We start from the raw sequence: 68,064 nt of genomic DNA on the forward strand, positions 1-68,064 counted from the left end.
ACCTGCTACAGATCAGAAAGTAAAGCTAAAATTGCTGTTTACCCCTGTGACTTGGGGAATTTTGTACTTTATTGATTCGAATTTGTCATTTGGTGATGTGTGGGAGGAGCTGCTTTTAGGGTGATTAAAAAGAAGGATTGTCAGGAACGCTTAGAGAGTGAAATTGATCTTACAGTAGAAACCTAGTACAGTTCAGTTCTCCCTTTTAAAATAGAGGAAGGTTCTTGAAGCAGTTTTTTTCCCCACAAATTATGTGTGTGCTGGCTTGTCAGCAGCAATTATATTAGCAGCCTTTTTTGCTTTTAACTGTCTCAATAACATGAGGATTTTATTTTCAATTACTGTTCCACTGTAGCAGCTGTAGTTGCTACACACTGTAAAGTTAAGAGTAAAGGTTTTAATGTAAGGTATTTAAGATAAAGAAGTTAAGGTACTCCTTAAAATCCTGAGGAAGACCCTGACAGCTTTTATTAGGATCTTAATGAAGATGCAAAACTCTCTTCGTACTTGCTTTTGTCCTCAATGCTGAGGTGATGGTTAGATGATGAGTGTGTGTGCCTAGCTGTAGCTCAGCCACAGAACAGAATTCCGCTGTCTCTGTTTTTCAGACTGGGATGTGGGTAATGAGGGGGCTGCACAGTTCCCCTCTCCCACCAGCTGATAGGAGCCAAGCTGCATCAGAAAGCACTAATGGGAGAAAGAAGATCATGGACTATGGTCTCCTTAACTCATTAGTAAATTCACTTGCACATGCTTCGCTTTAAGATTTGGAAAGAGGACGAGTTATGCAGTACTGTCTCCTGCTAAATGGGATACTAGTGCATAATCAGCTGGTTTTCAAGATTTTATAGGCATCACAGCAAAAATTTTCAAGGCAGAGAATGAATTTAGAAATGGAAGGATTTATGTATGCCAAAGGAAAGCTCTCGTCAACTGGAGGGACAGTAAAGGAACAAATTGTGCTGCTTCATTTATTTATAAAGTGATGATGGAGGAGAAGCTTCCTGGGCTGATTAGGGAAGAAAGTCATCTCTTCTGGCTATCTTATTCAGTATTAAGAGATTGAGGTTGTGAAGGGCTTTGAAAGCAAAGTTAATTGAGAGAGTCAGAGAAGGGGTTACAGTGGTCAGGGTGGCAAGCTAAAAATACATTCTTTGCAGCTGCATTTTGAGCAGGGCAGGGTTGAGCGTGTTTGTAGGGTAAAAGTGATTGCAAAACTGAACGGCAAGTCTGAACAAGGGCTCTAGGTCCAAGGGAACGCTGCCTGGGAGACAGTGAAGTACCTGGTTGAGGAGGTATTCGGGTGTCGGGCCTGAGAGAAATAGTGGGGAGAGGGTTAAGATTTTAGCCATGCTTTACTTTGAGGGGAGCCCACAAGTGTCTCATTTAGATGGTTCTGAACACTGACCATGAAAACCTAATTCTTCAAGCAGCACCCCTTACCCCAGCTCCTGCGAAGTTTCACACATGCATGTTTCTCTTTTGGCTTTTCTCTGGCAGGTATTTTGTGAAGGTGGCTTGGGCATGGACGTTCTGGCTTCTGCTGCCCTTCATCGCGGTCACCACCTACCAGTTTGCCGAGAGCAAATTCCTCTATGGTCCCACAAAGAGCGTTTTGACGGTGCTGCGGCGTCTCAGTGCGCTGCTGGTGGGCACTGCCGTCTGGTACGTCTGCACTGGGCTCTTCATCTATATCGAGAATCTCACCGGCATGTGCTCTACCTCGGGTAAACTCGGCGAGCCCCGCCGGCTGTATGCCACCAAGCAGGAGTGCCACCAGGACAACGGGATCTGGAGTGGTTTTGATATCTCGGGGCACTGTTTTCTGCTCTCATACTGCGCTATGATGATTGTGGAGGAAGTGGCTGTGCTGGAAGGCTTGTCCATAGACCAGAACTCTAAGCTGCGTGTTGTGGTCAATGGCCTGTTTGTTTCCTTGTGTTTTCTCACCATGATCTGGGTGTTCATGTTTCTCTGTACTGCTGTGTATTTCCATGACTTCAGTCAAAAGCTTCTCGGTGTGCTGACAGGCCTGTCAGCTTGGTATGGGACATACAGATTTTGGTACTTGAAACCCTTTTCTCCTGGACTACCTCTTCCAAATATACCTTTGAGTTCAAAGAAATATGGTTATAGCAGATAAAATAAGTTTTAAAAGTTTTGGATTTTGCTTTCAGTACTGGAGTAGTTGAATGTAGGAGTGGTTACTGCATTTCTGCTGTAAGGAACAAGGTGATGGGCTGGAGGAAGCCAAATCTGTACTAGCTGATGGCTGGCAGGTGGTAATGAGCTTCTTCCTTGGGAGAAAAAAAAATTGGTGTTGGAAGAGGTCTGCTCTTGTTTAGGAGCTGCTGACTCTCATTCTCGGCAAAGAAATCAGGAGTTGAATCTGTTTCTCGTACTAATAAATGGAGGAGCAGATCCAAGGCTGACAGAGGCCTTTGCTCTGTAAAAGCTTGACTGATTTCAAATTAATTCTCCCTCTTTCTTTTTGATTTATTTATATCAAAATATTGTGGATGATCCAAGCACCGTACTTTTTTTTTTTTTTAATACTCATATTTGTATTGCCTTACAGGAAAGCTGCTAAGTGTTGCAAAAATACCGGTACTCATTAAAGCAGTATATAGCTCTGTTGTGAAACAAGAACATCTCACGTCATCAAGTGTTAAATACACTGACTTGCCACAAATGCTTCTTAGCTGTCTGCACCTTCTGCAACAAAGAGAGTAAATCTGAGATGTAGTGTCTTAAGCAGACTGTGACTTCAAAGTCATGCCTGCCTTTGAAAAGGAAATTCCTGAAAGACGAGCCTTAACTTTCTCCTTAGGTGAAGTATCTGTAATAATATTTTGTCATTTTATTCTTGATGGAAGAAAAGCTGAACTCCTTCCAATTTTGCTAAAAAGTCTAGTATGAGAATTGGGGTTTTAACTTTTTTTAACATTTTGAGTTGCACACTTTGCAACGAGTGTGTTGTCGTATGTGTCTTCTAGAAGTGCAATGACATTCTGGTGTTAGGAACAAATTAGCTTAACCTGCTGTTTCCCAAACAGTCTGCTTGGTATTGAATGAAACGCGTTGTTTATCCCAAGAGCTGCAAAGCAGCCTGAAGCAATATTTATTCTTGGTTATTTAGCGATATCAGTAAGCTACTTAATTGTGATTGCACATAAAGCTGTGGCCCCTTTTGATGGGGCTGGAAACGCACTACTGAGTAAAACACTGCTGTTCTATAATGAATAGGTATGAGGTGGGGTGGGTTTCCTCATCATATCCATCAGACATTTAGCATAGTTTTTACCTTGAAAACCTTTTTATTATTTGATAAAGGCTTATTCATGATGTAATTGCACAAAATTAATTTGACAGTTGTAGTGATGAGCGACACAGCCAAAAAGGTCTGTGGGCAAGGCCGCTCATCCGAGAGCTGACATGGTCTGTCTGCAGCATTTGACTCCGAGGCGATGATTTTGCTGAATACAGGGTGTGAGGCACCGTCGTCTGATCGTGGCGCGTTTCTTTTTGCCGTCTCAACAGCTCTCTTCCAGGAAGAGTGGTAGCATTTGCAATAAATACAGCAGTGTTAATTCCACACTTGTGGCCTGCCTCTGAGAGCTGAGTTCACCTGAATTTCCACTGAATTCAGTGGCAAGTGGGAGTTGTTGTGTGTCCTTAGAAAGTACAAATCGCCTCTCAGAAAGAAGCTGTTTCAGGAGGTTGTGTGTTCTCTGTCAAGCTCCTCCTTTTGTTTTTGTATTAAATTGCCTTTTAAGCTGAGTCTTTGGAAAATTTGCACTGATTAACTCATATTGGGTTTTAATAAATTTGTTTAAACAATGCAAATTCATTTGCAGACATTCTTTTGATGTAATGTAAGCTGCTCCCAGTAGAGTTAAGTTAGACCACAAGCTGCTTTCACCATGAAAAAGGATTATATACCCAGAAGGTTTTCTGATTAATTTCATTAAATGTAAGTTTCTATTTTAGGTTGTCTTTATGTAACTTTGCTCTATAGGCAAAGCCTTGGAACAGGAAATGCTGTTTATTTAATCCAACTGACTTGCTGAAATTATGTTCAGTTTCACAAATGTTTTGTGCAATCACTTTATGGATACTTCTGTCCACTTCTAACCAATGACATACGAACTTTTTACTATGGAAATAATGTGGGATATGTTTATTCTCAAAACTTTTATTTAAACAATGAAAGAAAACCACCTAAACTTTATCAATGTTTGTGTCTGAGAATCTGTTTCTGATGTCTGTAAAGTTACTGCTGCTGCTCTTCACTTCCCTGAATGATCCAGCCTCTCGCTATTTTTGTGGTTGCTGAGGTGTGTGATCAGACTGACATTGATAGTTCTGCAGTATTCAAACGGGTTAACATAGCACAGGTTCTCAGAAGTACAGGGTATAAAAAGAAACAGAACAAAAAAGCCATGTCTGGCAAAAGCACGTTTCCTTTTCTTAGACGTGGACGGTTGCTTGTGGTAGCAAAGTGAAAGCCTGATCCATTGAAATACATGGGGAAATTCCCGTGGGCTGTAATACTGCTTGTGAGTTTGGAAGTCTTGGTGTACGTGTCTTTCTCAGTACCCGGAGACCGTGTGCCAGCTGTTGGCTTGGAAGGTTCCCTTGTGCTCCAGACCTTTTCTTTGTGCTTCTTGACTCTATTTCAGAGAAAGCCTTTGCTTCCTTGCACCTTAATTGAAAACTAAAGGTTGCAAATTTTCTGTTCACCTGATTGCCATCACCTTTTATCTGACTTCCTTCCCTCTCCCAAATACACTGTTGTTATAAAAATGAGGCCTTTCTACGACAGATTTGCAGCCAAAGAGAAGCTGTGCTGTGAGTAGCTGGATTTGATGTCCTGTGCCAAAGGCACAAATCAGCTGTCAACAGGTATTAATTTGTTTCAAGTTTTATTAAAAAGTGTGACATCTTAAAGATAAGTTTTCATACTCTGTAGTGAATTCCAAATGACAGCAACTATAACCACAGGACACGCTTGGGCTTTTTCTTTTTTTTTTTTTTGCTTTTCTGCTTTACAGTATTCCTCTCGTTCCTGCAGAGCTGTCTTTCTATGTCCTAGAATTATCTAGGGATTTTTTGTCTCCAACACCTTACTAGCATATTACTTATTTCAGCATATGTTTTCTAATTTTTCATTGCCTATGCTTGTCTAGCCTGCTTTGTGGGCTCTGTAGCACAGTGTACACAGGATATCTAGACCACAGAAGCAGCATTTGGCCTGACTGATGTGGCTGAGGCAGTTCTTAGTCTTGGTACCTTAAACACTTTCCTCTGCTGGGGCCGGCAAGGAAGGGAGTCTCAGCTAGAGCACAGTGGGAAGATTAACTGGATCAGGATTCATTTCACTCTTCACTTACCTGGGACTCTCAAATGTTTGCGACACTGGAGGCAAGATCAGGCAAACAGGAAAGTTTAGATCTTTTGTCAGAGCCCTCTGCACAGTTCAGACTTTAAACATGTCTGAAAGTGGGGTTTGATTCTTCCTTGAGGTCTTTGTTCAAAGCAAACTTGTTCCATGAATGCTTTGCTGGTGCTAAACGTGCTGATTTGTTAGTGTGTACTGAAACTTGGGTTGTGGAGCAGCTGCAAAAGAATCCCCTTTTCTGCTCTGATGCGTGGCAATTCATGGCAAAGGGAGAAACACCCAGCTGCGCCCATGGTGCACTTCAGTGGCAAAAGCTGTAGTAGCTGCTGTGATATATTAAATGTTTTGGAAAATCAGGCTTTAGTTGTGAACACAACTCTGGTCACTTTTCTTACTGAAATAATACCTGTTTTTTTCCACTGTAACTTAAAGTAGATCCCTGCAGCTTCTCTGCAATCGGCCTTTTCCAGCTAATTGCCTTTGATCAGCCTGTCTTTATCTCTGTTTGCTCAGAAACCTGTTTCCTGGGATTATTTCTTTTCATAGGTTCATCTCGCCTCCTGGAGCGTGGATTAGTAATAAATGCTCTTTACCTCTGCTAGATCAGTGCTTTCTCTCGATATATTTTGTCTTCCCTTCTCTTAAGTATTTTGCCAAAGCTTAAGATGGAAGTAATTAATACTGGCAAGAAAGGCTGTTGCGACTGAACTCATAATTAACCGTTGTTAAAAAGAGTTGGTCTGTCACTGTAATGTTTACCTGGAAAAAGGCACATGCTTAAATTGTTGAAGCAGAACTACACCTGATGTGGTTGAACTCGTGGAAGGGAAGAGAAAGGTAACATGACAGCAGCACTTGGTGCGTTCATAGAGTTAGCTTTGTCCTTTTCTTGGGGAGCAAGCACTGCGTTTCTGTAAAGAATAGTTTCACCCAGGTGTTTAGTAGGAAATCGTTGATTAATTTGTACATGAGAAGGGTACCTCAGTGCTTGAACAAAGTATACCATGAGAACATAGAGGTTACAAGCTGGAAGAGCAGAAATGGCAATGACTATTGGGTCTGAGAGCAGTCTCTGCAATTTCAGGCAATTATGTTGTAATATTTAGTCTGAAAGATTATTTTTGAACTACCCTCTGTCAGTCACGAAACACAGGCAATGCCATGTGCCTTGCCACAAGCTGAGTAACTTGTCTGTAAAGCTTTGGAATTATAATATGGCACAGAGAATGAACTGGGTGAAGAGCTTTACCAGCCTTTCAGGAGAGTGGAGTATCAAGGGAAGCAGTACTCCGAGAAATGCCCTTTCTCAGTCGCACGTTTCCTGGCACTGTATGCAGGGTAGGAGGTCTGCAGTTGTACTGTGTGATCTCCCCAGAGCTGTAAGGCTGAAGAAAGGAAAGCATGGAACAAAAGTAAAGACAAACGATGATTATTTTTCTTCTCCCATCTCTGAAGCATTTTTCCATGTCCAGTCTGGGTTCGTTTTGCAGTTCTACGTTGTGTATTCCCTCAGTCATGGGATTTTGTGCATTTAATCCATGGGAAACATTGTTGATGTCAGAGCAATAAATAGGCATATCCTCAATGTAAATGTCAGCTCCCTTCTGAAATGTCTTCCCTGAATCCTGCGCTGCCTCTGTTCTTTGGAGCCTTCCCCGTCTCGTGGCATCTGGGGAGAAGAGCAGTGCCGAGAGGTTACACGTGGTGTGGCTATCAGTGGCAGGCTTAACGTCGTGACTCATTGCTGGAGAAAATTCAGCTAAATAGGTTGTGGCTGAAAATAGATGACTGTGGTGGAGAAAGCAGTGCAAAATTAATTGAAAACAGAGATGATACTAAGTCCTCAAAGCCTGTTGGCTTTATATCCAAATGTGTGAATTGCTGCACCCAAACCCAGCAGGATTGTGCTGGTTCGGAATGGCACTCAGGGCCTGCCCTCTGTGTGCTGTCAGATGGTGGAAGTGAGCACAGATTTCATATGTGCTTGATACAGCGTCATTGCAGACCGCAGCTCTTCCCAGCACCCTGCACTGCTGCTCCAGCTTTGCCATAGTCTGACCTGACTGACTTGGTTTTTAGGAGAATGGGAGTGAGAGCGGTTTGAGGTTTTTAAGAACTTTTCTTGTTGATTGTTGTGATTTGGGAGTTAAGAGAAAAAATCATGCCAGGGTGGTTTTTTGCTTTATTTTGTTTTCTGGGGATTGTTGGTTGGTTGGGGTTTTTTTTTTGCTTGTGGTCAAGAATCCTCCCTGTTGCTGTTCTGTAGTGGTTGGCTCCAAGGGTGTGGAATGGAAAGAAATTGCTTTTGGTAAGCAAAAATAGAAGAGTGTTCCAGCAGGCTTACAGTGGAGTGACATGACCTTGTGATGTGTAAAGAGCATGTGTGAAACAGCGCTTAACTATGCAGAATCCTTAGTCCTATGTTGAGAAGTGCCTGCAGCATTATAAAGCACCCTCAAACCTGGTTACACTCTGTTCTGATTGCAAAGTAGCTTTATTTGGATAACTCTCCTAGAGCCAAAAAGAATTTGGGTCATGGGAGAGATGAGGTGCTGGTAGGAAAGGGCTGAGACAGGAGGCAATGAAAGTAGGGGGTTGGATGGTGTTATTTTTAAAGAAAGGCTTTCTGAGTTGTCATTGGCCTACGCTGTTAGTTAAGAGCTTTTTAGCAAAACTGTGTCTCCTTCATTTCTTAACTGTTCTTTCTCAAAGGTGGAAACGGGAGGTGCTGTGTCCCCTGATGCAGAGCTTCACAACCTGTGGGCTCCTGACAACAGAAATGTCTCTGAAAATGGCCACATATCCCCTGCTGTCTGCAGCAGGAGAGTGAAATCAGGGGAGTCCAGGAAAGAGGAAATGGGTAGGACGGTAGAGAGGGGCAAAGAAAAAAAACAGCTGAAAGTAGTTCGTTGTGCAGAGGAGAAAAACAAGATTAAGGGGGGAAAAAAAAAAAAACAAACCCAAACAGCACAAAAAAACCTCCTGCAAGCTCCCGAGGAGTGGGTGGATGTTGACACTTTGCTCATCGATGCTCTTCAGCATCAAAGTCGTGTGGAAATAAAATAATCTGCTTTGACAACAGCATCTGCCATCTGCAAGAGCCTTGGGCTGCAGCACCAGGTTACTGCAGTCCGCAGCCTCTGCTTGCCCTCGCTGCAGCTGCAGTGATAGACATCTGTGTTCTGACAAAGCAATTGTTCATCTAAATTATTTATGGCATATGTGGTATTCTTTCTCTCACTGTGAGGCGTTTAAGGCAGACTGTTTTCTCTCTGTTTAATCCTTCAGAGGAAAGCATGTAAAATGGGGAGTGAAAGACAATGACAGTAAATATGTCATTTGGGCACATTCGGAAATCAGCACGAGGGGAAAAAATAGGGAATTTGTTTGTCATGAATGAGCTTTGTCTGACAACACAAGTTCCAGTGTGTTTTTGCTACTGCTTAAAACCTTAGATTCAGTATTAGAAACGGCTTGGTCTGCAACCTCTATAATTTGATCTCTGAGGCCACGCTTCAGAGAAATCCTTTAGAGGTAGGAAATCTGTTCCTGCTCACAACATCCTGATGCAGATGTTTTCATTCCCATTCCTACCTGTGGGTTTGAACTTTTCTCTGGGCTCAGGCTGCTGAACATGGGCTGGGGACTTTATTCTGTCCCACCAAGGCAGAAGTAGCTTTTCTACAGACTTGCATAGTAAGAGCAGCTTTGCTGATGGCGTGAACAGGTGTGGAATTACCCTCTTATCCTCCACTGTGCCACAGATAACTGCAGGTGAGGAGTTCAGTAGCTGGCTCTTAGGTTGTGCATTGTTTCCTGGTTCTTTGGTTATTTAGTATTTAATCCCATGTTATCATATTTTTTATTATCCCTGGCCATCTCAAGATACTGTTGTCATTTTATCCCATATTATTTTAATCCCATATATCTCTCAGGAACCTGAGAATTCTAGTTGCTCTTATTGCCTACATTGTGGATCCAGTCTGGGTGGCTTTGGCTTTGATCTTAATGATGGCAGTGAATGCCACAAAACACAACCTGATGTTAAGTGTTTCCACAAGCTTTAATGTTTTATGTTTGCTGTTCCCATGTGGGGAAGTCCGTCATTTATTTTCACAGCAGAAAGAAAGTTTCCCCTCACTTGAAGGAGACTCTTACACCATCCCTCCTTCGTCCTTAGCCAGGATACTGAAATTGCAGTTGGGTGGTAAGGATGTTTTCTTCATTCAGAAACAGAGGAAACCTTGGCAATTAATTTCTGACAGGGCCATGAGGTGGTCCCTAGGTATTCTTAGGCAGCCCTTGATCTCGATTTCTTTGGCAACCTGTGACAGACAAGCTCTGTGGTGTGCTCCCTGTCCTCTGGCAGGCTTGGTTTCAAACTCCTCTATTCTGCATGGAGAGATCTTCTCCACCACTTGACGAGCAAAGGGGAAAGCTGCCAGCCTGCTGCAAGACTGACACGTACACTTCCAGTTTTCATAATTGAGTCTTTTGAGCAAAACCCGTAGGAGTAAAAAGATTTCAGAAGCTGTAGTTCTACAAATCTGACCGTTGGGAGCCTATTAAACAGGAGGCTTGGGAGGGAGGAGGGAGTGGGAGTGACCGATCCTTGTGAGCTCGCTCGGTGTCATGAAGCTCCATCTCAGAGGTGCTCAGAAGGGCTTGGACTTGACAAGCAGCCCTTGGTTTTCTACTGTCTGATAATTAAAATGTCCACATTTCAGCACAGATACAGATTTTAAGGCCCTGAGGTGCCTAAAAGCACATTTGCCTCTCAAACACAGACATTTTGAAGGATAAAAATTTGCTTGGGTAAATAAGTACATGTAGGGTAAAGCCTGAGAAGGACCCTAACTGGGATCGGAGCAGGTACACAGAACTATTTGGTGCAAGATACAGCACAAGCCATTCCCTCTGTTGTCTAGAGCAGCCAAGCCACTGCTTCAGTGATAGCAGCTGCTACAGCATTGCTCAGCAGCAAATTGTAAGGTGTCCCCAAGCAGACATGTGCTCTAAACACTGTCTCTGAGGTGCCTCACCTTCCAGCCTTACCCCTTGGGTGCTGCTGTTACCCCACACCTTGCTGAGAGCAAAGTGTAAAGTCCTGGAGTGAGAGAACGGATTTTTGCTATCATTTTCATGTTTCTGTTTACAGAAAGCACCTTGGGCAGCGAACACGAGGCCAGTGCCTGGCTTACGGCCGTGTAGTGCAGTGGTGTCCCCTTTGCAATGGAACTAGAGCAGAAAAAGCGTGATTAGGCTCAGATCAGCTAGAGCAAAAGCAACTTTTTATGATGACAGCCTGTAATTACCACAGGGCTGTTTATAGTGACTCACTAATCTGGATCGATCGGGGTGGTGACATTCATCTCCCGGTTCATTTCAGTGTGGTCTTGAACATCAGTCCAGCCTCTGCCTGTCACAGCAATTGTCTTTTATCGCCTTCGCAGATTGCTTTTCCCTGGAGCAAACTCCTGGTATTTTTTTCATTGCCACAGCAGGGAAACAAGGCTCAGTAACAGGGAGTGGCACTGTCTTCACTGATTTTTGCTTTTTTGTTTTCATTTGCTCCAAAACAAAGGCTTGTTAGTGAATATTTGTAGCTGAGAACCTGTACAAAACTCATTGCTACGGCATCTGTGGCTTTCCAGCAGCCCATTAAGCGAAATGACCGACGCCTCTCACGTGTTGGTCCGAACCGGCCCGCGCCCTTTTCCAGCTGCTGCCTCCGTCTGGCTTCCTTCTTATAGTTGCATTTTAGCAGCATGCACCAAAACAAAACAAACACCTATTTTCTCCAGTGTTTAGAGTTCTGGTTTGCTCCATGATTTAAAATTTATTCTTTGGTTTAAAAAAAAAAAAAAAAAAAAGGAGCAAAGTAACCAGCAGCAATCTTGCTAAACTTCCCCCTGCCTCGTTCTCGGGCTGAAGTCCTGGGAACTGAGTATTTGCTCTCATTCCCCCTGGGTTTCCTGGCCTTGTACCCCCATTAATACTCTTTTCTACGCCTGGCATGTGCATGCATGTGCGTTTCAGCAGCTTGTGGAGATCACCACGGAATGTAGGTGTAGGAGAACAGACAAAGGTAAAAGGAAGAAATCCTAGTAATGGTTTCATGTCAGTGTATCTTTAACTTCTTGGGGGGAATTTGGTATCAGCCAATGGACCAGATGAACCACAGATAGTTGTGTATATTCAGCAAAACGGTTGACCTCAGGGCACCCTCTTGCGTCCCTCTTAAAAAAGAAGGAAAATAACTATTTCTTGCAAAGTCACCGATACCATGAAGCAAATATGTGACTGTATTTGGGGGAGTGTGTGTGTGTGTGTGTGTCATGTTCGACGCAGCAGCCTCAGCGGCAGGTGCCTGGTCTGCGTGCGCAGGTAGTGGATTTGGGTTCTCACGCCCCAGTGTGAAGTGTGGCCCTAATCACTGGGCGCTGACGTGGGTGACCCAGCACCTTTGCAGCGACACAGGTCACTGTATTCCAGAAGTACGTCACACCAGCCTACCCAATTGTGACAAGCCCAGCATAAATTTGTGCATTTTGCGTTGTGTAATCCCTATGTGCTCGTCCCTTGTAATTCCTGCTAAATATTCCCAGTTCTATGGCTGCCAGGTTGTATCAGAACTGAAGCTCCTGGGAAATCCTGCTGCTTTCAAATACATAAAGATAATTTTTGAGTCAGAGGCAAATGCAGTTTGTATTACTTCAGCCACACTTGGCATACATTCCTGAGCCTGGAGACGCAGCATGACTTGCTAGGGATCACTGGAACGCTCGGAAAAGCAGCCAGAGGAGATCCTAGCAGGCTGAGCGCTTACAGAAACGAGTGCTTTGGAAGAGGAATACGTGCTGTTTCCATGCGAGTTTTATAGCAGCGCAGTACATGAGAAAAAGCACAAACCACCTGCCCATCCCTCAGCCCATGGGCATGCTTTGAAATAAGACTAGAAGGATGTTGAACATTTAGAAATGTGAAGCAGTTACTCCTCCCATATGGTTTATTGAGGATCTCAGTTTTCAAAGCATGAGTAGCAGTGAGGCCCGTTATTCTTTCCAACATGCAAAAGGCACAAGAAAGTCATCAACGTGATTCTGTGCAAAGTGTCTCTAAGAAAACACACAGCGAGGAAATGACAGAAAAGAGCCCCCGATGGAAGAGAAAGCCAAAGTGCCTTCAGGAAAGTGCTGAAAAGTTCTGAAAATGGTTGTACTTTTTCAGAGTCCAGATATGTTCAGTCGGTGAAAGATGCTTTGCAAATCCGTGAAAGAAAACTCAAGAGACGGAGCCAAAAGGCTCAAAACAATAATCTCCTTCATGGGCCAAAATTCAGGATGGAAGTCAAAATTATTTATCTCAGGAAAAAAGTGCGGCAGTTAAAGACAGACACTGAATTCTTTTAAAAAAAGCCCACCAAAACCAGACGTAGAAAGTGGATACATTCTAAGAGCAGCTCAATAAAAAATACTCCTTTTAATGAAAATAATTTAAAAAATGGATACTTGAAGAACACAAATCCACCTTGACTGTGACCAGCTACTGCACCCTGCTCCCAGGAAAGCCTCCAAGCACAACGACAACGACACGTTCTAGAAGAAGAAAGTCCCCACTACCTGCATGTGTGAAATGTGGCCGGTGAACAATTTGGAAACACAAACGTACGGGACCGAGTATCCGAGTCCCATTAGTTAACTGGGGTGTTGGGAAACTTCCCGGGGTTCCCGTCTCTCCCACTGGAGCCGGCTGGTGCTAGAGGCGGCGGCGCTTCCTAGTGGGCACGGCAGAGCCCGTGAACCCCTGAGCCTCTCGCTGGAGTTGAATACTTAAACCTAAAAAAGGCATTTACAAGTTGACGCGGGTTTTTTGTTGTTGTCTTATTTCCTTGCAGTATACGTTTCTACTTCTAGACTATGGAATGTTACATTAAACAATATAATTATTCATTACCTTGCTTCAAATTTCATTACAGTTACTGAGGCTTCATCATAATTTCACACAGCACAGAGACACCAAACTAAACACCAAGCAGCCAGCACTAGATGTATTTTTTCTTTAAGTACCAATAAGCAAAATATCCCATTCCCCCCAGAGATCCCATCAGGAAGGAGGCTCCGAAGAAGGAGGGAGGTTTCCGCTTGACCAGCCTGAAGGCATTGGGTACCACTGCGGAGAGGAGCGTGGTATGTATATCTCCCAAAACTTTCCTGAAGGCGAAGCGTTTTTGTATCCTGTCGAAGAAGGACTGTAGGTTAGGTCTGCTGCCATCTTCCCAGTATTTCTTAGAGAGTCCCAGAAACTTGAGGCGGTGCAGAGTGGCTCCTAACAAGACGTCAGCCAAGGTAAAGACGCATCCACAGAGCCAAAGTTCACACTTCTGCCCTGGAGAGAGAAGCGACAGAGCAGGCAGGGTAAGAAGAAACCCTTGGGTGGGCACCTAAAGGCTTGCTCAAACATCCACAAAGGCAGGAGCCTTTGCATTGGACCTGTTTGGGTTTTTTTCCTCAGCTCTCTGATATCCCAAGAGATCGGACCCCATCTACCAGGCTATGTGATGGATGATATGTGGGGTCACAAAGCTGGGAGTACGAGATGAGCATTTATAGCCCATATGAAGATACAAATCGCTGTCTGCAAAATGGCTTTGCTGCCTCTCTCCCAAGTCAAGAGCAGCAGGAGGCGGCATCTGCCGTACCCTCCCGTCCCTGGAAAAGGGCCCTTAGCCCCTCGTGAAGGAAGATGCGGTGCAGTGACCCCTTCTGCTGTGTTAATGCTCAGGGACAGCAGCGGCGTTTGTCCTTGGCTGTACCGGGAGCTGTTTCAGGAGTGTCACGTTAACTTCTCCTATTTCAGGGAGGCGTGAGATCCTCAGGAATCAAAACCATTCGCTGGCCCAGCCTGTCTGCTCTCCCTGTGTGCTGTTGGGGAGGTCCTGCCCGTGTCCACTCCTCTGCAGCAGGGACCTTGTTCCAGGACACCAAAACTGGCAGCACAGCTGTGCCAAGAGCCAGAGCTCAGGGTGAATGCTGGGCGTGAGGAAAGACACCAAAGCATTGACAGCCCCTCATAAGAGGTGACCCTGGAAATAACCTCACCAGAGAGATGTCCAGCTGTTGTTAGACTGGAAGATGTGGGCTCAGGCCAGGATAGCGTTAAACACTCCCCTGATGCCCTTTCAATGCTAAGGAGCAGGGCTGGGATGGAGCTAAAGCAGATGGACAGAGGTGCAGATAAGGAAGAACAGCAGAAGGGACACAAAACCTGGCCCCATCCAGCCTCAGACCCTGGCTTTGCACCAAATCCCTAATTTTGAATCTTTTCCACTGCCTGGTGACTGTTATATCCAGGAGGGAGAGAGCGGCACCTTTGTTGCACCCCTGCACAGGCACAGGGGAATTACTGGTAATTAGCAGCCCTCATTTGTAGCCACTTGGCAGCCTTCCTAATCCTGCTGGAGGCACAGCCCGAGTGGACAGATTGCCTGTGCCTAATTAGTCAATAAATGTTTTTTCAGTGACTAATGAATTGGGGGGGTGCTGCAGCCTGCAGCCAGAGCCTCCTGGGTGCTGCGGGGACCCTGAGGTAAGGCTCAGAGGTAAGGGAAGTGGGGCTGAGATGGCTGCCTTGCTTCCAGGCACTGCTGTGGGTGAAGGAGAAAGCACATGTGAGGATGGCAACTTTGGGAGAGAGCTGTGATCCAGCCCTACCCCTCCTGGCTCTGGGCTTGCACCCACTGCTGAGTTCTGGACCCGGCTGTGGGTTGCCCCGGCTCCTTGCACCCCTTCCCAGCACCGAGGTGGGGCAGAAGCGTGAGCAAAGGCAATTTGCCCCCTTTGCATTCACAGCAGCCCCAGCCTGTCCCAGCCAAACAGGGTGCCTGTGGCAGGGGGTCACCCTGTGCTCCCGCGGCATCTCCCACCCTCCTCCTGCCCGCCCTGCCCTGCCTGCATTGCTGCGTGTCAGGCCGGCAGCCTGGGCTGCGTGGGAGGAGAGCTGCTGCACTGCGGCTCCTGGGAAGGTGCCAAAGGGCTGGTGCTTGTGCCCGCTGCTGAGATCCTGACCTGGCCGTGGGCACAGAGCGGGGAATTTGGGGGCCCGGAGCAGAGGGCAGGAGCAGCACACAAGGACTGAGGGCAGCAGGGCGCCCAGGTGCCAGCAGCAGCCACACCTCTGCTCCAGGCACCCGGGACATCCTCCGAGGGCACCTCGTTAGGCAGAATTCTGCTGAGCTGTCCCAGCTCTCAGGTCAGTTAATGAGTGTTCGTTGGAGGCGATCAGGGCAACGCAGGGTGCTGCTGTGCATGCATCAGGGCTTCCAGCAAATCCCCAACCCGGTGCCTTGCAGGACCCAACCTTGGCACCTCCGAGGGCCCTTCGGTGCAGCCCCGAGCGTGACGCGCGGCTCCCCACAGCGGAGGCCACCCCCGAGGGCAGGGCAGCTGCGGGGCCGTCCCGATTAACTGCATCTGGGCGCTGCTCCAGCCGTGGCACCGCGGTTCTGGCGGCTGCCACCGTCCCAGGGCTGGGGTTTCAAGCCCTGCCAGCAGCAGGAACAAGAGGATGACGGCATCATCCTGGGGTGACAGCAGGACAAGCGATGCCCAGCTGTGCCCATGCACCCCTGTCTGCCAGGGCGCCGGGGTGGCTCTCAGCAGGCACCAGCAGCGTGTATTTGATGTCGGGGACGGCTGGTGTCGCTCTCTCCCACCCACTGGCACTTGACGCAGGTCCTGTAACGGCTCCCACACCTCCAGGGCCCCTCAAATTCCCATCAGGTTTCCCTGCCTGTGCTCTGTTGGGATGTGCTGCAGCCCCATGGCCAGGGTGGGGTTGGCTGCGGGACCTGTCCCCAGCCTTGTGCTTCTGTCAGTCTGTGCTCCTCATGGTGCAAGAACCCCGGGGCCAGCCTGCTCCTTCCTGAACCAGCCAGATGTGTCACTGGCAGCCCCTCACTGGGGCAGAGGGGGCCTTGCACCACCCTGCAATGACTTTGGAGCTCCTGTAGAGCAGGTTCCCCTGTGGCAAGCGGTGCAGAGGCTCCCCAGAGCAGGGGTCGTTTGCTGGAGGTTAGTCAGACCACGGCTGCAATGATATCAGTGCATCCAAAACTGGGAGAGCCCAGTGGCAGCCCCAGCCCCACTGGTGATTGCCCTGTGGGGGATGTTCATTAGGTGCAAAGCCATTGGCTGCACTCAGTGTCAAACCTCAGCCTTGTATGGAAAACCCATAAATGCAGCCCAGCACCTACCTTGGTACTCCAGTTTCCTCTTCTCCAGTTCGGCCTCGATCTGATCTAGCACCATCCCCAGTTCACCAAGGATCTTCTTCAAGTAGTTCACATTGTCATGCTCCAGGATCTTGGCCTGGGTGGAGAATGGGGTTAGGATGGGGGATGGGTGGATGGATACATGTCCCTGCAACCATGCAGGGACACGAGGCACCAGGTGCCCATGGCAGGTCCATGGGTCATGTGCCTCCACCACCATATTATGTGTGTGGCTTTGACCCCCTTACCATGAGCTTCTTCTGCTTGGAGAGGTAGGGCTCTGATAGCTGTGGCTCCTCTTCATGGTCCAGCTTCATCAGCTCTGTGCTGGCGTTAGCTAAATGTCCTGGGAAGAGAGAGACAGAGGGGCTGGGGGGGCTGTGTTTGGCACGGGTCGGGATGACCTTGTGTCCGATAGCAGAGCACCTCATCCTACATGCAGAATAGTGCTGTGGCACCAAAAAACACACAGCAGAGAGCTAAAATGGGCCAAATTTGTGGCTTGCTGCTGCTGTGCTGCTATAGGGGCAGGTGGCTGGGGCATCACACACCCTCCTGAGGGCACACGGCTGCTTCAGCCCTCCCATCCGCTCACGGCAGGGCAGCGCTGGCTGCAGGGTATGACAGATCCCCTCCCTGGCCTTGGTGAGTCCCAGCTCTGCAGGTTTTGGGGGGGGGCTGTCAGCTCTTCATTTCCTCTGCTGGATTCATATTAGAGCTGCCAGCAGATCTCTCTTTCTCTCTGTGTCTTACTGTTTTAAGAACATCCCTGAGCTTTCCCATAACCTGGTTCCTGCAGCTCCATCCCTAGCAGGTCAGTCCTTTGGGATGTCTGAGACGCCTGCCCACGTGTGGGTGTGCGTGCAGAGCAGCACGGCAGGGAGCAGCACAGGAGGGGGTGCTCCCTCCCGAATGGAGCTGTCCTGCCCCGGCTCGGTGTTCAGGGATGCAATTCGGCAGCATGGAGACCATCCTGAGCATGGGAGAGATGCCCGCCCTTCTCCTTCCCCACATGGGGAGGATGCGAAGAGCTTTGTGCAAGGGAGCTAATGGAGGGAAAGGAGCAGAGTACATGGAGGAAGAGAATACAAGATGCAGAGTAACACCTTAGGGACGACATAAATTACCCGAAGCTGGGCTAATCTCTTCCTGCCAGGGACCATCTGTCTCTCCCTCTGTGTTCCCTCCAACAAGGGCTTGGCTCTGCCGACGCATTGGTGCAGGAGGTGCCAGGGCTGGCCGGGGTGGCAGCCAGCAGCGGGCTGTATGCTGTCACAAAATGGTGAAGTTCCCTGTTTTCCATGACAAGCCTTGAAGCTTGTGCTCGCTAAGGCTCCCAGCCAGCTCTCCTGGGGCTGTAACTCAGAGGGAAGCCTGGCTATCACCCTAGTTTCGTTCCCCTGTTCCCCTTGGGAGAGCCTGGCCCTTAGTTCACCCTCTCCTCGGGACACAACTATATGGATTTGCTTCAGCACGCACTGCAACGGGGCAGCCGAGACATTGCCTGGGCATAGGGGATGTGCTGGAGAGGAAGGGCACCACCAGCCCCGGGGCATCCCACAGACTGGCCTACAGCACCTTCCTTTGCAATGGCTTTGGAAAAATGCCACCAGTGAGGAGATTTGGGTGAGAAGATATTTTTTAAGTCCTCAGCAAAGTGCTGGGGAGGCGATGCGAGGCAGATGGGGTCTGAGTCTATTACAGCAGCACCGTTTGGGGTGGGGATGGGCTCTGCACCCTGCATCTGCCCAAGATCTGGGGGTGGAGGTGACACTCGGTGACATGAGGACAGCTGCCTGTGCAAGGTGCCAGCAGAGGCAGGGCAGACCGTGCGGTACACCTCAGGAACAGCCCATCTCTCTTTGTGGCTGAGTGCATCCCATCTCAGAGGGACTACCCGCAACCCAGGCAGCTGAAGGGACGCTGCGGAGGGAACACTGTTTGCTATGGGTGCCATTTGGGTCCAGAGCCTAAAGGAGGGGAGAGATATGGGGCACACTGGTGCTCTCCTAACAAGGTCAAGGGACTTTTCAGGCGAAGGACTCTCCAGGAGCAATCCTTGCCACTGAGTTATATTAAGCATCGTCAATGTTTCATGAGTGCTTGAAGGTCAGGTACACAGTCTTATGCCGATTCATCCACTATCTGCAATTCAGTCTGGCTGTACTCTCCCACTTTTACCCTTAGAGCTATCGGAGGGAGAGGGAGCAAATTTATATGCCCTAGGAAGAGATGAGCAAGAAGTGTGCATGGCCCATGGGAGCCCAGACACCCCTGGGGCTAGGAAGCCTCTACAGGGTGCCTAGAGCTCCCAAATTAGCTGTGCTTTGCTGTTTCCCAGCTCTGTCCCCGCCTGCACTGGTGGAAAGGGGAGATGAGCAAGAGCAGGGTGCCTGGGCAGGCTGTGGAGCCAAACCGAGCCCCAGGGAAGGGCTGGGGAACCATCCTGCTGGCGCCGGCCCTGGGCAGCCCCGCTGGAGAGGCGACTTACTGCGGATCTCAGCGGTCGCGTACTTTGGGATCATGGAGTCGGTGGTGAGCTCGGGGTGCAGGATGCAGCCGTGCGTGTAGGCGTCCATGGGGAGCGAGTCCAGCAGCTCCCGGTACTGCAGCACCCGGGAGTGCAGCAGGCTGCCCGGCTCGGGGATCAGCTGGGTGATGTTTTCTGCGAGGGCAAAGGGAAAGCTGTCAGTGGGCCCCGGGGGCGCTCAGCCACTCCCTAGTGGCTCATTAGCCTGCACTGGACACCAGTGTGCAATCCTGCTTGAGCCACCTCCGAGCAGGGCTGGCTGGGGTGGTGCTTTAACTCAAAGCTGTGCCCCAAGCTCTGCCTGCTGCCCATCCTGGCCAGGAGCACGTCCAGCCCGTGCCCAGAGACGGGCAAACCCACAGGACCACAGCGATGCGTATGCGTGTCGTTACCCAGCCCTGCAGCCCCCGTGACTCCAGCAGCTCAGTGTAGCAAGCCCTTTGTCTTTGCAGCCCCCTGAGTTTGTACACTGTGGTTTCGCATCTCTTAGAAGGGGAACAAAATCTTACTGTTCTGCAGAAAAGAACTAAAACAGTTTGGGATCTCCTGAGTTACACACTTGTTACACTGGTGGCAATGAGGCACCTAATTTTCTTGGGCTTCCTGGAAAATCCTGTTCAAAATGGGTCATCGTGGAGTAGATGACCAAAGAAGGAGCCCAGCACCTCTTCCCTCTGCGCTCAGCCGATGCCTCAGTTGCAGGACCGTCCCTCACCCCAGCTGGCTCGGCACCTCCCTCGCCTTGTTGGGTTTTATTCATCTTTTGCAGATGGCAGTTTGTATCCTGCTCTTTTTATTACACTTTCATCTGAAAATATACAGCGGGTGACACCACAAGGAGTGAAGTGTTGCTCTTGTCTCCCCCAGGAATATCAGATCCATTTTTTTATAGGATCATAAATGGTTATGGCATTTTCAGGTAGCAGTTAATAGGTAGTGAGTAAATTTACCACCAGGACTCGGTGCACCCAGTTACCCACATGCTGTTCCCAGTGCAGGGCTCACCGCATGCCGGTGCCTCGGGCTGAGTGTAAGGCATATCGGCAGAAGGGCTTTGGCAGACATGGCCAACACAGCTCCTTAATTAAGGGCCTGAAATGACAGTTCCACCCGGCCCCACTGCCAGCGGCAGGAGCAAGGCTGTGGGCATAGCCTGGTGCTGCCCGCCCCGCCGAGACGCACAGCTCGCCCTGCCCTGGGACAGGCAGCCTCGCGGCTGCCGGCACCTACAGCTGGACAGGAGCCAGGGAAATTTTGGCAGCTCCTGTATTGCAAACCTCCTAACGGCTCTGGTTCGGGGCTGGCTCTGCTGGTAGGCTCCACAGAGTCGTTCTGACCGACGGGCATCAGTTACTGTCCCCTGAGCGAGGGGAGGTTTTGGTAGCTCCTCCCTGCCCGCCGGCTGCTTGCTGCCTGCGCTGCCTGGACTCCAGCTCTCCAAGCGGGGATTTTCCATCCGAGAAAAGGGATCAGCTGAATGAAATAATAACCGACTTGTAGCCTGCGTGCTCCTTCCACAGTGCTCCCCGCCAGCACCTGACGGGCTGGGGCTGAGGCTGGAAACCAGGACTTCCAGAGCGACTGCCCAGTCTGGCAGCGAGACGGAGCGACCACAATGAAATAGCGGCACACTGGCCACTGGCCTGCGTCCTTCAGCACGTCCCAGGGGGGGGGTTAGGTGGGATGGTGCTTGCCCTGTCTTTGCAGGCCATGGCAGACCTGCACCTATGGGCTGCTGTTGCATATAGTCAGCAAGTGATGTGCCATGCAAAGGTGGGATGGGGGCAGGCTCAGGACGGGGCTGGGGGTGCAGCCCTGGGAGGAGCCCCTCGCCCAAACTCTGAGATGCATTGCAACCAGCCAACTCATCAGTGGTTTTTTGGCACCGCTGAGCAGCGCCCTAGTGAGAGTCACCCTCAAAGTTGGGAAAGAAAACCACTGCTCATCACACCACCCTTCACTGATAGCCGACCCTCAGGGTATGTGTAAGCAGCTGAAAAAGGCCATGCTCCCAGCCCAAGGAAAAATAAACTCAGTGAACACACCTTCTTATCAAGGCATTTTCAAGCTCTTCACATTTCTGCCAGGTGGGTGATTCCCCCTGGGACCATTGCCGCGGCATCCTGAAAACGCTTTTGCCATGGTGGCAATGCATTGGTGGGCGATGGCTCGGAGCAGAGCACGCAGCAGGGAGTGATGTTCTGGGCCCACTTCCCTGGAGCTTCCCCTCTCCATTTCTCAGCAAAAACGTAAGAAATTGCACCTGGCTGGAAAATCTCGATGACTGGAGTTTCCCAGTGCACAGGCAGCACTGTGTTCCCCTCCTGCTGGGGACAGCCTGTTGTCACATATGCCGGACCACCTGCCCTTCGCAGAGACCGGGTGAAGCTGCTGCGCAGTGCGGGGACCACGGGACAATGCTCCCTGCTGCCCCGTGGCAGGAAGGTGGCTGCCATTCCCTGGGAGCTGCTGCCAGCGCAGGGTCCTGCTGACCGATCCCATCCCCGCTGCCCCACCGGTGAGCGAGCACCGTGCCCCCACCGAGCGGCACCACCGCGGCGGGACTGGGAGAGGACAGCAGCTGAGCTGGCAAGACGCCCTTGCTTCGGGAGTTATTTTGAGATGTTTTTGATGTCTCTTGCAAGGAGGATGATGGCACAGCCCGAGCTCCCTGCTCAGCTTTGAAGGCTCCTCAGCGGAGCGCCCCAGCCTGACAGCCCGCAGGGCTGGGGAAATGAGGGCAAAGGGACGTGAGACGCTGGGAAGAGGCTGCTTGCTGCAGTGGCCGTGCAAACTGCTGCCTTCAAGCGCCATCTCAGCATCCCTGTGTGCCGGGCTCGGCTGGCCGCTGACTGCAGCCCTGCTCCGGGGGGAATACGAGCTTCCCTCTCCCGGCTGTCCCTTCCTCTGGGCTTGTGTCACATCATCCTCCCATGGTTCCCAGCACTGCTGGCTTTGTGTCACTTTAAAGAGGCAGTTTTCTCTGAGGTGCAGTGGCAGCAGGGATGGCAGGGCCCCTGCCCATGGCCAGTGACACAGGGCTCATCAAGGAAGGGGACAGGGGCAGCAGTACCCCGCTTAAACCCACCTTGTCTCAGCGGGGCCACTTACAGCAGTTTTTATACCATTACCTGAGGTCAAAGCACAAAAATGACCAAACCCAGAAGTATTCCCATGGGCAATGCGCCAGCTGTGGCTCTGGTGAGATGCCACCATGCACCACAGGGATGGGTGGAAACAGTCCGGTTTGGGAATGTGGCCTCCAAGGCAGAAAAAGGGGGGGACCCAGCTATGAACCCCCCCAGAGCCCTCCAGTAGCACTTCCAAGGGACATTTGTGGATTTCTGCTGGAAATCCTTCATTTTCATGGGAAAACATAGAAGTTTGGGGAGGTCTGGTAGCTTGCTGCTCTTCTGGGGGGAAGCTGAAACTTTAAAGGACAAAGTGGGTGCACTTGGCAAACAGCATCTGGATTAGACCCAAGTTTCCCCTAAGATGCAGCCCACCCCCTCCCCCTTACCTCCCGTGAAGTTCTTCTCCATGTAGTCGATGATCTGGTTGTAATCGCTGATGATGTTGTCCCTGTGGATGATGACGGGCACCTCCTCCCCCAGGTTGAGCCGCATGAACCAGGGCTCCTTGTGCTCCATCAGGGGCATGCTGACGTCCCGCTCCTCGCAGGGCAGCCCCTTCTCTGCGATGACCAGCCGCACCTGGGGCAAGAGGCCAGGGAGAAAGGGCTCAGCCCCACACATTGAGCCAGCCCCGAGAGCCCTTGAAGCACCCCGAGAGCCCCGAAAGCCCCACCGCCACCCCACTTCGCTTCCCTGGCCCTCCCTGGACGCTTAAGCACAGCGATGTGCTGTGACACACGCTCGTCCTGCAAGAAGCCGAGCAACTCTTGGCATGGGGCAACTGCAAAATCCAGGCAGCCAAGCGAGCGTTTCCCTTCCCAGCAAACGGGCGAGACCCAAGCCCGTCCTAACTTTGCAGGATCATGGACAACCATCCTCCCGCTGGTCACTGGTGGCCCGTGTGACTGATGGAGGGGCCAGGGGTGCTGGTGGGCAGCGAGCCCATCCCTCAGCAGCAGGTGGAGAGAGGCAGCACCTCCCCAGCTGGGGGGAATCAGTGATGCTGCTGTGGGCCCCAGCATAGCCCAGCACACACCCGAGGAGGAGGAGGAGGAAGAAGAAGTAGAGGCTACAGCAACGCTATGCCTTGCCCCCAGTGGGTGCTACTGCCTGGCTGAAGGAGGCCTGGATGCTAGCTCAGGTATGTCCTGCGTTTGGGGGTGCGTGATGGCTTTGCTGGGCACATTTTGAGCAGAGATGAGGTTCTGTTTCAGGGAGGGTTTCAAGCAGCCCCTGCACAGCATCCCTCCAGCTCCAGGCTGCTGCCTTCCCCTTCCCCTGCTGCTGCCCTCCCTCAGCGCCGGGCCAGCGAGCGGCACTGCTGGGGTGGCACCCACCTGTCTCATGGGTGGGAAAGCTGAGTCCAGAGGTGCAGAGTTGGCCGGAGGAGGCAGGATTGGGGCTGGATGCAGGGCACCATCCCCATCACCGTTGCCTACGACTGGCCCTCAGGGCTGACCCTGCTGCTTTGCTCTGTGCTTGAGATGGTGTTGAATATGCACTCTAGGATGGCATTTTAGGCTTCTGGGTTATAAAAACCTGACTGTTATGAATGAAGTATGTCCAACGGCCCCCCAAAAAAACCCTCAGGAGATGTGAAACAGCCACATCTTACAGAACCACTGAATGAGGGAAAAGCACTTGTTCTCCTTCAACTAGCAGCAGCTAAAAATACAACTTAACAAATATAAGCATTTCTATGAGTACTTCAGAGTTCCCAGGGAATTAGTCATTAATTATTCACAGAGCTGGCAAATTAATTTCATCTTTTAAAGTCAAACAAGGAAAAGCCTGGGTCCCTCAACTGCAACTTGCTCTCAGCCTTTTCCTCCCAGCTGATAGATAAACCCTGGGTAGGACCACCTGGGGCATTGCTCCACAGACTCCCCACACGTCTCTGTTCTGCTATGAAGAGCCAAGGCCGAAGGCCTGGCAGGAGGCAGCTGCCGGGGTCCCAGCTGGGGGTGATGAAATGTGCCCAGACCCCCCAGCCCGTCCCCACAGCGCTGGCATGGCTGCGATGAGACATCTTGTGTAAAAACCCAACACTGGCTGTAAAACTCCAAAAATCCCTTTGCAGGGAGGGCCAGATCCTGCGGGGGGGGCGCTCAGGATCCCTCCCACAAACAGCCCAGTGCCCACGGAGGGCGGTTCCGAGCAGCTCCCAGGGCAGAGCGGGAAAACCTTCGCCCATAACCAGCTCCAAGAAAAACTCCTCTGCAGGGGGGTCCCGTGCAGCCCCCACCGCTCCCCGCCCTGCAATGTCCATCACACCAGCTTGTGCTCATCCACCTTCCTGCAAACGCTCTTTTCTTGCAAGTGACCTCAAAACCGAAGCTCGAAGCAGTGCCAGGTGGCCTTGTAGCTCTAGGTATGACCTGCCCTGTCCCCAGCGTCCCCAGCCCCACGGAGGTGAGGCCAGTTGCAGGAAACCCCTTACAAGAAGTGCCTGAACCGCTGCCTCCCGGCTGCCGAATGAGCAAGCCCAAAAATAACAGCGAGCCCAGCGCGAGGCAGGGGAGCTGGGCACGAGCATCCCTCACCAGTGCGGATCAGGAGCCCATTAGTCACCCGCTGCTGGCAGCGGCAAAGCCAACCATGTGCAGGCACCCTGCTGCATTGGGCATCCTCCCCTTCCTTTGTGCCTGCGAGTAGAACGGGGCGTCTCTGCCGCCGGCTTCCCCACGGGGCTCCAGGGGGCCCTTGCACCAGGGGAACTTTGTGTTCCCCCCCATCCCTCCGAATAGCCCATTCCCCATATAATATTAATGGTGAGGGAATGACAGGGGGGTTGGGGCCAGGAGGGGGAGGTCGGGTTTGCTACACAGCTGCTGTGCTTGCAAAATGAGTGTTTACTATTGCCCGGAAAATGTGATTTCTCGCTGGGGCACCCCTGGAATAGGATTTCCAGGGCGCTGCTGCAATGTGAGGGGTAAACTGTCGCTGCGTGCCGGGGTCCGCTCCCTGGAAGGAGCCCGGCTCGGGGGCTGCTTCCCCCTCTCCCAGCAGCAGGGTGGTCCTGGGGCCCAGCTCAGCCTTTGTCTGCGCTCCTGGCCACACCAGGGTCAGGCTGCGAGCGAGCACAAAGCCGAGGTGGCTCGTGGTGCAAGCCGCGATTCCAAAGCAAAAGCAGGGTTTGGCTGAGCCCCTGCCGCCCATCCCTGTCCTCTCTCCAGGCAGACGCTGTTAAAAGGCAGAACCGCTGGTACAAAAGAGCTGCCCGTCCACACGCTGATGCCCTCACCAGCCCTGGGGACGAGCCCCTTGCTCTCCCCGCGATTGCATCCATCCTCCCCAGGCCAGGGGATGCCCTGGGGACTGGAGGTGATTCTTCCCTAGGAACCCGGCCGAGCAATTATTTTTTTCTTTTTTACCTTTTGCGAGCTGAAGGACTGGGTCCAGTGGTACAAAACCAGTCTGTCCTGGGATTTGAGAGCGGGGTCTGTTGGGTCCTGGTTTTCCTCCCCCTCCGTGGATTTCCCTGCGTCGTTCTCCAGCGCTGAGATGGGCCACCAGCTGCAGTTGGTGGGAGTAACATTATTGGGAGTCGCCATGACAGGCTGCGAGCGAGCGGGGAGAGGGACGAGGGAGCGAGCGGCGCTAGCCCAGCATCACATGGGCTCCTGCCAGCAGCATCACTCCCGGGGCAGCTCCGTCTCGCTGGCTGGGGTGGGCAGCGTGGGGCGGTGGGTGCCGGGGGTCACAGGAGAGGATGGTGGCAGCAGTGGCGGTGGCGCGGGTGGAATCGCAGCCCGTCCCTGCTCGTGGCGGGGCTCCCACGGAAACGTGCAGGCATCGCTTCAATAGGCGAGTCAGCAGCGGAGGCTCCTGCTGCCTGCCTGCCTGCCAGCTCGGCAATCCGGGGCACCTCCAACCCCTGCGGCTCTTTAGGGATATTTTGCAGCAGAGATTAAGACTTTTTTTTTTTTTTTTTTGACTGGTTTAGATATGGCCTAAATAGATAAATAGCTGCATTGATGGATACCGGCTTTAAAATGTCTAGCAGGAGTCTTTCCTGCCTTGAAACCTTCACAGAAAGAAGCAGCAATGGCTCTTTCAAGGTATTCGGTGATTTTTGGAGAGCACAGATTAATTACTGCCTAATGGGTGTTACGTAGCCTGGACCGGGGTAGAGCCCCAGAGCCCTTGCTGTGTACTAGAGCCCTAGTCAGGGTGCTGGGCCAAACCAGACAAACCCTCCTGCACCAAAGCAGGAACGGTTGGGGGGTCGCTTCCAGAATTAGCAGGGTGTGTCACAACAGCAAACCAGCCGGAGCTCCGGAAGGAGCTGCTGCTCTCCGGGCACTACGAGCATCACCCAGAGGTTTGCAGGCAAATGCGTGTAGGCAGCTGATGCCTTTCTAGGCACAGCGACATGGACATCTGGGCCTGTGTTTTATGATGCTTGGCTTCATCACGCTCCATCTACAGCAATCTGGCAGCTTGGAAATAATTTCACACACATGGGACTAGCTGTCGGTTCCGGGGGGTAAAACCAGCCTGGTTATGGGAGTTGTAGGGGCAGGTTCTAGAGGGGATGGAGGCGAGGGCACGGGGAGCCAGCTCATGTCTTGGGGCTGTGAGAGAGCTCTGGGTGCTAATGCAGCTCCTCCATGTGTTGCTCCCATCTCCACCCATGCTGAAACTGGTGAGGTTGCAAACAGGGGAAGGTTTGGGATGGCTTGTTCAAGTGGGGAAACTGAGGCACGCTTCACCCAAGAGCATTGGGAGGGAGCAGGGCCAAACTGGTACCTGGCTGCATGAACACACTGAAAGGAGCAATTTTCTGGGGACTGAGAGGTGAAAGTTAATCCTTTGGTGTTGGGATGTTCTGCTCCTGAAGGTGTGCAGGAGGGCGATGGCGGAGGGTGAGGCTGGGGAGTGCTATACCCTGCTCTGCCGCCTCCCTGCCTTCTCCCCTGTAGGCAGCAGCCCCCCAAAACCATCCTTCCTCCCCAGCCCAGGGCTTCCCAAGTGCTGCCAGAGACCCCGCACTAGCCTTGGGGACACCCACGGGGAAAGGGTCTTGCTTGGCCTCTGCTTTGGGGCTGCAAAGTCAGGGCGGTGGCCCCTGATGTTGCAAACTCGGAGAAAAGTGAGCTTTAGAGAGCTGGCCCCATCATGAAGTACCATCCTGCCCTCTGCTCTGCAGCCTCCCCTCCCGCCTGCTCCATGCAGGAGAGCCCATGCTGCCCAAGAAGTGTCTTCTGGGGCTCCTTTCACTGGAAAAGGACACCTTTGGGATTAGAAAAGGAAAGGAGCAGCTTGACCAAGCAGAAGCGATTCTCTCTTGTGGATTGCTGTCCAGAAAGCCCCATCTAGTGGCATATTTTGTGATGAATTAATGCTGCGCCGTTGGGAATAAAAAAACAACAAGTCGCTTCACCCCTCTGGGTCCTGCAGGTATGCGACGCCTCTGGAGGCACTTACTTATTTACCTGGGGCTTGGCTTGCCAAAGTGAGCAAGGCTTGAGGGGCAGGATGGGTGCCAGCCCCCTTTAGGGGTGCCCTGACCTTGTGTGACCTTGAGTTCATCACCAGCTCTTTTCTCCAGCCTCCCCGCCTGCAAAAGGGGTCGATGCTGGGCTGCCCCATGGGATGCTGCAACAGCCGGACCCGGTGGTGTTGGCAGAGCCCTGGCAGAAGGTGCCATCTGGGCAGGATTATGGGTGCTGGCAGTTCAGAAATAGACAGTCCAGGGTGTCTCGTCTCGGAGCTGATGCAAACGTTACAAAGGGGAGAGAGCAGGTGGCCACAGGCAGTCATGGGACTGCAGGCACAGAAACACCTTCCCTGTTTTAGGAGAGGGTGGAAATTGGGCTGTAGTCAGCTCCATTAATTTTTTTTTATATTTTTTTTTATTTTTTTCCCCCCCATCAGTGGCCTGATTCAGCGTCTGCCTGTGTAAAGCTTAGCTAGGACTCGGTTTGGCTTCTGTAAGGGGAGAAATGAATTTCATTGATCCAGGGTGCCTTACTGCATCCCGCTTTGGATGAGCTAGTGCTGAAACCAGATAGGCAAGTAACTTGTAAAGTGCTAGGGGTGGGGGGAAGCCACCAAAAAAAAAATAAACCAGCCTGGATCTGCTGAGATAGGAGTAGAGAGGGAGGATCTGCTCTGAGGAAATGCCTGGGAGTGCTGCAAGCCCACCAGTGCTTTCTCAGAATATTTTAGACATGTTCTTCTTTAGATTGAGTGGGGAGACATCCTAGGGCAACTGTGGGCAGAAAAAATTCACCAGGCTTGTTGGGGCAGGTACAGCAGCAGGCTGGGAGCAGCAAGGCTGGCAGGGCTGCGCTCAGCACCCCTTGTAGCAGGCCACCTCTGAGGCTGAGCGCTGATGCTCATCAGTCAAGCTGATCGTGCTGCACAGGCGTTCCTAGGGAAGATGCCGTTTGCTAGTAACACTTGAGGTTTCAGGCAGGCAGCAAGCAGGAGTGGAGGGTGAGCTGAACTGGGAAGGCTTTGAAGGAGACAGTAAGCTTGGGGCCTCTCTTAGCTTGTCATTTCACCCAAAGGAGATGATTTGAGCAATGTGAACGTCAGCAGGAATGTTTCAGTAGGTTTGCTACAAGCCTGATTGATAGTTGCTGTCGAAAACCCAAAATATCTGCCCTTCCTCTGCCTCGGGCAGCACTAGATGTGCTTAAACACTAGCACAACAGTAATTCAGGCAGAATACAAAACCACTGAGTTATTCTTTTGTTCTCCCCCCCCCCATTAGTTACTTCTGTCCTCCATAGAACACTTCAGAAACGTGCCTGGAGAACCTGCTCTTGGACTCTTCCCTCCTCTCCAGCCTTCTGGCAATCTGAATTCACTCCTCAGCCCTAAACTTCAGTGTTTATCTTGGACCAGTTTAACCTCCACCATTTCCCCGATTCCGCCTGTCCCTGGCCACAGCAGGTCTGCTGCGCGTTGTCCTGCTCACAGCTGAAAACGCCCTTGTGCCCTTCCAGCATCGTCGCTCACGACCAGTTTCATGTAACACCCGCTTGAAGGTCCAGCCCCTGCCAGGGGTCTGTGCACGCTTTAGCGGAGAGAAGCGGGACTGTGCTCCGCAGCAGGAACAGCTGCAGTGAGGTGACAGAGCCAGGCTGCCGCGCCGCATGCCTGGGGAAGAGCCTCGCTGTGCCCCTCCGTGGGGCTCCAGCTGCAGAGGGCAGGGGCCACAACCAGTACCAGTTTAACACAACCAGTACCAGTTTAACACAACCAGTACCAGTTTAACACAACCAGTACCAGTTTAACACAACTGCGCCTGTGCACGGCAAGGATCTGTGCCCCTGCTCCGTACGCAGGGACTCCAGGTCAAGCCTCACCGACAGGCAGGGTAATCATCAGTTGAAAAGGGAGAACTACTGCAACCAGCAACATCACCTTCAAGAGACTTTAAAGGGGGCGCAAAACCAAAACATGAACAGAAAGGTGAGCAGACACCCTGTGCCGAAGCAGAAACAGCCTCTGAAACACAGCAGCAGCAAAGATAACCAGTACTAAATGTTTACATGGAAAATCAAAGTACATGTTATGCCAGTGCGAAAGTGAAGAAAACCAAAACCCTACGTGTGGGTACGCAGGATAGTGTGGGAGGAGGAAGGTAAAGGAAGGGGACCGTAAAGTACTAACCTGAGAAAATTTAGAAACTGGTTTAATTGGAGAGTACGAGCCAGTATCACACACTCAGTAACTGCGTGGCACTGAGGAGCAATACAACAGCTTCAGCTGTATTCTTACGTTAACTTACGTGAACTTAAATCTGAACTTCCCAGATTCATAGTGCAAATTTTAGGGATGAGCAGAATAACATCTACAGACAGCAATTATTGTCTAGAATGCCTGAAACTTCTCTAGCACAGAATACAAGGTCAACTGTCTACATCTGCTATAATCTATTTTTAAACAACTGCTTGGGACTCCTTGGCTTGCTGACCACTAACTTTTAAGCCTGTAAGTAAAAAATCACAGTATTTTACTCAAGCCCGGTTGTTTAGCATATGAGTACAGCTGACACTGAAAGACACTTGCAGGGTTGGGGTTTTTTTTAGGAAAAAAAAAAAAGAGGTTGTGAGGGGAGATGAGTGCAAGGCAAATTATCCAGTCTTTAATTTGCTGGGTTTTGACAAACATTTATTAATGCAAGTCTCAGCAACAAATTCTTTTTATTTCAGTATTTTCAACCAGAAGGAATGTTATAGCTCTACACCACAAAGCCTGTATGACACACACTTCTTGTTTACCCTATTTCCACGCTGCTTTGTGTATCAAACATACTCAGAAACAATCTGTATAGATGGCTCCACCATCTCCACTTCTGAGCCAGCATGGCCCAAAAAAACTGTTAGCCTGCTTCACTGCCCCCTAAATTATCCCATCTGTAAAGCACAAATAACAAAATATATTTTTGCTTCTAGGAGTTTCACTTATCTGCAGAAAAATAGAACCACTTAAGAGTGGGCTAGTTAGGTTATGAAAGGCTCCAAGCACACACCCGCACGCTCTGGACCTCCCAACAAATTCACAATCTGATCCAACTAAAAAGGAGCCAGACAGTGTTCAGGGAAAGGAGATCCATCCTGTCCAAAATACTGACACCTTCTCATTCTTCTCTCTGAGCAGGATGAGGCAGATAGAGCTGTAGCTATGAAACACTTCTCTAAGTACTGGGATACGTTAAGAACAAACCTTCCAAACACTGCAAAATTTCAGGCAAAAAACCTAAAAAGGCTTTTTTTTTTTTTTTCTTTTTGTCCCCCAAAACATAACGAAAAGGTATATAGAGCTTGAATATCCACAGCACAAACCCAAAGGGAGTTCAGCTGATCTACAGTGCTTTTGTTAAGGTATTCAGAATTTAGTGCATTCTTTTTAGAACTAACCTCAGAAACTATATTCCATTTTTCATTTTATTAGAAAACTAAACTGTATGAGGCAAAGAAACATTTAATCAAACACACAACAGTGAAAACATGGCACTGACAAGGCATTTAACCCAACCATTGTCACAAACTGACTCGGGATTCTCTATTGCTTTCAGTCAAGTATACATCATTTCTGCCATGTGAGACATTTTCTTGGGAATATACAAGTAATACTCCATGTATCCCGAAAGATCTTCAATAGTCACGTCATCCACAAAGGCCCTGGCTTGCTCAGAGCAAGAGCGAGGAGAACTGGCTGAGGCTGTCCCACCCGGGGCTCTGCTCTGCAGGGACTGGGCGCGGGCTCCCAGCACGGCCTTTTCGCACTCGGAGAGGACGCTCCGCAGCCCCGAGAAGGAGTACACCTCCATGGCGCGCCACTGCCGGCACCGGCACCTCTGGTCCCTGCAGGGGCACTGCTTGCCGTGGCTAAGCATGGACAAGGACTGGAAGTCTGAGGTGTGGCCAGAACGCAAGCGAGTTTCAAAGGACGAGGAGAGAGCAGGGCAATCCTCGCGGGGCTTCTCCAAAGGCTCTTCAGCGGCGAGAGCCTCCAAAGGTTCAGTTCTGTCATCACGGGCCTCAAGGGGACAATCGTGCCTGTCCTTCGTACCGGGTTCTGCCGCGACAAAAACGTCTGAGCTGACGCTGCTCTTCGCCGTGTCTGCCTGGGCTTTGTGCTTCAGCTGGCTGCTGGCTTTCGCGCCGCAGTACGTGAACTTGGGAGGGTGCAGGACGGGAGACTTGGAGCGGCGGCGGCGTGGGGCTCTCGCTGACCCTCTGGAAGGCTTCCTCACACACCTGCAGGGGTGTAACAGGTGAGCAAGTAGGTAACTCCAGAATCTACACCATGGCTCGATAAGCTCTAAAACGCGGCTAAAAAAACGGTTTGGAATATTTTTTTTATCTGCTTAGAAAAATCAGGTGACTGGTCACTTACAATCTCTGACAGGAACAGTGGAGGAGTCTGAAGAAATTGGGACTCCCCCGAAGGAAAGAGACATACAAACAGACCTATTTTAAGGGTTCTTCCCCAAAAATCTCCTGTGTTAAGCAAATGATACTTTGCCATCCTAAACGGAACCGTAGTGCAGAACCAGAATATCAGTTGGAGCTCCTGGCAGAATCGCACTGAATATCCAGGTACTTCAATACAGAAATAAAATAACCCAAGAAAGGGGTGAGAGGGGGTTGCAAGGGTGTAAGAATTCAAAAAAAGGACTTTTGAGGAAATCAGTGGAAAAGAAAGTTTTAGGTACCCTCTCTAAGAGGTAACATTGTTTTTAAAGCCTCTGATGAAACCCCCTTAAAAACATCATATCAAACAGTTACAGTAAAGTTTTGTAACAGAAAGGAGAGAAAAGATATGTTGAAGCAACTAATCAACAACTTTCACTGGAAACAGTACGCGAGTGTTAAATGTCTCAGACCCGAAACAGGAGCAGGGTGCAGCGAACGGTGTGTTTTACCCGTGCCACGCCTCCTTCGAGCAGACAGTCTGCTGCTTGGCTCCATCCATGGCTGCTCTTGTCGGCGTCCTGAGACCCGTCCCGTCCCCCACAGACAGAGCTGCAACACATCTGGGTAGAAAGGGAAAGGCCACGTTGCAGCAGGGCTGAACACACCGCTTCAGAGCTCTACACTCGGCCGCTTTAGATGTTTAGCCCAGACATGGACGTTTGCAGCCTTGACTGCCTCCCAGTCAGTTAGGAACCGGGCATTACAGAGATCCACCTAACCGCCCTGACTTCACTGACCTCAGCCAAGCGGCTAAAGATAGGGGAGATGAAACGAAAGGAGGCCAAAATGCCCAGAGGCTGATGTCAGGCCCTATTTGTACCAAAATGACACGTTACAGGAATGTAAACTCGGGTTCCAAATGTTCTGGTCAGACAATAGTTGCTAAAGATACGACTCCTACTCATCTAAAATGCAAAGTCAGGAACCCACAGCAGCAGGCTGAGGAAGAGTCAGTGGAGAAGTGGATGACATACAACAGACAGGGACCGAATACTAATTTATTTCTCATTAAATTCTCATTAAATTTCCCAGATAAACACGGAATGAAAAAAATCTGGCCCTGGAGGTCCAGACAACAAACATAAATGCCTCTGCACGCAAACCTGTGTTCATGATGGCTGTATGTGCGATCTGGAACACAGGATATGAAATCGTTAGAAATGAGGCCAAAATTCTAGCAGAAGAGCCCAAGTACTGTGCCCAAAGTTGATCTTAAGGTATTAGGCACAAGACTTGAGCTGTTCAAAATATGTGCCTGCAAAACAAGATCTATTTATGTCTAACAAGGTATCACCAGGAATCAACCAGAACTCTACAGTCTGTCACTGGTAACCCATGAGAAGTGGCATGCTTAATAAGCATAGTGCCGTGTTGGAGAACACCTACTTTTTTCCACATTAACAGAAGCCCCCCTGAAGCAGAAGAAACAAGTAGCAAAGCAAAATATACTTGAACATGCAGAGGAAGTCATGAGTTTGCAGTTTTGATGGCTACAGAAATGAATTTACAAGGTAACATTAATTATCAATACAAAGCTTTCTCTTTTGTCTGTGAATTCCCAAAAGACTTCCAGTGAACTACCTCACAAAGTGTTAGACTACATAGTTCTATGAACTTCTACTTTTAAAGAAGACACTTATACTACATATTATCAGTGCACCCAGTTTGTTATGGAGCAAGCTTTTAGTGTAAGAATCTCTGCAAATATTTTACTCTACAAAATCCCATGAAATCAGAAATGATCAGTGCTCCTATTTAGCCTGACTATTTCCAGTGAGACTGGGCTCGCCGGCACAGCACGAAGCCGGGGTGCTATCCTTCAGACACTTCCCAAGCAAACCTTCCCGTGCCTCAGTAAAGGCTGACACCGGGGCTGAAGACACCAGCGTTTACACGCATGGACAAAACAGTTCTGTATCGCACAAGGTGACTTCTGCTGCCACAGCAGGGAAGAGTGGGTTCACTGCTTTGGGCAAGTCACTTCATGTTTTCAAACAGTCACTATGTAATTTCAGTTGGATATTGTGTCCAAATTAGTCAGTAATAAAGTACTGCTTTGCCTATTGGACAGTTATAATGACCGCATTTCATCTGCAGCAATGCAGTTGTCTCCTTTTGAGAGTAAGGAACCTTTCAACAAATGACATTTGTTTTGACAGTCAGTAGAAAACAAATACATAATAAGAAACCAACAAATTACACGGTCCTTTTGGTTGCTCACTTACCCTGCTGCATCCACTCTCAGCTTTTTGAAAGCTGTTTGCAGACTCTCTTCCTCCTCATCTTTCGCTTCCAAGTCCATGGATGGGCTCTCAGTGTGTAACCAGCTGTGCCATACAGAGCAAACAGGAATCAGGATTTGATGCTGAGGTCTGAACACACACGGTCTCAAGAAAACACACGTAATGGACGCTCGTTCTTCTGCGGGCAGCCTCGCTGCCTCCTGCCCAGACCTGCCCAGTACTTTTCACCGTGAACTCCAAACTCTCATTTCTCAGAACAGGGTCAAACGTAACGAAGCGCCTTCTTTTTCTACCGGGTGAACGGACGACATACACTGCCAGCTAACGCAGCTGCGGCTCCAGCCGTCAGCATAGCACCGCCAGAGCAGCCAGCGACAGCGGGGCACCGCCGCCGCCGCCGGCCGGGCCCCGCGGCACGCCCCTAGCCACAACCGGACAGCGCACCGGCGCGGCGAGCGGGACGAGCGCCAGACCTGACACACGGCCACGCTGCCGTCGCACCCCCCGCGGGCCCCCGTCTACGAGACGGCTCCGAAGCCCCCGGCAGCGCAACGCTCCATCTCCCCGGGCCGCGGTTTCACGCCGCCGCCGCCCCGCCAACGGCCCCGCCGCCTCCCCTCACCGCCGCGGCAGGAAGGCCCGCGGAGGGCCCTCTCCCCCGCCTCCCAGGGCCGCCTCCCGCCGCCCGCACGGCGCTCCCGGTGGGGCGGGGGGTGTCCGCCCCCCCCCCCCCCGCGCTCACTCACCGCCGCCTCCCAGCCTGGCTCTCCCAGGGGCTCGGAGCACAACAGGAAGTGAGGTCACAGTCCCGCTGCGACGCGCATGCGCGGGCGAGCTGCCCGCCCCGCCTCCGTCCCCCCGCCCTGCCGAGGGCGCGTGCGCGAGAGGGGCGGGCTCCGCCCCCGCCCGGCCGCCGTCGCTTCCGGTGGAGGGGGCGGGCCTCATCCGGACGGCGCGGCCCGGCAGGAGGCGGCGGGGCCGGGCCGGGCCCTCGGGTGGGCGCGGTGAGTGCGGGCGGCGGGGCGCCCTGCCCTGCGCGGGTCCCTCCTCTCTGCCCCGGCGGCCAGTGCCAACGGGGCCGCCGTCTCCCTGCGGGTTTGTGGAGCCGCCGCCGGTCCCCCCGCGGGAGTAGAGGGCTCCGGGGAAGTCCCAGCGGGGCGCGGCGCTTGTGCTGAGTCACCGCCGCCGCCGACTGGGCCTCCCCCACCCCGCGCTGGGGGTCAGGACCGAGCACTGGTGGCAGGGCTCGGCCGGAGCTGCGTGGCCGAGGTGTCCGCCGGGCCCCGCCTCGGGGTTGTGGGGTGAAAAGCAGGTGCCGCCGGGCCCGGGGCTCCCCGGGGCTGAGGGCGGGCGAGTACGGGGGGGCGTGAAAGCCTGTGGAGCGTCCGGAGGGCGACTCCGGGCGGCAGCCGGGCGGCAGCCGGGTGTGGGCGGCCGGGGACCGCCGCTGCCGATCGTTTCTGCCCGTGTGCTGCCCCGCGGCGGGCGGCGGCCCTGCCCGGTGTGTGCCGGAGGCCTGGGCCGGGGCCGGCTGGGGGCTGTTGATCCCTTTGCGCGCCCCTCCTTAAAACCGAGCCGCTGTGCTCCTGGGTTGTCCCGTCGTAGCTGTGTGAGTGGCGCCGGGTGCCTTGCGGTGCTCCAGGGGAGGTTCGTAGTCCTGTAGTGCTGGGAACAGCCGGGAATGAAATGGGAAGGGCCAGGTGTGTATTTTCTTAGGAGAAAAAACCGTAGGTTTCAATGTGGTTTTTGACATAACATTAAGCTTTTGTTGTTTCTCACAGTAATTCATTTTTTCTTGGTGTCAGTGCTAGTTGGCTGGTGCATCTAAAATGCTTAAGCTTGTACTTAGTTATCACAGAGTGAGTCAGTTTTTATCTGAATAAATTCTGCGTCATTTTGAGGGTTGACTGGGTTAGTGATGACGGGCAGCATGATAAAACACTTAGTCTAAGACTGGTAGTATGTTTTTAATAATGTACAGTGGTTTAAAAACATTTTACTCTTATCTTGCTAAGGTTATATAATCCAGGGGTTTGGTGTTTAAAAAAAATGTTTTAGGCTGATTTTTTTTATTTTAAAGAGTCTTCTTTTTGGGCCAAGGAAAAATCTTACTGAAGTAGGGACCATATGTTTCCCAAGAGCAGTAGTATTTACCTAAGAGAGTACGTAAAATAATGACTTGCTCAGATGAATATCATGTTGTCAGCCTCTGCGTTAGCTTCCTCCTCTCATGTTTACTTGCTGTCTGACTCACTGGACAGCGTGTGCCTTGAAGCTGTGATGATGCATCAGCCTTCCGTGTGTGTCACAGGCGCTGTCTGCAGTACAGGGCGTCCAGATGAAATCATGGCCGAGCGAGCAGCTGAAACAGCAGCAGGGAGAGCTGCCGCCTCCAGCTGGAATGAGGTGGTGAGGGAGCAGAAATTACCACCCTGTATCTGCATAAATAACTGAGCTGCAGAGGTTCAGGTTGTTCCTTGCTCTTCACCGAGACCTTTTCTTTTCCATGCTACAAAAAAGCTGGTGCTTAGTTGGTAAAAGTAGTGCTACTGCAGGCGTTACTGCTGTGTTGTTAGGTAGAGTTGGTGCTCCGTGTAAGTGTGTTCGTTACAGGAGCTGGTACCACTTGCTGGGTTTGGCTGGTTACCTTCGTGAGGGGTTCTTAGAGCTTCAGGAAGGGACAGAATCACAGAACGGTTGAGGTTGGTGGGGACCCCTGGAGGTCCAACCCCCCTGCTCAAGCAGGGCCACCCCAAGCTGGTTTCTCAGGACCCTGTCCAGATGGCTTTTGAATATCTCCAAGGAGGGAGACTCCCCAGCCTCCCTGGCAGCCTGTGCTGGTGCTCAGTCACTCTCACAGCAAAGAAGTGTTTCCTTACGCTCAGGCAGCACCTCCCGCATTTCAGTGCGTGCCCATGACTTCAGGTCCTGGCACCGGGCACCACTGAGAAGAGCCTGGCCCTGTCCTCTTTGTGCCCACACTTCAGGTATTTATATATATTGGTGAGATCCCTCCTGAGCCATTTGTTCCCTTGGCTGAGCAGTGCCAGCTCTCTCGGCGTTTCCTCACGGGAAAGATGCTGTAGTCCCTTCAGCATCTTAGCAGCCCTTCACTGGATTCTCTCCAGGATGCCAGTGTCCCTCTTGCAGTGGGGAGCCCAACGCTGGACACAGCACCGCAGCTGTGGCCTCATCAGTGCTGAACAGGGAAGGATCAGCTCCCTCCACCAGGATACTGTTGGTCCCTTTGCCACAAGGGCACGTTGCTGGCTCACGTCCATCTTGGTGTCTGCCAGGACCCCTAGGGCCTTTTCTGCAAAGCTGTGCTGGCACACGGGCTTTTTCCTCCCCAGGGGCCGGGCTTTGCACTTCCCCTTGTTGAAGTTCATGAGGTTCCTGTCAGCCCCTTTCTCCAGCCTGTTGAGACCCCTGGTGTACCAGCCCCTCACCCCAGTTTGGTGTCGTCAGCAAATTTGTTGAAGGTCCTCTCTGCCACACCATCCAGATCATTAATGGAGGTGCTAAACAGGGCTGGACACCGTACTGACCTCTGGGGTACACGGCTAGTTACTGGCCTCCTAGTAGACTTTGTGCCACTGATCACCACCCTCTGGGCCCAGCTGTTCAGCCATGTTTCGGTCCACCCCACTGACTGGTCACCCAGCCTATGCTTCGTCACCTTCTCTGTGAGGGTCTTGCAGGAGACGGTGCCAAAAGCCTTGCTGAAGGCCAGGTAGAAAATATCTGCTGCTCTGCCCTCATCTACCAAATTTAGTTTCATTGTAGAATGTTGTTGAGTATGACAGCCTTGCAATTTAAAAAAAAAGACTGAGAAGATGATCTCACCACGACCCACACAACGGTGTGGCCCAAGGCTCTTGCGGTAATGGTGCTCACGCCAAGTTGCCCTGTTTTACCAGAAGCAGTCGAGTCAAAATGGAGCAGGCTGGTCGGCCAGGGAAACTCCAACAAACGCTGAGCTTGAGGCAGTCTGGGGTAGAACTGAGACTCGCTGCTGTCGGTGGTTTCTGCTCAGCAAAAGCCAAGCCCATGCGAAGGAAGCAAACCTTTATTGAGTATTTTTTTAGGGGAAGTGTGGCTGGTGTAGGATGTGCATGTGGTTGCAGAGCTGTAAGGCGCTGAAGAGCATCAAATTTAGAAAGATTTGAGATTCCTTTGTAGCTAGATTAAATGATGACCAGGGTAGATTAAAAAAAAAATCAGACAGTTTTTATCAGTTTTTTTTTTTTTTTTACCTAAAACAAGGCTTACTGTTTGCTGTTTGTACTCCTATTTGCATTTGGTTTTGTTCAAGAGCTGATATCAGTAAATTTTAGTGGCTATTTGCAATCAAAATATCATGTTCTGATAGGATTGTGTAACTCTTGATGGGATCTAGACATAAGATCAAAAAATTTAGTTTAGCTTAAAATTTTGTCTTGTTTTAAGAAGAACCTGTTGGTTTGGGGTTTTTTAGGTATATGTGTAACATCAAGTCCCAAAGTTGGAAATAGCGGTTGTGGAAAGTCTACGGTTTGTATTGGTGTTGTCCCTTCTCACCTTTCACCTCCTCTGGAAGTATTCTGGTAACACCACAAGGCAAACAGAAGAGTCTGTCTAGACTGTGACGGATGTGCGAGACACTATTGACACCAAATTTTGCTTTAAATTGCTAATTCACCTGTGCAGTTGTACAAGAGACTGTTTGTTCCATTCTTGGATATCGTAAAGCTTGTTCTGAATCAACTTTCAAAAATGTTCTACTAGAATGACCTCAGCTTTATGTGCTCGGTGTGCTATTTTGGGTGTATTTTCATGTATTACGATGCTGCCGGGCAACTAATGTTTTTAACAGGGCATTGGTCCTTGCTTTCCTATGTCTTTTTCAGCTTGTATAGTGGTACATGGTAACCCTGTCACCTTCTGGCCATCCCAATAATGAAAACGGAAGCTAAGGATGGAGAAGAGGAAAGCCTGCAGACGGCGTTCAAAAAACTAAGAGTTGACCCAGCTGGGTAAGTGACACCACAGGCACGTACAGAGTTAACGTTTTACAAAGGGACTGGAAGGGAACACCCTTGCTGTGAAATGTGAAGGAATGAGGTCATTGCAGAGGGTAGGCACTGAAAGCCTTCCTTCTGGTTAAACCAACTGAAAGAAATTCACTAGCCAACGAGCGCACTTCTCAAGGAGCTGTGATTTGATTGCTGTTACCTCCCAACAGGCTTGAAACAAACCTAATGATAGTCAGCAGTTGACAACGTGCTTGAAATGAATTTTGGCATGAATCTGGCTGCCAGAGGTTAGGGCCACAGCACTAGAACTCTGCTGTTGAGGTTAGCATATTGTCATGGCTCTGAAGGTCTGTCATGAGAATAAACTCCCATCTTTTCCCGGGAGAGAAATGTTCTTTCCATGTCAGTAAAGGAGAGAATTAGATTCACTACTCGATTCCCACACAAACTATTTTCATCGCTGTCATTCACAAATTTCCTATTTATAACCAAAATCACTAAATGGGAAAGAATGCTTTTTGTGCTGTCTTGTTTAGTGGGAGATCCGACACGCAGCGCTCAACCTCCCTGTCCCAAGTAGCAGAACGCAAGCAGCATGTGTCTTCTGTTGGTGATGGTCATTTTTATCTGAAATTAAGCAAAAAAGCTTCTATATACTGTTTGTCTGGTGTCAAATGTGCACCATTACATATTCCTTGTGCAGTACTGTGTTTCAGTAGGCTGTTGTCAGGGATGCAGTTATGCCGATAACCGAAATGAAAGTGTAGGTAAGGCAGGATGTAAGTACCAAGGCTGTAACTAGAATTACCATCGAACTTCGATGGTGAGTAGATGGCCTTCTAAAGTTATCTTTCATTTAAGTAATTAAACTCATTAGACATGAATCATCATGCAAATGCTTCTCGTTTCTTCAGTTTGTCTAGTCCTACCCCCCCAGTCAGGCATACTGAATTACTGTGGAGTTTTTGCTGTTGGCCCTCAATTTTCTGCTCTCTTGTTCGTTGTCCTTTAAATGGAAAATAGCAGGTGTTTGACTGATGGTTTGAACTTTATTAAATATTAGTTAACCTTGTCCTAGATCCGTGTGTGGGGACTTACAAACTAATTTAATATAGTATTTGGAAAATAATTTCCTTGTGAATTCCAGTGTAATATGTGAAGTTGCAGCTTGAAAAAACTGTCCTTGGGATTATTGCCGCTCCTTGAAAAGGGGAGTCTGGGATGAATTTATATCACTGGAGACATTAGTGAGTGTTCTAAGGTGCTTGGCTTGAACAGAAGTTGAAGATCTGACACAACTTCGTTGCTCAAGTGATTGAACTTGCAATAGTATGAAGAGTTTTAGCTTCTGCTGTCCTACACAGAGGCTTAAGTGTTCTTCAGTTAAACAAAGTCTATTTATGTCCAAAGAACATTTATTTTTAGGAAAGAATGGCTTATTTGTCTCTGGAAAAAGACACATGTTTCTTCAGTGATGGTGTTTTTCCCCTCCCCTCTCCCGGGAAGCCATTGTGTGTGCTTTGTCATTGACACGTGGAGTTCGGGTTCGCAGTCTAGCTGCTGAATGTTTGCTGAAAGAGTCCGTTATACAAACCCTTGAGATAGGAATGTGTAAACCTATCTTTCTGATTTGGGTGGTCCTTGTGGGCAGGTCTTTTAAGACCTACTGCAAATGATTTGGGGCAATCTTTTTTGGGAAAGAAGATTCGTGTGTTTTTCCGTATTCATAATGCTAACCAGTCTTGGCTGTGAACTTTTCCTTCTGTCTTTCCCAGATCTACTGCTTCCCTCTCTGTGGGTGAAGGGACAAGTCCAAGAGCACTAGTTAGAACAGTGGCAGATGAAACCAAACCTAAGAACGTGTGTAATTCTAAGGAAACCTGGCATGGGTAAGAGAAGCTTGGGATTATCAGGCTGCTTCAAATGAGACTGTGCATTGAAAGGGAATGTTAAATAGACTGCAGCCCTAAACAAGGGACCTGTGTTTTCTTTATTAAAGGACTGTTTAAAATCCTCTACACCACCTTCTTCTGTTCATATGTGACTAATATTCTTATTTACAATTATGTGAAGTGAAAGGAAATGCTGTTCAGCTGTAGATTGCTAAACATTATAGATGTTTCTTAATATAAATGTGGAGTGTTGGTTTTGAATCGGACAATCATGAATGCATCTCTTTGAATTGTTGTTTGACATTGCAGAAGCTGTCACTGTGCCTTGGGAACTAGATTAAAATAAAGAATTGATTTCTGGAGTCTCTATGCAGAACTTCATGCTCATCTATTGAAACAAAACCACCCTTTGCCCTTGATTCCTTAGTTTTGTGCTGTCTGCTTGTGCTTTGTTCTTCTCTTAGAGGTTATTTTGTCACGTCTCATATGCTTTACTCATTTTCTAACCTTCAAAGCACCTGCTTTTTGTTTCATTTCTCAGGTGTTCCTTTTGTATTTTATACAGCTGCTTGACTAGAACAAAGTCAAATTCCAAGATAGCAAAATATCCTGAGCAAATACTCTGAGCTTAAAGCTCTTGCATGCAATATAAATGCAGTAGAGATTTTGCCCAACGTTATTCGTAATCCAGCAAGAAGTCTTTTAGTGAGTCTTCACTCCCTTTTCTGTCTTTCCGTGGTAGGTCCATGAAGAAGCCTTCAAGAGGAGTTGTGAGAACCCAGCGTCGCAGGCGTTCCAAGTCCCCAATCCTTCATCCTCCCAAGTTTATCCATTGCAGCACAAAACCACATTCCACGTGCAACCAGCTGGTGCACAAGAGCCAGGCTGACGCCCAGGACGACAGCAGTGCCTTTGGGATGCCAGTCCCAAAGGAAGCGTGTGCACGTGAGCCCTGTGGGGTTGCTCCTGACGATGGCCAGAAGGGAGCTGGTGTTGAGTCTTTGGGAGCTTCTGCTACACAGTCGGCGTCAGAGGACAGAGAGGAGACCACTCCAGCTGCCGTTCCTCTGGGACCTGAAGCAAGCCTAAAGACTACAGAGCTTTCTGACTTCCAGTCCATGTCCAAGCTGAACACGAATAAGCCGTGTGCGTGTGCAGATAAAGCCTGTCAGTGTAAACGATGGCAAGATATGGAAGTGTACAAATTCTCTGGCTTGCAGAACACCTTCCCCTTGGCACCTGACAGAAGAACAGTTTCTGAGGATCACTCCCAGTCTTTGCCATCAAGAACTCCTTCAAGTTCTCCACGCTCTTGCTCTGAGCAAGCCAGGGCCTTTGTGGATGACGTGACTATTGAAGATCTTTCGGGATACATGGAATATTACTTGTATATTCCAAAGAAAATGTCTCACATGGCAGAAATGATGTACACCTAACAGCAATGAGCACTAAAATCAGAAGGGTGGGTGGTTTAAATCTGCCCTCTGTCACGCTCGTGTGAGATGCAACCCGCTCCCTGCTCACTGTGCTTGCAATAAAAACACTTCTTTGCATCTTAGCTAATGTTCATTATTCGAGCTGGACAAACGGTTTAGCTTAAGCATTGTAGTTTAGGGTTGGAATAGATAGTGAAGTAAACACGGTGAATGTGTTTGGAGCGTACCTGCCTATACTTAACTGACCTAATGTTTGGGAAATTCTACTTTGATTTCAAACTCTTCCTGTTTCGGTTTGTTGGAAAAGTCTCTAGGTTGCTTGGTGATCAGAGCTCTTATTGTGAGGAACTTGGTGTAATTCAGCTGCTTTGAAATCGCTTTGATCTCAGGTTGTTAACACTTCGACGTGTGGGTTTGGACGCTTGTGCTTTTGGTTTTATTTCATAAAGCAGTGACCGTTCCCTGTCCTTTTCTTGGTACTGTTAGCGCTCTAGGCCAATTTAGGAGACAGAGTTGTCTTTTCTTGCGTTGGAGCCATTGTTATTTCATTGTGCCTACAGAGGCTTTATTTCTGATCAGCTGAATAGGCATCCTCCTGCCTTGTCTTTAATGATGCTGATGTAGTCAGATGCTCTGAGGTTAACATAACATTTGCTTGCGAGGCTGCCTGATCAGAAAAAATTGGACGATCAAAGCAAGATTGTTACAAAAGGTTCTTCTGATCTCTGTAGTGTTGGTTAGCGGAGAACGTAAAGCAAGTGTAACTTTTTGTTCAGCGTCCGACAGGCCTTAGGGACTTGCCTGCAGCAGGAGAAATACCCGGCTTCCTTCAGGGGGGTGGCTGCTTCGGTTAACCGAAGGAGAAATGAGATGATGGGACTCTGTTCAGTGTGGTTTTTCTGAAGGCCAAAACCGCATTTGCTCACTTCAGTGGTCTTCATTCATGCACTCTGGTATTTTTGGGTGTTTTTTTAGCTTTGTTCAGCCTGCTCTCTAACACGAAGTATAACCCTTCAAGTATTAAGACCCATAGACTTGAGTGAATGGTAGTCAGCTGCCCAGTAGGGAAATCCTGAGCACTGTGTTTTCTTTCTCCTCCCCTGCAGTCTTTTTACTAAACCATTGTCACTTTTGGTGCCAGGTCCAAAATATCGGTGGAGCCTTTCATTCTTCCTGAAACCTTCTTCAAAAACAGCCAGCTTGCCATACTTTGTGTGCATCAGTCCAATCTGCCTTTTATACATATGTCTGTATTAAAGGAGCATCCCATCAAATAATAGAATTTGTTGAGGAAGAGATGAATTCTGTGAAGTTTGTCTTTGCTATTTGCAGTACCTGAACTTTTCTGACCTGTAAGGTCTGCAGAAGACAAACATTTCCCTATGAAATCCCTTGGTGCTACTCTTGGGTTTTTTTTGTTGTTTCTGTGGCAGTACCTGCTATGTTAGAACTAAGTGGCCATGTAAATTTACCTGTTTTCCCAGTTCCGAAGTGTCCTCTACCCCTTGCAGAGCGGGACATGGGTCCCGCATCTCCCTTCCATTTCCCTGCTCTTAGATAGCTGTATTTCTGCATTCCAAGTTCAGAGCGATTGTCTGGTGACTGTTGTCTGCACTGCTGGGCTGCGAAGTGCAGAATGACCTTACTCCCCAAACAATTAGTCTTCACTGTTCCCAAACCCTCGCAGGCAGCAGCCACAGCACCGCTGTGGGGCTGAGAATGCCTTTCCAGACTGCGCTGCCTGTTACAGTTTCTTTCGTTAGTCACCACAGACCTGTACCTGCAGGGTTTGGAATTGAGACATCAGTGCTCAGTACCGCGTTATAGAAAGCAGGTTGAAATCCAGGAGGTAGTGTAAAAAAAAAACCAAACCAAAACAAAAGTAGAAAGGTGTGAACTGGTGCAGACTGGGAAGGGAGGTGAGCGGTGCTGGGCCACTAGAGGTCACCCCCAAGCTGGGTGTGGGCAGGCTGGGTGCTGCAGGCTCCTCCACCTCAGCCTTTAGAGGAGAATGTGACTTTTTCTGCTAAAATGAAGAAGACAGACCAGCTCTGGGCGGTGCCTTAGTGCACACGCAGTGTTGGTGCTTTCTTTGAGGGGTATGTTAGAGGTCAGCAAAGGTTCTCTGTGTGCCAGCATCTGCCAAAGTTACTAACATTTAAACAAAGTACTATCAGTTCAAGTGTGCTGTGTAATTAGGAAAAGTTGCTAAGTAAATATTTATGTGGTCCTGAACTTGGCATTCTCTTAGGGCAGTTACAACATATTGGGGCTGGTAAGTGCTGGAACACCATGAAGTAGAAGACTGTGGGTAGGTGCAACCGCTGCCTTAACGCTTTCCTTTCTGTTACTACAAGGCGTTTTAAGATGCTTTGGTCTACCCACAAAACACAAACCTCTGATTTTGCTTTGAGAAAATAGGAATTTTCAGCCCTTAATCATGCAGCAAGAACCTTGAAAGCATGACTGAGTAGTCTAAAAGCTTAGCTTTAAAAAAAAAAAAAAAAACAACTTTTTTTTTAAAAAAGTGGTTTTGAGGGCTGGTTCTGCCAAGTGGCACTACTGAGTTGTGTTGGAGTCCCTTACCAAAGTGCTTGTTTCTATGGCTGAAGAAAAATGGGCCTTTTGTAGTAAGTTTTTATAGTGGGCAGTTGGTCCTTCTCACCTGTGCCTGCAGGTATTTTGTAGTTTGTGCTCCATATACCTACTTAGCTTTTCTTGCAGTTATATATTGTATGGGGTTTTTTTCTATACCTTTTCTTCCTCGAAACACTGATGGGGAGGTTGTCCAAGGTGTAAAGCTGTTGTGTGAGTATGAAACTTGCTGTTGTCTGTGGCAGCTTTGCCCCAGAGCTCGGTGGGTGTCTCGGGAGCTCGTCTCGAAGGGCAGAGCACAGACTGCTGATGGCACGACCTCACCCCGCAGCTCTTGCCGCTCTGTGGGGGGGAGGTCATCTCTGCATGGGCTTGTTGTGACAACGCCTGTAGGAGATGGGGCAGGTGTGGCTGCAAGAAGGGAGGGCTTGGGTTACCTGGTGTTTCATTCCTTGCCCTCTCTCCCAGCTGTAGTTGATGACATGGATTGTTACAAGCAAGGTGGGCGGTCGCTACTCTTCATCTGTCTGTGACTGTCCCAGGTGTAGGGTCTCACCTTTCTTATCCAAACGTAGGGAGACTAAATGATGCTGCCAGCTGTTAAACAGAGAGAGATTTTGGTAAGTTTGTGGTTATTGGGGGGAGAGGGAGGGAATGACAGTGGTGAATTTCTTCCACTACCCGAAAGCAGCTCTGGGAATTCCCCGTAAAAGTAGCGGGCGGGGAGGGGGGTTCAGCTGCCGTGAGGGGAGCAGGACGTGCGCCGTGGCCGGGCCGAGGGCTGTGCTTCTGCTCCGCTCGAAGGCCGGTGGGAGCCGGCCCGCCCCCGGCATCCCCCGGGCTCCGCGGGGGGCACGGCTGCCCCCGCCCGCCCCCTCCTCTCCCGGAGCGGCCGCCGGTGCGCCCGGGCGGGCGGCGCGGAGGGAGCGGCGCGCCTCCTTCCCAGGCTCTATTTTGAGCAGACCCTGACTTTCCCAGCCGCTTCCCCGCCTGGATCCCTGCCCGCGGCCGGGGGGGCGTCTCTCTTCCCTCCTTCATAAAAGGGCCCCGAGGCGGAGGCCGGGCTCCGGGGGGTTATTTTTGGGAGCAGCTCCTGGGATCCGATGGCCTTGTTAGGGCAGCGCTGACCTTTCTCCCGGCGGGGGAGGAGAGCGGAGCGGGGTGGCGGGCCGGGGCGGGCAGCGGCGGCGGCCGGGGCGGGCGAGCGCGGCCGGCTCGGGACCCCCTTCCTCCGCCGCGGGGCCCGGCTCCCCGCGGGGCTCGGCTCCCCGGGCGCGGCCCCATGCCCGCGGCGGGGGCGCGGCGGCGGGGCAGGTAGCGGCGCGGCTCGGCTGCCCCTCCCGGGGGGGCTCGGGCCCGGCCCGCCCCTCTCCCCTCCCTCCAATTTCTCCTTCCTGCCGTTCCCCGGCCCCTCGGCCGGGCGAGGCGAGGCCGGAGCGGCCGCTCCCGGTGCCCAGCCCGGCTCCTTCGGGGATGCGGCAGCCGCCCCCGCGCCCCGGAGCCCTGCCCCTGGGAGAGCGGCCCGGCTGAGGGGGCACCGGGGGGCACCATGAGCGGCGGCAGGTTTGATTTCGATGATGGAGGCGCCTATTGCGGGGGCTGGGAAGGGGGCAAAGCCCACGGGCACGGCATCTGCACCGGCCCCAAGGGCCAGGGCGAGTACTCGGGCTCCTGGAACTACGGCTTTGAAGTGGTGGGCATATACACGTGGCCCAGTGGCAACACCTATGAAGGCTACTGGTCCCAAGGCAAGAGGCACGGCCTAGGAATCGAGACCAAAGGACGGTGGGTTTACAGAGGCGAGTGGACCCATGGCTTTAAGGGACGGTACGGCGCGAGGCAGAGCATGAGCAGCGGAGCCAAGTATGAAGGTACCTGGAACAATGGCCTGCAGGATGGCTATGGCACCGAGACGTATGCTGATGGAGGTAAGGGTGACTCTGGAGCGGCTGGGAGGGCGATGAACAGCGTGATACCCAGCCCACAATGGCAGAGGCTGCGTGTTGTCCCTGCTGAAGGGGTGACCTGATCCTGTCCCCACTAGCGAGGCCCAGGCAGGCACGGTGGTCTACAGTGAGCCATTGGGGTACCTGAGTCAAGAAGCAGGGCTTGGGGGGCCACCACCGCATAACCGTGTGTGTGTGCGCCATGATCCCTGCTGTCGGCGCAGCGTGTGCGGCTTGCCGTCTGCCGACGCGAGAGAGGAGCAGCGGGAGCGTTGACCCTGCCGTCCCTCCCTCAGGAGCTGCTCTCGAGTGTCCGTATCGATAGCTAACACCAACCGACTTGGTTTGTGTAAGCTGTGACTCCTGGTTCCCCAGGGACCAGTTACTGCAGTTCATCCCTGAACCAAACCAGAAACTCCTCACCGCTGCACAACCGCAGCGAGCTGTTACTCACTGACTGGGCAGCGACTTGTGAATGTTTCCATGTTGGCTATCAGCCACCCATGGCATCGTAGTGTGCTCTGTCTATGCATTAAACGCTGCTTGCATGCCCCTGACGGGCTGCCTGGACATCTGCTTTGCTGAACCGTTTTGGTTGAGTTCATTTAAGCTGTTTAGAATACGGAGTCACACGCCTTTCCCTAAAATAAATCTCTTTGATTACTTGGAAGCTCTCAACCCCCGCTAGTACACAAACGCACCGTGTAGTCAGTTATTTGGTGTGCTCTGTAAATGCTCGGTCTAATTGTGTTTTTGCATTAGTGGCAATTTTGGGGTTAGAAACATTGCAAGAATCTCTGTGCAAGTAATTCCGTAGCTCTTCAGAACTGTAATGTTCCAGGCTGCCATATTTAGGATCGCTAAATAGAGGGGGTGATTTGAAAGAAATACCCTTCAAAATATGCATCAGAATTGCATCTATATTTATCTAGGACAGGCAATGGAGTTAGTTTGTAAAGAAAAATAAAGGTAACGGTATAAATCTTCAGAATGAAAAGCGTCAGATTTGTAGATATTGGAAAAATGGACTAATTAAAGACTGGCAGTCAGTGTTAATGGTTTTACATAAATATTTCTCAATGAGTTGCCTAGGTACATGGCTAACTTGGCCTGGGAGTATAGTCTTGAAGTTAACTCATTTTCTTTGTGCCCTCGGAGTCTGTAGGTACAGACGGGATCTGATGCATCCCTCCAGCTCCTTGAATTTTCTCCCCCCTCTGTCCCATGGCATGGTTAAAGGTAACTGTCAGCAATGGACTTTGATTCTGCAGCTATTGAGTTCTCCTATGAATTTGCACAGCCACTTGCCCGCTGCTTCCTAAAATGCTCCGTCTTCTAAGGGTGCAGGGCGACTGGATTTCGAGTTAACATTGTAGAGAATTTCGAGAGGCAAAACTTGACGTAGGAATTTGAATTTGATTTAGATCATGGACTGAAAGCTTGGAACAGAGGAGGGGGAAAGATGAGTCAAGATTTTCTCCTGTAAGGATATATAATACACTGCTTTGGTCAGCATAGTGCTCCCCGGGGTGTTGTCCTGCACCCAAGAACGTGCCGTCTGCATGATCCCTGGTGCCAGCCGAGGTTGACAGTTTAGCCCTGATCCGTGAAGATGTGCCCTGCCAAATCCACCCTGGGCAGCGCCGAGCTGAGCACCCCGGGGCCCGGCCAGACCTGGCTCACAACCGCTGCACCCCGGTGCCCAGCGGCTGCTCCTTGCGTTGGGCCACCACATCCTGGCTGGTCTGAGACGTTCATTCAGTACGTGAGCTTCTCTGATGGTAGAAAGCTGCATCTGAAGCCAAGCTGGGGACTGCCAGCCGGCATCATGGGTGTGGGACGGGGTGGAATGATCCTATTGACCTGTAGGGCCCACTCCTGTTTTGTCTCCTCACCTGTGCGCAGTAGCCATCTGCCAGATCCAGATGCGACCAGGGGGCTAATTGGACCTGTTAATATTTGAATTTGAGGTTGCCAAGATAAACATCTGGAAAAGCTTTGGAAATCTGACGTCCCTCGAGTAGGGGACGTGATTCCCAAGCCCCTTGGAAGCCAGCCACGTGAGGAAGAGGGCTCTGGGAACGTGCGGCTCTTGCCAGGTCGTTAGAAGCTTTAGGTCATGGTTGGGCTGCCTGTGGATTTCAGGGACATGTAGCTGATTCTAATGTTTTAAAATAGACTTTAAATTAACTTTTTATATGTATATATAATATATATATGTACATGCACATAAAAACTTTAAAATACACTTACAAATCACAGACAACCCTATAAGTATATTTTATCTTGTGGGTGGCTGAGGTTGGTGGCTAAATAAAGCCCAAATCTGGAGTGAAGCTTTTTGAAATCCTGTGTAGCTTTTCGGTGTCTAATAAGGAGCAGACTCATGGTCTGGTTTAGCCCAGGCACAGCATGGGTCATTCGCTTTTTCTCTCTGCTACCAAATGCCTATTTTTGTGAAAACTATGGGAGACTGATGGCTTAAAGAGCTCGCCTTCTGTAACATTGATTGAAATCGGCCAAGGGGTTCAGAGCTTGTGCTGTGTCTGGGCAGAGACGGTAGCACTGTGATGTATTTCCTTGGGTACCCAAGCTGAATATACATGTGTGTCTGCTGCTGTCACCAGCAAAGAGCTCGGAGCCCTTTATAGGGGCCCGATGCACTAGCTAAGGTGGATGGTGATTGGGGCTGTGGAAGGCACAGCATGATGGAACTCATCATTTTGCAACATAAGTTATGAGTAAACACCTAGTTATTTGACTTCCACATGTAAGTTTTGTCTCTGCTCTAAGACAGACCTCATTTCTTGGCTTCTTCTGTGGTTTCAAGTCCGTGTGCTTGACCCAGTCAAGTCTTACTGCAGAAAAAAATCTCACTGCTCGTGCAGAATCATATGGCGTACGCAGGATCCGCGCCCAAAGCCAGGCTTTGCTATACAAGTGATTGTTTATATGTATCTATATGGGTGGTGACAAAAACTCACCTGCAATTGAAGCAGCCTAAAACCAACTTATTTTTGACGCTGCAATTTGGTCTCTAGGGCGCTGAGAGAAAACAGTGGTGTCAATTAACTGTGTGCGGAAACAATTAGACCATTCAGAGATCATGAGACCACAAGAAAGGGGAAAAGAAATGCAGAAGTGTACTTTACCAGGAGAGATGAGACAGGGTGATATGGAGCAGCGCCAACTCCTCGAGTGCCCAGGGCAGGGAAAGCACAGTGGGAAGGGGCCTGGGCTGGGGCAGGAGGAGCAGTATCCATGGGATTGCGGCCGGAGAAGCAGGAACAGGCTTTGGGTGAGCCGAGATGCTGCTGTCTTTTGTCTGCTGCCCCTGTAGCAAAGCTCCTGCATGGCTGAATTTGACCCATGAATTAATGTTGTGAATTTTTCTTAACCCTCTCTGGTATGTTTTTCTGCCTTTCTTTTCCAGCAGAACCTATCAGATAGTACTGTTGGCACCAAAAAGAAGCGCTAAGTTTTCTCTGGCCTGTCTCGCATGTGGTGCTGTGCACTGATTTAATGTCCCTGGCCTTTTACACAGAGTTCTTCTAACGCGTCTGTCATCACAGTATCTGGGTAACAGCAGAGGATCGTAGGGCAGTGATACAATTTGAGTTGTTTGCATTATTTACCTGGTTGTTTGTATTATTCACATTCATCGTTAATTGCACGAGAGCTTCGAGGCAGGCTGGGAAGGGGAGCTGTGATGCTGCTGACAGCGGGCTCTTGCTGCCAGGCTGAGTGTGCACCAGGAGCTGAAGCTTTTGCCTTTGATGCAGCCGGGCATTGTCCTGTCCTGCTGCCGGGGCAAAATGGAGGGTGCTACCACCCTCTCAGTGTGTTTGGAGGTGAAGGCTCCAGGGGTACCGTTTTCATCAATCCCACAATTTAATCCTTCCCATCCTATGAAGGTACTCAGGCAGGGCCACACCCCCCCCCGCTTTGGTCAGGGACGGGCAGAGGTGATGAACCACGTAACGGAGTCACAGAGGAACCAGTGGTTTTTGTCATTATGACAAGAAAAAATGAAGGCAATAAAGGATGGTTGGGGTCCTGTCCCCCAGTAATCGCACCCCAGTGGGGTTAGACGGCTCTGTCCCACCACCCTGGTGAATCTGTCAGGGCTAGGGAGCCAGCAAAGTGGGGCTCTGTCCCATTTTCATCCTAAATAGAAACTTTTTTCTTTACACATCCACTGCTTTTTAAATTAATTTTTACAGACCCTCAGTTGCATGTGAGCGCATGGCTGCCTGTCCCCCCTCGCCCAGGCTGCTTTGATATTCAGGGCGTAGCGGTGGCTCAGGGACGTGCAGCCCTGCTGAGCAGCTGCCAGTGGTGCAGAGGGGGTTTGCACAGCCCCATTCTCTCTTGAACTGGCTGCACTGGGACGTGTTGATGAGCCAGGGCTTGGCTCCGCTCAAACCTTGCGTGCCCCAACACACGGCCGCCGGCGCCTCCAGCCGCTCTCAGCAGCCTCTGGCTCTGCTCCAGGGGTGGTTTATGGCTCTGCCCTGGCATGAAGCCTCAGCCGGGTGCTGAATCGCAGTATGACAGGGACACGGCAGTGCCTGCTCGCCCTGCCTTGGCGGGGCAGCCGCGGGCAGTGCGGTGTGTTGGTGCTCTCCGCTAAGCCGAGCCGGGTTGGCAGGTTTGGTCACACCATACACCGGAGGGACAACGCTGCTTGTGCTGTGTGGGCTGAGATCAGGCAGCTGAGACCAGCCTGAAGAGCTGGTGTCAAACTGGTGTGGAGTGTAGGCATGTGTGCCCCCGAGAAGCAGCACCCCAGTCTCTGCTCCCTGAAGACCCACTGTGCTGCATGGCTTTTCCCATCCCGCCTGGGCAGGGGACGGCCCCAGCGCTGGGCAGGGGGGTGGAGGGGGCTGGGGACTTGCTGGAGGGCAGCGGCTGCTCTGACCTCGACCCAAGGAGCTGCTGAGCCCCCCTAAATCTACAACGCTTTTCCAGAATTCCTCTCCTGGGGGTTAACATCTGCAACCTAGTATGTGCGAGGCTGTCCTGTCCTATGAGGAGGTCTCCAATGTCACCCTGGATGTGTGTCAGCCCTGTTCACTGGCTGGGCAGGCAGGGGTGGAGCTCCAACTTCACCATCTCTTGATCAGGTGGGATGTGGGGGCACTATGGGGGTCTCCATAACTTCATTTTGTAGTAGAAAGACTGGTCACCATTTTACGGGGAGGGATTTGGGAGCATGTTGAGGAACATGCCCAGATGGCTGGGCATCTCCAACGATTTTCCTTGGCTCCCAGCTCATGCCCAGACCCCCGCTGCCCACCTTATTTTTCCTGATGGAGCTTCAAACTCTGCCAAGCAACTGGACAATGGCCCCTTGCTCTGGCACACTGCTCCCCATGGCTGGCCACAGCCCGCAGATGCTCTGCATTACCTGAACCCTTACTTTTTTTAGTAGGGAAGACCAACTGTCTGCAGGGAGCCCAAAATTCCCGGTGCCACGGGGTGGGCAGGGGCTTGTGGGGGGCGGCTCACCCCGGGGCAGCAGCTGCTGCCTGCTTGGGCACTTCTTGTCTTTCCTGGCCCCCAGTGCTGTAAGTTAACACCCCACAGGCGGGTCCAAAGAGGATTTCAACGAAACCTGAAGCTTGGGAGGAGAGATTATGCTGCAGAAGTGGCCTGGGAGACCGTAAAATATGCACTCCCACAATCGCCAAAGAAGGAACTGGATTTGCTCCCTGGGGAGCAGGGTCATTCCTGGTCTCAGTAACAGCATCTGAGGGGGAGATGAATGCCTTGAAGATAGGTCACCTCTTTCTGTCTCAGCTTCCCCTGGACCCTGGGAATGCTTGCTTTCCCAAAATTTGGTGCCTCCTGGTAGGTCACTGCTTAATGAAAACCATGTTTTGGACAGATGCCTGTGAAAATGCTCCCAGTATGGCTGGCCCTTTGCTTGCATGAAGCAGCACCTGCGAGAGTAAAGGAGTGGGGTGGCCTTTCTGGGGACATTCGTGCTCCCTTGTCACCCATGGCCCAGGTCGGGGGGCTGCTGGCAGCCTCTGCCCCGCAGGGTGCTGGTCTGCGGTGAGGTGGCCCGTTCCAGGTCCTGTAATGCCAGGAGCAGAGCTGAATGCTGCTTTTGTTTTGGGTGGCTTGCTGGTTTCTGAGGCAACCACATCTACATATAGCTCATCCCATCCCATCCTGTCCCCCAGGGCTCAGCAGGGATGTGCTGACCCTCGCAGCCCGCTGCGCTGGCATGGGAGTGCGGGTGCTGTAGGCAAAGGCTGCCCCACCAGCCCTCCTGCCCTTCTAGGAGCTATTCTTGCAGGGGGCTTTGATGCTACTAGTTTAAGTCTCTTGACATCCTGGTGAGAAAAATCCAGAGCGGTGGTCTCCAGTTCACTCTCCTGGAGCCTGCGAATGTGCAGACCTGGAAGGGGCCTGGAGAGGTGTGCTTTTCCCAGTCCTTCGAGGTGTCACTGCCAAGGTCCTGCTGGCTCTTAGCAGCGTCCTGTACCCGGGGTGCAGCCCTGGCCATCGTGAACACAATCCTCTCTGTGTCCCCCATCATATGACACCATCTTGAGCTGGGTCTGGAGGAGTGTGGCAGGGCGGTGGTTTTTGGGGCAACTCACACAGAGCTGCTCCATTCCTCTCCTCCCTTTTTTGTCCATCCCCTGCTTCATGCAGTGTGGCACAAGCCTTGGTCTTGGGCCCACAGAGAAGATGTATGTTTGGGCCAGGCAGATGCAGATGCAGGTACTGGGGCAGCCCCTGCTACAGTCAGATGCCCAACTTGGGGGTCTAGAGCTGGTTCTGACAGGCTGTGAGCAACAAACTGCAGAACGGGCTGAAAGAGACTGTCGCCAAGCCAAGGAGAACTGTGCCACAGCAGCTTGTGAGTCCACTGGGGCTGCTGCCCCCCTCAGCACAGTCTAAACTCCAGCCCCCCAGCACTGCCTCCCACTCCTTGCTCTGGAAGCAAATCCAGACCCCGTCCATTAAGTGGGTTTGCACCAGTGTCTCCTGGCACCCTAGCCCCCTTCCAGTGAGCTGTCACCTGCCAGCAGCAGCTCTCGGGTTTGTGTCCTCTACCCTCTGCTCCCTGGGGACTGCTGCTTTTGCACGTGGGTAAGCACTAGTGGAGTTGGGGCTCTTGTCTTTGAGGAAAGGTGGGTACGTCTGCTCTAGGGCAGCACTGCCCCGCAGCCTGTCTTCCTTTGCTGGCTCACCCAGGAGCAAACTGCCTTTTCACCCCGTCCCTCTTCTCTCCCGCAGGCACGTACCAGGGCCAGTTCACCAACGGCATGCGGCATGGCTACGGCGTGCGGCAGAGCGTGCCCTACGGCATGGCCTCCGTGGTCCGCTCCCCACTGCGCACCTCCCTGTCCTCCCTGCGGAGCGAGCACAGCAACGGCACCCTGCCCCAGCAGGACTCCCCTGCCGCCAACCCCGAGAGCCTGCCCCTCTCGCCCACCATCACCCGCGGGGGCTTCGCCCTCAGCCTCTACGCGGAGGCGGAGGCCGGCAAGCCCAAGAAGGGGGGGCTCTTCCGCAGGGGCTCCTTGCTGGGGAAGCTGAAGAAGTCCGAGTCCAAGTCGTCCTTGGCCAGCCAGAAGAGCCGCGTCAGCTTCCTCAAGAGCGAGAGTGGGATCAGCTCGGCCGCCAGCGATGCCACCTCCACCGTCAGCCTGGGAGAGGGTGCCGAGGGTGAGGAGTACCCACCCTTTGAGTCCGACATCGATGCCACCACCACGGAGACCTACATGGGCGAGTGGAAGAACGACAAGCGCGCTGGCTTTGGTGTCAGTGAGCGCTCCAGCGGGCTGAAGTATGAGGGCGAGTGGCTGGACAACCTGCGGCACGGCTACGGCTGCACCACGCTGCCCGACGGCAAGAAGGAGGAGGGCAAGTACCGCCACAACGTCCTTGTCAAGGGCATGAAGAAGCGCGTGTTACCCCTCAAGAGCGCCAAGATCCGGCAGAAGGTGGACAGGAGTGTGGAGGGGGCTCAGAGGGCCGCGGCCATCGCCCGGCAGAAATCGGAGATTGCGGCATCCAGGTAGGTGCTTGGGGCTCCAGTGTGCATGGTGGTGGTCCTCATCCCATGTGTCCTTCTGGAGCCGTGCCGCATGCCTCCTCGCTGCACACCAGCAGTGGGGTCAAACTGCAATTTCTATGTAATTCTTTTTTACAAAATTCTGGTGGGGTGGGGCCAAGGGCCCTTGTGGCAGCCTGGGCGTGTTCAGGACCTTTCCTCCCTCTCACCCCTTCTCCGGTCCCCCTGCAGCCCTGAGGGGAGCTGCTGGCCAGCAGGGACTGGCCCTGGCCCCTGTGCTCAGCAGGATGGGGAACAGGAGCCAGTGGGATGAGGATCACCCTGGTACTGTGCCAGCCTGCCAGAGCCACTGCGTGTCCTTGACAGGGCAGGACGAGAAGCAGCGGGGTTTGGCCATGGTACATCCAGCAGGCTTGTGAGCAGCCAGTGAGACGTGTCCCAGATGAACTGGGTCTGCAGCAGAGCACAGCTCAGCCCTGGAGCCCGCAGTGTGGCTCTGTGGGGAGTTTATGGGGTGCATTAAGGTTGTCACTTAATTTTAGCAGCTTGGCGTGATGGACTCTCTGGGACAAGCACTGCTGTGCTGGGATGCTGTGGGCTGGGAGGCAGGATCTATGGCGGGTACCAAACTGAGGAGGGGGCTGCCTTGGGGAGCCCTGTCTGCCCCTCAGGACCCAGCTGCCCTCAGCCAGGTTTTGTATGAGTGTTTCTGCCATGAGGGGGGTGGCAGCCAGAGCCAGGGCGGGTGGCTGAGCATGATCCCACAGCTCACAGCCACATCCCACAGCCCGCGATGCTTTAGGATGCTGGGAAAGGAGGAAACAGGCAGGGCTCAGCTGGGTTTGTCCCCTTTTGTCCCCCCAGTTTGTTGTGGCCAGACCCCAAGGGTGGGAAGAGGGCTGCAGCAGCCAGCAGTGAGTGAGTGGCAGTGTGCCTGGGGATGGGTGCGAGGGAGGGGCGTGCAAGGGGCTGCTGAAAGCACGCGGCAGTGTCTCATTGTACCAGTGTCCCTTGCCCCAACAGACATGCAGGCATTGCTGGGCACCATGTTGCCCGTACACAGCCCAGTATGTTGTGACCAGACAGGTGGGCTCCTCTCAGAATTAGCTGTATAGAAATTAGTGGGAAAGGAAAGTGCTAATTGCTTCATCAACCCTCCTGGGATGGAGGAGGGAGGAGATAAAAAAGCGGCTCTAGGGTTTGCCTGGAAGGGCAAGAGAAAACCTCCTTCTGCTCGTGTCCCTGCCTGTGTCCGAGCTGTGCCGGCAGCACACTACTCCTCCCACAGCATTCCTGCCAGTCTCAGAGCCAGCCTGGCAGAGACCAGAGATTGTCGGGCAGGGTCAGAGCCTTCCCTCCTCTCCTCTTCCTCAGGGAAACATGGTTGTGACAGACATCGAGTTTTCACCTTGCCTCTCCCTCAAAACCTCACCCATCGCAGGCTTTGCTCAGCTGCTGGGCATGGCTGGGACTCCAGGGCCATCCTGCCTTGCTCCTTTTTAGTGCTGCTTAATTATCAGTTACTTCATTACCAAGCAGAGATGGGAAATAACAACAGCAGGAAGAGTGCCTATTCCTAAACCCCATCCCTCCCCTCCGAGAAACCCTGGCTTTACTCTCCTGGTGGCTGTTTCTGCTCCAAAGTTTTGTGGGGAGTGTGATTGTTTTTTTTAGCAAAACCCAGTTGCCTCAGAGACCGGCAGAGAGAAACCGGCGGGATTCAAGTGAACTGCCGTGCAGGGCCAGCTAGGATAAAAATAACAGGCTGGGGTGGCGTGGGGCCCATCGGAGCCTCTCGGTAAGGCAGGCTCGGCTCGACACCAGCTTCACTGTGCCCAGGAAAAGTGCGCAGCCACGGTGCTACGAGGAGGCTGGAGCTGCAAAAGCTGCTCCCCGAGACCTCAGCCGGTTTACGCAAGCATCTTTTTATTATACACTATTTACACGTTGGATCAAAAGCAGCTCTGCAGTGTGTTCCATCAGGGGCTGGAATGTGCCTGCTGCCTTGACGGGGGACTGCATCCCTCCCCGGCGTGGCCGGGGAATAATTTCCTATTAAGGAAACCTTGGAGCTGGAGGAAATAAGATGTTAAAGCCGGTTTCCTCCAGGGAGTCCTCCCCTCACAGACCCTGCGAAGTGCGGCTGTTGTGACAGGGGAAGATAACGCTGCTTTGCCCGGCACTGCAATGCCCCTTGTCCCATTGCTGTGGCGCTGCCTGCAGCTGAGCTGGACCCGCTGCAAGAGGAGAATTCAGGCTCTTCCGTCCTGTAAACTATAACTCACCATTTCCATCGGCGTTTATTCGTAGTGTACATTGCTCTGGGCAGAGCTGCTTTCTCTACCTGCTGCCTTTTCAGAATCTAACTTGTGTTCTCCTTCCTCCTCCTTTCAGCTCAGCTTTGGGGTCAAGAGTAAATGTGGATGATAATTTTGCCTTGAAAGGATCCCTAGGTTAAACCCTAGCTCTGACATCAACTTTCTCTTTGGCCTTGAACCTTGCCTCAGTTTCCACACTCAGGACAGAGAGTAATTGCAGACAGATTGTGAAAATCGATTGTTAGGGTTTATAAAAGGGCTGTACTATCATTAGCATTGCTCTAGCTCGTAACTGCAAGGTGGGGTTTTCTAGATGAAGCATTTGTATTTGTCCTCAGATGGCAGTGTGTACCTTACCCAAAGAAATGTCTTTGAGGCTACACGAATCCTTTTTTGGGAGAAGATGTGACATATCCGTGTGTAAGACATCGCTGGGAACTAATTAGCAGGACACAGCAGCCGGGGTGTGCAGATGCCTGACTACCTCCGCATACCTGTGCTGTTGCATATGGATGTTTGAGTTTCATTTGCTTCTGGCACTCAAGGGAGCCCCTGGCAGAGCTAAATTACTGTAACATCCAGCCTTCTGCTGTCTGGGGGTGAAATGTCAGGAGAAGACCGGATTTCACTCTTTTGCACCATAAAAGGCTCTTTAGGGATAGAAATCCTGAGGAAAACAAGCCCAAGTACTGGAAGCTGCCTCGGCCAGTTGCACCGCAGGAATCCCAGGCACGTGCCCAAGCTCTGGGGGTGCGCAGGCGGGAGGCTACTGGCAGCACTGGTATCACCCTGCCTGTGATCTGCCCTGTGGAGATGGGTGGGAGAGCAGTGAGAGTCAGGGACGATGGTCAGCCATGGTCAGCAAACCTTCCTCGTCTCGTGCTCTGCTCTGAGGGCATCCGAGGCACCAGGCTGCTTTGCAGCTCCTGTCCCACCCGCCTGCTCAGTTTGGGTGTTCCAGCCAGCGCCGTGGGCAGTGCCAGCTACTGCCTGCCCTGCTGTGCCTCTCCTGCCCAAGTGGCACTGCCGTGGCCTCCTCGACTCCCTCCCCAGTCCTCCTGGATCAGCAGTCCAGCTGCTTTTCCCGTTGTGCAAGAGGCCGAGGACAGAGTTGGCATCACCTCACCACTGGCTGAGGGAAGAGTGATTTTCTTCATTCTTTTTTTGTATTATTTTAGTGAAAATCATTTAGCATGGGGGCACACTGTCTTGAACAGCCCACCCCAGCTCAGCCAGCTGCCCCCTCACCCCAGGCAAAGCCCCTTGGCGCTGCTCAGACATTGGACAGAAACCTGGGGCATGTCTATTGGCAGCACTGGGGACCAGCTAATGGAAGCTGAAGTGTGATGAATCCCTGCCCAGACTGCTGTCCCTTGGGAGAAGAGTCATCCTGAAGTGCAGCCTCTGGCAGCCAGCGGAGATGGCTTTACTCCTGCCCAGGGGAAACCACAGGTGGACATGGGGGTTAACACGTGCCATATGATGTCCATTAGCTGTGCCCTGTACTGCTGGCGCCCTGGGACTTGCCTTGCTATGATCCCAAGTGATTTCCATCAGAGCTGGAACACAGCTCTTCCCGTGGTGCCAGGTGAAGACACCTGCTGTGTCCCTCCAGCCTTCCCCTTTCCCACCCTTCGTCCCGTCTGGGGGCTCCTTCAAAAAAACTTTGGGGTGGGTGGGAAAGGCAGTGAGGTCTTGGGATCGCAGCCGGGACATCATCTCCCTGATGCTTAAGTAGGTAAGCTGGCCCAAGGACCGATAGCAGATCTGTCCCCCGCCAGCCCTGGTGAGGAGGGGACAGCCACCACCAAGCCGTGAGCAAGCCAGTTGAGAGCCATCCCGAGGTGTGTAACAGCTGCCCTGGAGTTCTCTGGGCACATGAGTTGGTGCTGAACAAGGTGCTCTGCACCCCTGGGTGCTTGGGGAGCAGCAGCACCCAGGGGTGCTGCCTGTGCTGTATGTGCTTGGCTGTCACATGGGGAGGATGGTCCCACTGAAGGCAGGGAGAGGGACCGTGGGAGTGGTCAGCTTTCATCTGTTCAGAGCAGATTAAAATAAAAAAGCAAGAGGAAGGGCAGGCCTGGCTGCAAGGTGAACCTTTGATTTTTTCAAAGCTGTACGCTCAGTAGCTGGGCAGCTGGTACAAGGGATTTCCTTCTCACTGGTGTTTTTGGGGGACAAAATTAGTGTAAATACTGCGAAGTCCACCTCAATCCTACTGCAACAGTGTCTGCTGTGGTCTGCCTCTGCACACAGTTGTGCTGCCCAGTGACTTGGACCAAAATCAATGGAGGGACTTGGCTGTGCATCCTGCAAGGCACGGGTCTGGCCGCAGTCTGAGATTGTTTGACGGGCATACGTCCTGCTAATAACACCTCAGATATCTGCCAGATGTCACAGGATCAATAGGAAAGAAAGATAATAGAGGCAGTAATGGCTGCTGTGCCTCACCTGTTTGTCTTCAGATGCTGGCCCTGAAGCCCCTGTGCAGCTGGGTGTTTTATGGCTGGAGCGTACAACTAAAAATGAATACACTTTGGATTTATTTTTTGGTTTAATGTAATATCTGCAGAGGTCCTGCAATACTGCTGCTTGGGTAGATATCTGTAACAATTTCTAAATTGCATTCTGAAATGTTAGGTGTTAATGCCTGTTAATGTAGGGTTTACTCATCACAGTGAGCCTGGACTGCGTTGAAGCATCGCAGAGCTGCAGTGAGCGTTTGGCATCAGAAATCACGTCGGTGCGGCTTCCCTGGCAGGGACGTGTGGGCATCGTTCGTAGCGTGAGCTGCTGTCTGGTTTTGAAGTTCAAGTTGTTTTTCTGTCCGTACCAATGTCTTTGGGGCACGTCTTAGCTCTCCCTTCAAATAACAAGAGCGTTTGATGGCTCCCGTATCGCTTTCTGAGCCTCCCCTTCCCGGCTGCATTCCCAGCAGTGCTGCCGCTCTCTCCCCGCGCTCAGTGTTCCCAGCGTGGCCAGGCGGCAGCGAGCGTCTGCTTGGGGAACGCGGGTGTGTGGTGCAAATGACGTCCTGAAATCGCTGGAGTCAGCAGAGCCTCCTGCCTAAATAAGGGCAGGCAGAGCAGGGCTTTATCAGCGCTGCTGGAGCACGACAGCTGAGAGCCGAGGCCTGCGGCAGCCCACACCACTGGAGCTCCACCGATAAGGTGCTTTCTGTGGCACGGCTCTGCCTCGGCGAGCTCCTGCCCTCGTCCCCGATGCTCTCGGGGGTTATGCCACTGGTGAGGAAGGTGGGCAACCCGATGCACCTCTGGTGAGGCATGGTGTGTGTCCAGTGCAGAGCTGGGCTGGTCTGATGGCCTTGGCTGTCCTGCGGCTGAGAGCACAATTTGGCTTCCCTGAGGCCGGAGAGTTCAGACCTGGAATTTTCAGGTCTGTTGAATCAGACACAGGGTTTGCTCTGAAAGATTTTTAGAATTTTTTTTTTAAATATCCTTTGCTTTCTGCTTTCCTCAGGCTTTTAGCCAGAGGCACAGGTGCTAGACACATCAGGAGTCCAGTCTGTTCCCAGACCTTTAGGTCTGAGGCTGGAGGGCAGGATGCTCATGGCCACCCTGTGAGAGCGGGCAGTGGTGGTTCAAGGCAGTCCCTGCCAGCTGGGCTTCCCGCTTGGGAAAGCAGCTGATCCTCCTCTGCTGTCCCAGCGTCACGATCTCTTTGCTCTAGGACATCCCTGTGTGACGGATGGGTGTGTAACGAGGAGGCAGCAGCAGGCAGGAGATGGGCAGGGCTTGTCCTGGCCCTGGGTGGGATATTGGCTGTGATTTGCCTCTGAGTGGGAGCTGCCGGGGAGAGGCACAGGAGCTGGGAGCCACGTTTCTGCAGCTGTACGATCAGACACCAAAGATGCCGCAGCCTGACTCTCAGGGGGCTTAAAAGATAAGTGGGTGCAGGTGAAGGGAGGGACAGGCCTACCCCAGTTTCATGAAAATCCCCCCCAGACTCCCCACAGGGTGCAGGGGGAGGCTCATGCCGAGCAAGGTGCAGCCACAACTGGAAGTGGTCAACTGGCAGGAGCCCAAGGCAGGTCCTCAATGGCTGGGTATTCTGGCTGCCCCACAGTCCCCGTAGTGGCAATGAGCATCTCGGTACCTCTGCAGGCAGGGCTTGGAGAGAGCCAGTGCACGGGTGGGCCGGGAGAAATGGGGGCAGCCACGCAGCTCCTGCCATAGCTGGGTGCCAGGACACAGCGGTGAGGGGATGCTCGTTGGTGCTGCTTGCCCAGCAAAGATATTTCTCAACAGAGCTTGGTGTGTTTATAAAGTCGATAATCTTGTTTCGTTCACTCTTGGTTAATAGAAACCCAGTCGCTGGCATCTGTTTCCACACCAACCGAAGCCCGTGGCTGGGACTCCCCCGCTTTCTGCACGGCACTAGTGCCAGCAGTCCTCACTCTTTCCCATAAAACCAAGCGAATAAAGACCTTTCCCCCTTGCAGCTCCTGAGCAGGTGTGACCTCCTCCACGTGGCTTGTCAGCGCAAACCGAGGTCAGTATCCAGGATAGCCACCCGTGGGGACGGCAAGGGGACACCTGCCTGGCCTGTGCTGCTGCAGCCAGGACCACTTCAGCTTGGGTTTCCCCTCAAACTTCTTGGAGGAAGAACGCCCCTGGTTGCCTTGTGCCATGGCATTGCGTTGTCACTGTGGTTTGGTTAGGAGGAATACTTCCACCTGAGCCTCCCTGCACCCTGGATTGGGAGCTTGGGGACTTTGTGTCACTCTCGTCTTGGAAATGGGGACACCCAGCTCCTGTGCCGGGGCCAGGGCTTGATCTTTGCAGCCTCATGATCGGCACTGAGCAGGGCTGGTTTGGGCTTGGTCGGACTGGGTTTTTGTGGATTTGCTGACCCAGACCCCCAGTCTCCAGCTCTGTAGAAGTATTGCCTGTTTCAAACTGCTGCCTGACCCTCATCCATCCCCAAAAGTCCCTTGGGCTCACCCCTCCTTCTAGCTCACCCTTGTCCTGGCTGCTGGAGCTGAGCAGGGAGCAGACTGCAGGGTTCGGGTGAGCCCCTCACCGTTCCTGGTCCCATGCAGCCACGGGGACAGCAAGCCCCAGGGTTGGGGTCCAGTGCCAGGATCAGACACCTGCCCCTGCTGTGGGACCCCCATGATGTGTCCCCCCAGTGTGCAGGGCTTCGCGGGCTGGAGGGGTTTGGCGCCATGAAATGAGTGATGGTGTGATGCCTTCACCCCTTTCTTTCAGCCCTTTCCCGGAACAGTCTCATCCCTAGCCCAGGCTGGCTGCAGCTCCAGCCCTGACACATTTTTGGCCCACCATGCTTGTTACGCTGATGCGTTTTGACTCCAGAGGAGGGTGCGCACAGCTTTATCTACTTTCCACCCGCCTTGCGTGAACTTCCTTAGGCTCTTTCATGCCCTGTTAGGGTAAGAGGGAGCATGAACTTTCAGTAGGAGAAAGCATCCGTTGGGCAACAAACTGCTTTCTCCAGGGTTTCCTGGGTCTTTGGGGTTGAAGCAAGCGGGGCTGTGGCTTGCAGGGAACCCCTCAAGAGGAGCAGAGTCAGGATGGCAGGACGTCAGCCCCAGGGATGGGCAGGACTCAGATAGCGGGCTAGGCAGGGAAAGTGGAATTAGTGGGCTGTTCATTCTGACCGTGTGGTAAATCCTTATCTCAACAGCTTACAAACACAGAAAGGGAAAAATTAAGCGTGACTTTAATCTGCAAAAACGACTGTGGAAAATGGTAGCTTCTCGTTCAATTGATCTGCTGCCGCGTGGAGCAGGAAGGCTTTGAATCCCATCCAAATGCTTTAAATCAGCTGGCAGGGAGCCGGCCTTTAAAATCATCTGATTCAATGAGGCCTCACTCAGAGGTTATCGTCATTTCAGTGGAATGTGAAATAGGCTTATCTTGAAAAAGAAAAAATATTTAAGTAAAATGTCCAATTTAAATATAAAGCCTGAGATACAGAAACCCTCCCTCCTCCTGGAGGAGGTGCATTTTTTTTCTACTTATCCTGGTGTCGAGCCAGAGCCCTTTGGCTTTCTTAGTCCAAGTTTTGTTGTTTTGCTCCTGTGAGGCCTGCTGAGACTTCACCAAGTGCCGGGAGGGACCTGGTGTCCCTCACCAGCCTTGGGTGCAGAGCTCGAGCAGTGGGCTGGCAGCCCTTGCAGCTCCCTGCTCCCTCTCTTTTTTCTCCTGGACTTCAGATCTATGAATGGCAACTCAAGAGACCTGTAAGGCTGGAAGAAAAATGCTTCTGCCTTAAATTCTGATGAATAATTTGGCTTCTCACCAAATGCAATGTTTAAAAAAATTTGCCTGCTTTCATTTCCTAAAAAAAAAAAAAAAAAAATTAAATTCCTGCTTTTCTCGACAGGGGGCAAAAAAAAAGACAAAACAGATACTGCAGTTCCTCACTCTTGGTTTGTATTGCTGAAATCTGAAAACCACTCAAGTTAGAAGTTGCTAAAACTTTCCATTGAAAAAAACTGATAGAGAAAACACACACTTTCTCACCCATTGTAGTGCTGGCGGGGCTGGCAACTGGGTAAAACACACTCAGATTGTGGATGCTGCCCACTTGGCAGAGCTTGGGGCTGGACTGGAGCTCGTGGGTCAGGCTGGGCTCCCTCAAAACAAATGACTGCTGCAGCCCTGGTGTTTTCCTGGAAGTGAGAATTCATTCCCCTGGGCAGGGCAGGGAGCAGCCCCTGCCCGCTCAGTTCAGGTGCAGGCAGGGAGGCGGGAGCATCTTGGGGGTGAAAGGCTGGAAGACCCTGATTTGTGTGCATGCTGTAAAGAAATTTTTATGCACTTATCAGCGTGGTAACCTGGCTGCTTTTATCTTGCTGTGGTAGCTGATTAAATAAAGGTCTCCGGAACATTAGCTGAGCCCCTTTGGTAATGGTGTGGTGGAAGCTGGAATAAATCAGCGGTGTGTATGCGTAGTCCCAATGTGCTGCTCCGGGCTCCGCTTCATCTGCACCCAGGGCGGCACAGAGGAGAGCAGACCTGAAAACCAGGGGTTTTTATCTCTGTGGATGCTCTCATGAGCTGCTCCCAGCCTGGCTGTGCTGGCATGATGGGCTCCGGCAGGGCGAGGAGCTGCCTGTCCTGTGCATCTGGGGCCAGTGCAGTGGCCCTGAGGCCAAGCTGTCTCACCGGTGGCCAGCAGCCCTCTGAGCCAGCAGGCTCTGGCTTGCACCACTCCATTTAGAGCCAGCTCCGAGCAGCTGCCGACTGGCATCCGAGGGCTGCAGGGGACACGGAGAGCAGCTGTGGTCTATGCCAGCCCCACCGGCTGGTTGCAGCCCATGGGCTCCTGTGCGGGCTGGTGTGGCCGAACCATGATGCCCACCCGGTCCAAATCGGCTCACAGGGCAGTCAGAGTGGCGGAGATTAATTGAGCAAATCTCCCGTACACAGGGCTGGGGTGCATAGGTTGTCATCTTATTGAAGACAGCTGCAGATCTGTCTGCTGTAAGATTAATATCACTTTAACTGTTCCAAGGGGAAGTATCCCTTGGTGAAAGATGCAAGTGGCTCTGAGCTATTTAGAGCTGAGGATAACATTTCGGTATTTTAAAAATTCACCAAGTAATCATAAAGGCTAATGCTTGCTGAGCTCGTTAGGTGGCAGGGAGCTCTGCCAGGCCCGTGCTCCTGAAGCACTGCACAGAAAAGGATGCTTTTCTCCTGGCTGAATGGCCTGTTCATGCCCTTTCTGTGGAAGGAAGGAGAAAAGGTCTGATTTATCCAGCTAAATAGCCTGGGCATGTGCAGAGTGTCACCGCTTCTGTGCAAGTGTTGGTACCATGAGTGAAAAACCTGGGGCATCTCATGAGCTGGCTGCAAGGGAAGGGAGGCTGAAGGGCAGAGCTGCTCTGCAAGGTCAGGATGGCTTCTCTTTTCAGATTTCTTTTACAGTGGCCAGGAGGTGTTTCCTTTAGGGGGCAGTTTGTGTTGATTTAGTCACAGTTTAGACCACACCTTGCAGGTGCAGAGTCCGTAATATAAACCAGAAAATACTCACGTACCCCAGGGGTGTCTGAGTCTGAATTGAGTGGGTACGTGCACATGAGTGATGGAGCAAAGAAAGCAAAAAGAGGGTGAAAGGTACAGCTGGCTCTCAGGGCAGAACACCTGTGGGGTGGGACACACATGTGGGTGTGACTGTGGGTAGGGAAAATGGCATGAGAGATGGACTGAAAAGGAATATTCAGTCCCATAGGCTGGTTACAGGCAAATGAGGGTAGCAGAGCTTTGCTGGTATCTGCATGCACATGGAAGCAGAGGGAGAGGCACAAAGGAGATGGATTCAGACTGAGCAGGAAGAAAGAGATGCTCCAACTATAGAGGTGACACAAGTCTAGAGCGTAGAAAAAGAGAAGCCAGAAAGTATCTGTTCTGGTCAGATCATAGAATCATAGAATGGTTTGGGTTGGAAGGGACCTTTAAAGGTCATCTGGTCCAACCCCCACACAGGTCTGTGTTGATCAGGTCTATGTGTCTTTGCCCTTCATGACGTGAACACAGAAGGGACCATGTTGTCATCAGCAAAAGCACTTTGCAGCTTTCCCTCTATCCCTTCTGAGTGCTGCAGATGTCGCTGCCAAGACAAGCTGTTATCTTAAGTTTCTTCAGAAGGACAAAATGATTCCTGCTGGATGCTGGAGCAGGGATTTGGCTGGGGTTGGAAAAGCCAGTTTCAAGGAGAGGGGAGTTTAGCAGAAGTCTTCCTTCCTAGAACTGACTGATGAATTACATTTGGTTGGTGGCCTTTTTGGCAGCTCACAATGTCTAGAATGGCAAGAAAAAGGTGTTCAGCTCAGCGTTTGCTGACTCAATGGGTGGAGGGAGACCCTGGAGAAGGAAGGACAGTGCTGGACAGGTCTGTCTTTCCCTTAATAAGCAAATGTGCAATAGCTTGGGCAGAGAAAGCTGAGCCCTTCCCCTATTTCTAGCCGCAAGGTCATTGCCGCACCTGCAGGCGTCCCAGCCCCGTCTGGTATTTGCAGTATTCTCTGCTAATTCCAATCTCATTTACAGTCTAATCCAATGTGGATGCGTAAAACTGCATAAACTGTCCAAAGAGATGGGCATGCTGGCTTGGCTTTGGGTCTCACCTGTTAGCACGGTGCTCAGCTGTGGCTTGTGTATCCACAGGGGATTTTAGTAGCAGTCAGAGGAATGATTTGGGCAGTGTTTCTGGGAGATAGCCAGGAAGGACAGGAGTGGTGCTCTGTTCTGCACTAGTACAAAAACAATTAGAGCATTAGAGCCGTGCCAGAGGAGCAAATAAAACAGCAGATGTATTTAACCCTCCCTCTCCCACCCGTCCAGCTGGGGTGTGAAGCCTCCCTGCCCAGGGCAGCCCCGGAGCAGCCGCCACAACCCAGCCGCTGCTGTCGGGAGGCAGCGAGGCTGGGACAGGGGCTGCAGGCATTGCCCACATACCTCCCCTCGGCCCGGCGCAGGGCTGCTGCTCCTCCTTGCAAAGAATTCAGAGCTATTTTTAATGGCGCTGCCTGGGGAGATGGGTCAGGGTGAAACTGGGAAGCACTCATCCTGGGCGGTACTGCCTGGCTTGGGACAGGGAGCATCAGTGTTGGTGTAAAAGGCCTCTCTTTGTGTTTATTGCCCCCAGTTGGACGTGTTCAATGTTTGTGGCTCATTTTCCATCACTGTCTTGAAAAGGGACTTTTGAATTCTGCTGCTGGATGCTATAAAATCCATGAGCTTCTGTTTCAGTTTCACCCTGACCTCCTCCATCTCCAGACTTTCTCCTCTGCTGGTTTTTGCAAGGGCTGCCTTCTCCCGAGGTGCTGGGAGCTGTCAGCACAACCAGCAGTAAATAAAAAGGTGTGGCCCTAATTCAAGTGCTACCTGAAAAATATAAAATTTATATGTATATAACAAAAGGCCAGCATTTTCCTTTTTGCAAAAGCTGATTGTGTTTTTTGAGCAGATCTTAACCTTGGAAGAAATTGTTCCTTTTATAAGTTTCATGTCTCAGGTTTGAAGATCACCTTCCTGCTTCCCTCAAACCTGTCTGAGTTTTTTTTTAACTACTGTACCCCAGGCTGTGGGCTGGGAGAGGCTTTTGTGCTGCGGGTTACATGCGCCAGGCTCTCCCAGGGCAGCTGGTATTTGTCTCCTACTTTGCAGCCAGGGCCAAGTTTTTCTCTGCGTTGAGCTCCCAGGCACTGCCAGCTATGCGGCTAAATAATAAATTCATAAATACTCTAGGCAAGTTAGATGTTATTGTTATGGCTGGGCCCTTTCCTCCAGGCTCTGCTTTGTCACAGTGT

The 68,064-nt window shown here is 51.5% G+C and overlaps 5 protein-coding genes across 9 annotated transcripts in view; 3 read left to right on the plus strand and 2 right to left on the minus strand.

Annotated features, from left to right (window-relative positions):
- FITM2 (fat storage inducing transmembrane protein 2) overlaps window positions 1-2,527 on the plus strand; it is a 3,478-nt gene extending 951 nt beyond the window's left edge. The window contains exon 2 of the mRNA XM_086474745.1: window positions 1,501-2,527. Within this exon, the coding sequence (XP_086330871.1) occupies window positions 1,501-2,143 (643 nt within the window). The 3' untranslated portion in view covers window positions 2,144-2,527. The remainder of the gene's footprint in view (window positions 1-1,500) is intronic.
- Window positions 2,528-13,445: 10,918 nt separating this feature from the next.
- Window positions 13,446-25,891, minus strand: GDAP1L1 (ganglioside induced differentiation associated protein 1 like 1). 4 transcript variants are annotated; one of them, XM_009955541.2, is made up of 6 exons: window positions 25,712-25,891; window positions 22,724-22,916; window positions 19,165-19,338; window positions 16,922-17,019; window positions 16,656-16,770; window positions 13,446-13,789 (listed from the first exon to the last, which is right to left on the minus strand). In XM_009955541.2, the coding sequence occupies exons 1-6, from the start codon at window positions 25,889-25,891 to the stop codon at window positions 13,446-13,448; spliced, it is 1,104 nt and encodes a 367-aa protein (XP_009953843.1). The 4 variants fall into 4 exon arrangements, with proteins under 4 accessions (XP_009953843.1, XP_009953842.1, XP_009953844.1 ...); XM_009955540.2 differs by having other exon boundaries at window positions 22,724-22,943; XM_009955542.2 differs by lacking the exon at window positions 19,165-19,338.
- A 4,591-nt stretch (window positions 25,892-30,482) lies between these two features.
- On the minus strand, window positions 30,483-35,318 carry LOC104341044 (oxidative stress-responsive serine-rich protein 1). The gene is made up of 4 exons (XM_086474659.1): window positions 35,268-35,318; window positions 34,504-34,624; window positions 32,728-32,838; window positions 30,483-32,059 (listed from the first exon to the last, which is right to left on the minus strand). The coding sequence occupies exons 2-4, from the start codon at window positions 34,578-34,580 to the stop codon at window positions 31,375-31,377; spliced, it is 873 nt and encodes a 290-aa protein (XP_086330785.1). The 5' UTR covers window positions 34,581-34,624; window positions 35,268-35,318; the 3' UTR covers window positions 30,483-31,374.
- A 168-nt stretch (window positions 35,319-35,486) lies between these two features.
- Window positions 35,487-42,986, plus strand: LOC104341338 (oxidative stress-responsive serine-rich protein 1). 2 transcript variants are annotated; one of them, XM_086474777.1, is made up of 4 exons: window positions 35,487-35,525; window positions 39,411-39,536; window positions 41,312-41,425; window positions 42,171-42,986. In XM_086474777.1, exons 2-4 carry the CDS (start codon window positions 39,460-39,462, stop codon window positions 42,862-42,864), a joined length of 885 nt encoding a protein of 294 aa, XP_086330903.1. In that variant the 5' UTR covers window positions 35,487-35,525; window positions 39,411-39,459; the 3' UTR covers window positions 42,865-42,986. The 2 variants fall into 2 exon arrangements, with proteins under 2 accessions (XP_086330903.1, XP_086330904.1); XM_086474778.1 differs by lacking the exon at window positions 35,487-35,525 and adding an exon at window positions 36,187-36,221.
- Window positions 42,987-47,008: 4,022 nt separating this feature from the next.
- JPH2 (junctophilin 2) overlaps window positions 47,009-68,064 on the plus strand; it is a 29,759-nt gene continuing 8,703 nt past the window's right edge. Inside the window, exons 1-2 of the mRNA XM_086474775.1 lie at window positions 47,009-47,387; window positions 54,663-55,446. Of these exons, the coding sequence (XP_086330901.1) occupies window positions 47,009-47,387; window positions 54,663-55,446 (1,163 nt within the window). The remainder of the gene's footprint in view (window positions 47,388-54,662; window positions 55,447-68,064) is intronic.

Source organism: Leptosomus discolor, chromosome 17, assembly GCF_034619465.1.
Source record: "Leptosomus discolor isolate bLepDis1 chromosome 17, bLepDis1.hap2, whole genome shotgun sequence".
NCBI classification, from domain to species: domain Eukaryota; kingdom Metazoa; phylum Chordata; class Aves; order Leptosomiformes; family Leptosomidae; genus Leptosomus; species Leptosomus discolor.

Excerpts from the sequence above, each read along its gene's own strand:
- LOC104341338 (XM_086474777.1), top strand. The coding sequence starts at position 39,460 with ATGAAAACGGAAGCTAAGGATGGAGAAGAGGAAAGCCTGCAGACGGCG. Across the intron at positions 39,537-41,311 it reads CTAAGAGTTGACCCAGCTGG|ATCTACTGCTTCCCTCTCTG; the intron begins GTAAGTGACACC and ends TGTCTTTCCCAG. Across the intron at positions 41,426-42,170 it reads TCTAAGGAAACCTGGCATGG|GTCCATGAAGAAGCCTTCAA; the intron begins GTAAGAGAAGCT and ends TTTCCGTGGTAG.
- LOC104341044 (XM_086474659.1), bottom strand. The coding sequence starts at position 34,580 with ATGGACTTGGAAGCGAAAGATGAGGAGGAAGAGAGTCTGCAAACAGCT. Across the intron at positions 32,839-34,503 it reads CTGAGAGTGGATGCAGCAGG|ATGTGTTGCAGCTCTGTCTG; the intron begins GTAAGTGAGCAA and ends CTTTCTACCCAG. Across the intron at positions 32,060-32,727 it reads TCGAAGGAGGCGTGGCACGG|GTGTGTGAGGAAGCCTTCCA; the intron begins GTAAAACACACC and ends ACACCCCTGCAG.
- GDAP1L1 (XM_009955540.2), bottom strand. The coding sequence starts at position 25,891 with ATGGCGACTCCCAATAATGTTACTCCCACCAACTGCAGCTGGTGGCCC. Across the intron at positions 19,339-22,723 it reads GGAGAAGAACTTCACGGGAG|AAAACATCACCCAGCTGATC; the intron begins GTAAGGGGGAGG and ends TTGCCCTCGCAG. Across the intron at positions 17,020-19,164 it reads CGCGACCGCTGAGATCCGCA|GACATTTAGCTAACGCCAGC; the intron begins GTAAGTCGCCTC and ends CTCTCTTCCCAG.